The sequence below is a fragment of the Ambystoma mexicanum genome, chromosome 14 (assembly GCF_040938575.1).
Source record: "Ambystoma mexicanum isolate Mex_15411 chromosome 14, UKY_AmexF1_1, whole genome shotgun sequence".
NCBI lineage: Eukaryota > Metazoa > Chordata > Amphibia > Caudata > Ambystomatidae > Ambystoma > Ambystoma mexicanum.
This window is the reverse complement of record NC_090940.1, coordinates 560,213,625-560,285,713: the sequence shown is the minus strand read 5'-3', so window position 1 is coordinate 560,285,713 and position 72,089 is coordinate 560,213,625.

Here is a 72,089-nt window from a genome sequence, read left to right as displayed (position 1 = left end):
GAGCGTTGAGTGATGCTAGCTGCAACCTTGCGCCCTTCTGTCCCTCCCCAGGAGTGTACTCCCTAGAGGTGCACTGTCCCAGTTGGCTCACGTTTTAGTAAAGTCTGTGGGCACTCCGTCCTGCTACTTCTGACAGGGGCGCTTAATTGCTAAGGACCGAGTTCCTTCACTGATCCTTTGCGGGCGGTAGTCCAGTCCAGCTGCGACTACCCAGTTCTTTTGGTAAGTAGTGTTCTTAATCTTGTCTGTCTTCCTTTGCGTGTTGGTTTTCCGCCTTTCCTTGCTTGTCTTTTGTATTGTTCGTCTCCCATTACCCTTCATTTGTTTTGTTCCTCTACATGTGTCCGTTCTGTGTGTTATTGTCCGTACCTTCGTTAATCCTGTTCTTTGCTCTTTCCTCTGTGTAGGTGATGGAAGCGGGGCCATGGAGATGCTGAGCACGGATTGCTGTAACCAGAGCGATGAAGAACTGGGTCCGCAGTTGCAGGTAACAGGTATGTTGTATGGTAGAGTTGCACGCGTGCTCTTAAATGCGGCGCGTCTTTCCAGTTGTTGAGATGCGCTAACCTTGTCTTGTCTTCTTCTTCTGCAGCGACCAGACTCGTCGAAGAAGACTGCCATGGAGAGATGGCAGAGCGGAGCGTCGGATTCCTGGGTGAGTATTTCTCTGCAGGTTCATGCATCAGTAAGCGTCACGTTGCTTTTAAATGCAAGTTGAATGCACTGGCTTCCGGGGTATTTGTGTATGTGATCCAGGGTGTGTGGTCGTGACAGAGGTTCTGCATTGAGTTCAGGAAGATAAACTCGGTCTCCTAATTTGATAGCTCCCCATGCCCAGAACTGATAATCTTATTGATCGATTGGGGTCAGCCATTTATCTGTCCACGACTGGTCTGACAAAGGAGTACTGGCAAGGCCCTGTTAATCCAGCAGATAGGGAAAAAACAGCGTTCTCTACTCCCATTGGGCTTTTCCAATTTAAAGTATTGCCTTTTGGTGTGCATGGGGTACCAGCTACCTGTCAAAGGTTAATGGATAAAATCCTCCGGCCCTGTGCCTCTTTCTTTGAAGCATACATCGATGATATCACCTACAGTAAGTCTTAGAAGGAGCATGTTCACCACCTGTATTTGGTGACCCGGTGTGATAAATCCTGAGGAGGCATCACTGATCCCCAGCATAAAGTCTCCTCCCATGTGGCCAGAGGAAGGCAGTCACTACCTGATTCTGACTTTGGGGGTGGTAATATGAGGAAGGATCACATGGGAGGAGATGGCTATCAGGGAGATGGGATTTCTGTTGGAGAGACACAGTACTCTTTTTTTTATGTGAAGAGGAAAACCCCATGATCCCTAAATATCTATTGGCATGTTGTCATTTTCCAAATCCTTCCCATGTTAAATCCAAACTACTGTGGGGGGGGGGCACTGTTGCGCACATCTAAGATGGCCGCCTAGTCCCAGAGCTCCGGCTTCTATAAATCCTTCAAGATACGCATCCTCTCTCAGGGCCGTCCGCGGAACAAACGAAGTGCGCCGTTCTGTGGCGTAAGACTGTTGGCACATACTGAGAAAAATTTGGGCCGATCCGCGGAACCGCGTTGAAGATACACCGTCCTGAAGATCCTGCAGACGGAGGCTGAGACATTGGCCCCCCGCGAGTTCCAGGCGATCTTCCCCTGGAGCCGCGGGGGGAGGGGCCGGATCGAGTCGGAGAGGCCGCGCTTCGACCAAACTCCTTGATGTGATTGGACCATCGCTACCGGCTGATGTGAGGGTGCCAAGTCGGTATATATCGCTGCCGCGTGCTGGGCACGGCGGACGCGGTAGTCCCCCTGCCAACGGCCGCATGGTGTGCAGCCGTCGTGCTACGAGGGCCACTGTTGCTCCGACCCCCGTGCCTGCAGAGCCGCCCTTGGCCCCCCTAATATCTCCTGCTGGTGGAGTGCCTCTCCACGTGAGGACGGACGTTAAGAACAAGTAAGAACAAGTGGGGCAACGCATGAGGGGGGAGGATCTGCTGAGGAGAGGACATTTTATCCGGCTACAGCCCTCCCTTAAACACCTCTCCTGCATGATAAGTGGGTCTCAGCTCACTACCAACCCTGTATAGAGTCCGAGCCATACGTTGGGGGGTCGGGGCGGAGGACGCTGGAAGACGCGGTCTACTTGAGTCTACACATGGGCCGATATGAGCAGAAGGGAGCACGCCCCAAGAAAACAGGCCCAATGGACTCCTTTGCCAATTCCCAGCCCAGCGGGTCCGCGGCGCCCCCGCCGCTGCAAGAGGACAGTCACCCTGAGTTGCCAATGGAGGAGAGGGTGGACCGATTGATGGCCATGGTTCAGAACGACTTCCTGGCAGTGAACACTAAATTGGATGACATAGGGGCAACAATTAGCTCCTTGAAGGCGAGGGTGGACAAGGAAAGCACACGGATTACTGAGGCCGAAGGCAGGATCGCTATCAATGAAGACTCGATACAACAACATGGCCGCGATATTGCCCAGCTGAAGGGGGACCTCCGGAAAACCCTTGACAAATGCGAGGATTTGGAATCCCATTCTAGGAGGAACAATATCCGTCTGGTTGGGGTGGCTGAAACCTTTGGCAAAGGTCAAACGTCAGGTAGAGGCCCTTCTGAAGGAACTCCTGGGTTCCGACTCCTTTTTGGACCATTTCCTTGTGGAGCGAGCACACCGTACATCGGCGCCTTCGCCCAGGCCTGGAGCCCCACCTCGTACAATAATTGCCCGCCTTCTCAATTATAGGGACAGAGACACTATCCTGCGGATATCCAGGGAGAAGGGCACCCTATTCTATGAAAACAACAGAATCCACGTATATCCAGACTTTTCTACCAATGTGCAATCACTCAGGAGATCCTATGAGTCCGTCAAGAGACAACTGAGACTTCGCCAGGTCCCGTACTCCCTTGTCTACCCGGCGAAAATGAGGATTCAACATGGAGGCAGGGCTCATTTTTTTGAAAATCCAACCGAAGCCATGCTCTAAGTGGAAGCCTCCATCCCTCTACCAACCCGGGACCGGGCCGGGAACCAGAACCTGCCACCCCGGGGCGCGGTGGAGCCCGACGACCACGCGGGTTGATACCTTTTTTTGATGCCACACTGCTATAAAGTTTTTAATTGAAGCCCGCAGGGTGGCCCTGAAGGTAAATATTTGTTGGAATGGAGCCGTGCAGACTTCCTGGGTCGGCGGTCGTACGAGTGCAGCACACACCCCCAGGAGTATTCCTAGGTTATGGTTTTAGGGGTACATCGTCCAGTTGGGGTTGATGATGCGGGAGGGGGTTTGGAGTGGAATAGGGTGTTGCCGTCCGAAATACCGGGCTTGTTGGGGGAACCCATGTTTAGGGTTGTTATAGCGGTTAAAATAGAGAGCGGTTTTGCAGCAGGATACCCATTCTCCCTGCGACAGGGGCGGGAGCATGGACGGATGCCTAGTCTCAGGTACGACCATGACACAGGTCAATAAAGGCTTGAATGTTAAGCTCCTTTCCTGGAACATCCGGGGGTTAAATAACCCGATTAAGGCAAGGAAGATCACGGCATACATCACACGTCACAACCCTCATATTCTTTTTATGCAGGAGACACACGCGCTTGGGCAGGTCAATACTAAACTTTTACCGAGGTGGGGGTCACACAGATACTATACAGAATACTCAGCACAATCCAGAGGAGTGTTGACTCTCATACACCCCAAATTGTGTTTCAAATATCAGTCCAGCAAAATAGACCTACAGGGTAGATACGTACTGGTGTGGGGTGAATTGGCGGGGCACCAAGTGCTTCTGATTAATACCTACGGTCCCAATTTAGATGACCCACAGTTTTATTGTACAATACTGGATATGCTATCATCATCTGGGGAGACACAAATACTCTGGGGTGGCGATTTCAACATGATACTGGACCAATCCCTGGATCGTTCATCGACTGTCCCCAGAACCCCCTCCAAGGCCGCACTGGTAGTAACACAATTGATGGAACAGATGGGTATGGTAGACGTATGGCGTGCATTACACCCAAGCGAGAAGAAATACACCTTTTACTCCTCGGTGCACGACTCTCACTCGCGCATTGACTATTGGATCGTCAGTCAGTCCCTATCTGGGGCAATCTCCCAATGTGATATACATCCCCGTACCCTTTCGGATCACTCGCTGGTATCGCTCGACATTAACTTTAGCGACGTCTCCCCCCGGCGAGAAGATGGAGGATGCCCCCTGCAACCCTAAGAGACCCCAACATATGTGAATCATTGCATGTAGAGATTGTGGAGTTCTTAGAACTAAACAAGGGTTCTGTTGCCACCTATGCCACACTGTGGGATGCATTCAAGGCCTGGGTCCGGGGAGCCATCCTAGGCAAGTCGACTGGTATGTTGAAGTCGGTACGTGAGGAATTGGGGGTGGCCGAGACAAAAATTGACCTGTTACAGACCGAGTACAGCATCACACAGGATAAGGGAACCCTGGCGCAAATACCCCCCACCTGCTAAACAATGACGGCCCAAGCTTGCTGACCCTGGCCCCCACCCAGTTGGCGAAACTCTGGTGAAAATTGGAGCGTTTTCGGAGGAGAAAAGAGCTGCGGCCCGAACTTCCCCCCAGGGCCTCCTACGCGGCACCCTTGCAGCAGCCCACAGCCGCCAGAGACCAGTGACGCCGCCGGGCTCTGTTCCGGTTCCCCGCCCCGGCTTTCTCAACAACGTTTCGCCTGGAGGCTCTCGGGGAGTGTGAGAGCCCTCGACGTGTGGCGGGTGCTCCCGCCGCCCACCCTACGGCAGACCCGAAGTCTCGGATGCGGCCCAACTTTTACGAAGACCCACGCTGGTGAGTCCCACATGCTCCTAATACGCAGAGCCTAACCACGGCCCCCGTTGCACGTTCCTCGGAGCGCGTTGCAGCCCGCTTTTATCTACGGGCTGCGCAGCTCGACCCGCACAGGGCCCCCATTTCTCCCTCTCTGCCCCGGCTAACTGTGCAACGCGGACAGCACGGGCCCGACTTCCAACTGCCTCCCGCTTATCCTGTGGGTGTTGGCCCGGACAGTCTTCCCATCGCCTCCCCACCTCATCTGAGGGCCCCGGTGGGCCAACACGACCACGAACCCGCGATCAGCGTAACATTCCCCCCGCTACGTGGGGACCAGCACGACACTCCTCAACCAGGCCGCATTTGGGCACTTTTGGCCCACCACTAAGCACCACTGAGCCTCACAGCCCATAGAACTCCACCATTTCAAATGGGAGGGTAGGGCCCCTGATTCCAGGGCCTGTGCCTCCTCCCATCCCAATACCCCGGACCCCTGGGACACCAGTGACCTTACTCTGTGGCCCAAGCCTGGAGGGCCATAACGCGCCAGCCCTAACGAGCGCTCCCCTCATGGAACACGGAACCCCACGCTGCTGATTCCACCATATGTGGTGGGGATCCTCCTAACCATCCGGAGTCCTGGTTCCCCCGTATGAAGACCCCAAAGGGTCGAGAAAATATTGAGCGCCTTAACAGCACGCACAGTCACGAGGAGATGACCAAAATCCACTGAAGAGCTATTAAACATCCAGTAATTGATTGCAACCACTGGAAAGAGACCCTGCCCAAACTACAAGGCGCGAAAACATTAGCTCCGCAGAGGGTAAGGCCCCCTGACACACCTTGCTCCGGCCGAGGTGTAAGGAAAGGAAGAGAAGAGAACAGGGGCGTGTGCCTCCTCTGCGGTAGTGAGCACTCCGGCAACTCCATGAACCAACGTGTAGGAAGCAGGTCTACAGACGCATGAACGCCCGACAGAGACCTGCTGCCTACGCTTACAGACATCACCCCGATTCGACGTTGGGTCCGGAATGGCTGCATCTTCCACTATGGATAAAGAAACAGCCGCTACGAAGGGAGACATAGCAGACTTATTAGCGGAAATAAGAAGCATGGGAGCCAACATTGGAGGGAAAATCGACAAGCTCACACAGCGCCTTGACAGCATAGAAGACAGGGTCGAAGGAGTTGAAAATAATCAGGCCTCAATCGATATCCACGAAACACAGCTAGACAATAGAATAACAGAACTGCAACGAAGGGAACAGGAATTTAAACTCAAGATGGATGACTTGGAAAATCGCGAAAGGAGGAACAACTTGCGCTTCTTTGGGATTCCAGAGAAAGAAGGGGAAACGGAGGAGGACTTGAAATCAACTCTCCACGACATCATTAAGCTCCTCGTCGCAGACGACAACATTGATGAACCTTAAACGGAGCGCATTCACAGAGCTGGAGGCCCGCCTGGAGGCCCGCAATAGGTGCTGGCAAGGTTTCACCGTTACCAGGACAGGATGAGAGTGTTGGAGAAAGCGAGGAGTGGAGGTGCTATCACCCTTAGTGGGGCCCAAATAACTATTTTGCAGGACCTCTCGTCTCTGACCCTGGCTCTACAGAAAATGTGCAAACCACTTACTACTTGGCTTAAGAGTCGTGACACACGCTACAGGTGGGGATACCCCTTCTCCCTCTCCTTTGAACATGAAGACACGCGAATTAGACTAAACTCTGAACAAGATATCAAAGCATGCATCTCGGAACTACTGGGCCCGCAGGAACACGAAGAACATCGCGACCAACTACCTAGAAGCCAAGGGGAATGGCACGTGCAGGGCCCGAAAAGGAGGAAGGTGAAGGGCTTGAGGAAGTACCGTAGAGGAAATGGCTCTCCAGAGGGAGGCAGCTGACACTGAACAAGTGTAACGCACTTAAATTGACTTAACCTTTAACATGAAGAATTTGAAGTTATGTGCTGTGAAAATGGTTTTGAATGTTCCACCTATATGACACTCAACTGATTATTAGCGGGGGTGAGTTATAGGGGGCTCATTGGACATTAGTGATGTTTATTAGGTACGGGGACCGTGAGGTAACGGCTTTCTCTAGTGGTTCGATTTCGGACCAGTGCTTTCAACTGGGATCGATCGAACGCCACCGAACTCAGGGAGGGGAGGGGGGTGGTGGGTGGGGAACCGGGAAGAGAATGTGGGTTGAATCGAGGGAACATTTGAAAGTCTTAAAAGGGGAAATGCTGGTATGGTTGCCTAAACTCCAAGGGTCGAAGTTACATTCAAAATGTTGCTATACTGACCGCTGAACCATGCACCAGGGGCACCATGAGGGTGGGAACGCTCAACGTCAAAGGTCTTAATTCACCTACTAAAAGATCACTCCTTGGTAGAGAATTTCAAAGGTCAAATATGGATATACTCTTTTTGCAAGAGACCAAGTATATGAGGGCAGAAGAAAGGGCAATCCTGGGAAAAAGAACTGGGTTGGAATTCTGGGGCTCTGGACCACTGAAGAAAGGGGGAGTGGGAATACTCATCAGAAAAGGGCTAGATTTCAGGGCCTCGAAAATTTGGCCTGATGCAGGGTCGGGCTCTCCTGGTGTCAGGGACCATTGGAAGGCTGTCCATTCTGATCGCCACGATTTACTCCCCCAATGTTGGACAACTCTGATTCCTATCCAAGACAATCCCCAAAATAATGCTAGAGGCAACAGGTCACGTCATCCTTGGCGGTGACTTTAACATATGGGCAGACCTGGATCTCGACTGGCACCCCGGTAACCCAGAAAGACGGGATGCAGGTGGAGGAGATCACACTCAATTTAAAACGATGATGGACTTGTATGGCTTGATTGATGTGTGGCGCTGCATGCACCCTATGGAGAAAGAGTACACCTTTTTTTCGGCCCCACACAATACGTTTACTCACATAGATTACCTTTACTCCTCCAGTGACTTATTTGACACGGCCACACACTCACAAATCGCAACCATCTCATGGTCCGATCACGATATGGTATCCGTTGATTTAGTATGGGATTCCTTGCCCGTTAGATGCGGACAATGGAGATGTAACAAGACGTTATGGAAGGATCCTGTTTTCAAGTTAGAGATGGAAACTGAAATTGAAGAATATTTCCGAATGAATGATACTGGGGAAGTCTCGAAACAAGGGGTTTGGGAAGCTGGTAAGGCAACATGGAGGGGAATCCTCATGCGGGAGGGAGCTAATAAAAAAAGAGAGAGGGCCCTAATTGAAAATAGAATTCGTAGAGAAATTACCCAACTGGAAAGTGATGCGAAGAAACGGGACTCCATTGACCCTGACAAAGTTCTAGAAGCAAGGAAAAAAAGGGAAGAGTTACGCCTCCTGGAGCATGAGCAAATAGCCCGCAAGCTTCTCCTCTTGAAACAGAAATTTTATGAGAAAGGGGACAAAGCTGACACGCTGTTAGCTGCCAGACTCCGTGCCCAACGGGCAGAACGCAGGGTTCAAGAGATACTAGAAGGAGAATCGGGTGTGGGAACTCCCCACCCCACCATTCCAGAATCCTTTGCGGATTTCTATGAGACCCTGTACACCCCTGAAGACGATCCAGACACTCCCAGCATTCGATCCTACTTAGACGACGTTGCTATGCCCAAATTGACACGAACTGAATCAGATACGCTTGATGCCCCTATAACGGGAGAGGAGATCCAAGAGGCTATTAAGAGACTTACATTAGGCAAATCCCCGGGGGAGGACGGGTACACAGCAGGTTTTTACAAAACATTTGCCCCGCAACTCACACCTTTCCTTGTTGGTTTATTCAATCGAATTCTAGAAACAGGAAATCCTCCATACTCATTTGTCAAAGCACTCATAGCAGTTATCCCGAAAGAGGGGAAGGATCCCACGAAGTGTGGATCATATCGTCCCATCTCCTTACTAAATATAGATGCCAAAATATACTCCAGGGTTCTCGCAGCTAGGATTGAATCCCTCACGCCCCACCTTATCCATCCCGACCAAGTGGGCTTTATAATTGGCCGCCAAGGTGCAGATACCATGCGCAAGACATTACATTTGGTGCACGCCTCCCACAACCTAAATACCAACCCAGCGTTGCTTTCCATTGATGCTGAAAAAGCGTTTGACAGGGTGGACTGGGATTTCTTAATGGAGGTCCTTCAAAAAATCGGACTAGGCCCAAACCTTAGAAGGGGAATTAAAGCGATATACTCGTCTCCTATTGCCTCGGTATTCGTTAACGGGGAGTACTCCAGGTGGTTTCAACTGAAGCGAGGCACTAGACAGGGATGTCCCCTCTCAGCTATCTTGTTTGCCCTATCACTTGAGCCGCTTGCACATAAGATCAGGGGAGATGAAACCATAGAGGGGATCCATCTAGGACACACTGAATATAAACTCGCCCTGTATGCCGATGATATTCTTTTACATGTGGTTAATCCCGAGAAAACTGTCCCCCGAGCCATCCTCCTCTTGGAGGAATACGGTCGCCTCTCGGGCTTCAAGCTCAATCGTGCCAAATCCACGCTCTTTCCCCTTCAGGGAGATGCTGAGGCGAATACTATGAAATACTCCTGGACTGTTGATTGAACATGACAAGATGCAATACCTCGGGTTACACATAACGAAACAATTAGACTCCCTGTACGAAGCAAATTTCCCACAACTTCTTACCAAGCTTCGCCCAGATCTGGCCAGGTGGGATAAACTGACGATCTCATGGCTTGGCCGCCTCAATGCCGTCAAAATGACCTCCCTCCCGACATTTCTTTATCACTTCCAAATGCTTCCAATTAAAATACCGGAACAATACTTTAAGGAGGTGAAGAGGGAAATTCTAAAATTCCTGTGGAAGGGGAAAAGGGCCAGGATAGCCTACTCTGTGTTGACGCTGCCCAAAGACAAAGGCGGGGTGGGACTCCCTGATCTCCGGAAATACTATGCCGCTGCCCAACTGCGTGTGTTTGTCCCCCACCTACGCAATCACAAAGAACCACCATGGGTAGCGATGGATAACTATTACTTGACCCCAGCAACACTTGGGGGATGGTTATGGGCTCCACGAAACCGGGTATTGAGGAGAACGAGAAACCACCCGCTCTTTGTTGCTATATGGGATATATGAGAGGGTTCGGAGATGATGGGAATCACGACATGGCCGTCCCCATTGAGTCATCTATGGTCCCCGGGCATTAATAACTATATCCCCAATGTCGAGAGGTTCCAGACATGGTTTGAAGCGGGACTAGAAAGAGTGGGGCAGCTCCTCCGCAGTGACTCATTTATCACCCTCCCAGAGTTAACAGAAGCCCTAAATATTGGAGTCCTCTCCACCTTCCATTATTTATAAATTAACGGGGTATTGACCAAATCTGAGTGGAAAGAAAAATTAAGTAGAGACCTCACCCCTTTCGAAAAAATGCTAGACTCCAAGACGGATAGAAAGAGCCTGATTTCCCTCATATACAACTTACTCCTGGGCGGAGGTGGTAGATCCTCACTTACACTCAGACGGCGATGGGAGACTGATATGGGGATCGATATAGATGATGACGAATGGGACAAAATGTGTACTATGGCGTCGCGTACTTCCATATCATGTCAATATAAACTCCACTCCATAAAACTTTTACATCGCTGGCAATATGACCCGTATAGATTATCCAGGATGTACCAATCTTCCTCCCCCTCCTGCTGGCGTGAATGTGGGCATGTTGCAGACTACTGGCACATGTGGTGGGGGTGCCCCAAGATCAAGATCTTTTGGGATGAGGTCCTGGGATGGATCAGGCACACTGATGGGATTCACAGAACAGCAGATCCGCACCTAGTCTTGTTCAGCCTCTAAAAAATTGAAGACGAATGGACAAAGGTACGGGGCCTAACCCCCCATTTATTGCTCGCGGCGCAAGCTTTACTTGCTACTAAATGGAAATCGCCCACGACCCCGTCCAAACAAGAGTGGATCAATGTGGTGTTGAACATATGCACCATGGAAAAAATCCCTGTATCCCTCCACGGTAGAGCGACACAATCCGAGCTCCTATGGTCAGACTTTCTGAGAGCGCACACGTCTAATGAATACCCAACTTCAGATGTTGACGACCCCCCATCATGAATGTAATAAAACATGTTTCTTGAGAAGAATGTACTGACTTCCGCCTCTCTGAGCTATACCCCCTCCTCACCATTACATAAACGCCGCCCAAAGGTCACAGGCGCTCCTCCCACATGTCAAACCCCTAAATACACTACACACAACAAAAACTTCACCCTTGCTGACGACCGCAGCACCATAATACCTTATTCCCTAAACGACTTGACTCTCTTTCTCGGGGCAGGGGAGGGGGGATGGGAAAAATTGTTAACGTTTGTAAAGAATGTTCAATATTCTGATTTTATTTATGCTTTCTTTTTTCTATTTTTACTTCCTTTATGTGCACACTCTCGGTTGTATTAATCGTTTAATGATGATACTATATGACGTGGAACAGAATGATGATGATAAGTCTTCTCTATACTCATGGATGTAACTGTTCCTCTGTGTTGCCTTAATGAAGATAAATGTTAACTCTGAAAATTTAATAAAATTGAATTAAAAAAAAAAAAAAGAATTCCACAAGTTGGCCCATAGAGAAGTTCTTTATATGGCTGCTCCAGCCAAAGCCCGACGATACGGGGAAAGCAATAAAGCTGGGAGATTCCTGGCCAACATGCTTAGAACTGATAGGCACCACAACCCGATCCCGAGCATACAGACACCGACTGGGGGGACGGTGAACAAAGACCGAGACATTAATTCTGCTTTTACTGAGTTCTACTCCTCCCTCTATTCCAACCACGATAAAAAAAACAAAGAGGATACGTTTCAATATCTGGATAACCTCGACCTTCCCACATTAACGGCCGAAACCCGTGATATACTAGACAGGCCAATCACATCAGAGGAGATTGTAGAGGCCATAAAAACTCTATCGAGCGGCCGTTCCCCCGGCTCGAATGGCCTTCCTGCGGAATTATACAAGGAATTCTCTAGTGAATTAGCCCCGATACTGCTGAAAGTGTGGGAGGAGGCAATGAGCCTGCGGGTTCTCCCGGAATCGATGCGAGAAGCAATCATCACCGTCATTTTGAAACCCCGTAGACCGCCACAAGACATGGCGTCCTATCGACCCCTATCTTTAATTAACACTGACGCAAAAATCTTTGCAAAAGTGCTGGCCACCAGACTCCCGCCATACATGCCGATCCTGGTTCATCCCGACCAGGCCGGCTTTATACCAGCAAGATCCACGGCTCTCAACCTAAGACGCCTATTCAATGTTATGGCACAGATAGACCCAGATGCCAAGGCGGCCGTGGTCACATTAGATGCCGAGAAGGCCTTTGACTCTGTTTCCTGGGCATACCTCTTCCTGGTGCTGGAGCGGTTTGGGCTCGGCCAGTACTATATCAACTGTGTCCGATTATTATATACACAACCGACAGCTAAGGTCCTGACTAACACCACTCTCTCCCCGTCATTCCACCTACACAGGGGGACCAGGCAGGGATGTCCCTTCTCACCCATACTTTTCGCTCTGACCATTGAACCAATGGCGGAATTCATACGTCAAAACCACTCACACAGAGGTCTTAGGATGACCAGCCCCCCTCAGATAATATCACTTTACGCTGACGACACCTTACTATATGTCCGTGACCCCAAAGAAAACGTTGAACACATCATGTCCGACATACATGAATTCTCAGAACACTCGGGTTATAGAATTAATATACCGAAGTCAGAAATATTTCCCCTTACTGACGGCACGGGAGACCTAGCTGAAATAGAGGGATTTAGACCTGCCCCCACCAAGGTACGTTACTTAGGGATAATGGTCGCCAGAGATAAAACCCTGTTATACACACATAACCATGGGGAACTGTTGTCAACCCTTTCGACCAAATTTCAGATGTGGGCTGGCCTTCCACTATCCCTGTATGGCAGAGTTGCGCTACTTAAAATGGTGGTTCTCCCCAAGCTCTCCTATATTACTTCAATAACATCCCACTTTGGCCTGGTAAACCCTTCTTCTCGAAACTTAAATCGCTCGCCTCCTCGTTTATTTGGAATGGGAAAACTGCCAGGATGGGTTGGGATAAGATGGTTGAGCCTTTCGTACAGGGAGGCATCGCGGCACCAGACTTCGAGCTTTATTATCTATGCGCGCAAGCGCAATTTGCAAAACATTGGTTCGACCCAGAGGACACTGCCCCCCACATATTGATCGAAAAGCACTCTGTTCGCCCAAACAACATACGCTCAGTCCTTCTTAACCCAAGCTATGGGGACATATGCCCGTTCGATCCGGTATACACGACCACTCATGCTTGGGCCAGACTTTACAAGAGGCTAGGACTGGAATCCCCCTACGACCCGGAAGTCCCCCTGTGGGACTTCTCCAGCATTTCCCCCACATTTGACCGAGCCCTCCAGCAATCCTGGGACCCTAACAAGCTTTTCACACTACACAACATGTTCCCGGATGGTGAGTTCTGTGACCTCACGAGCTTTACTGAAGCGGTGGGGAGGGGCCAACTTAAACGCCTTCAATATTACAGGATGAGGGCTGCTTTCTCGTCGAAGTGGCCGACATTTCCACAAGAACCCCAGTCCCATGCATGCATTAGGTCAATAGTGTCAATGGACGGTCAAGGCAAGGGGGTCTCTATGCTATATTCATTGGTGCAGACCCACTCCCCATCGCGCAATACGATGAGAGAAATCTGGGAGCGAGACGTGGGCACTCAAATAGATGAGGTCCGCTGGGCCCGGTACTGCCAGCTTACTCGATCAGTGTCCATGAATGCTGGGCTCCGGCTGATTCGTTCAAAGTTTTAAACCAATTACACTATTCCCCGGCCAGATTAGCTAAATTTGTGGAAAATTGCACGGGTGCCTGCCCCAAATGTGACACCCCCAATGCGGGGCCTTATCATATGTACTGTTCATGTCCGCTAATTGTGGAGTTCTGGAAGGAAGTTGCGAAGCTCCTTGAAGATATCACAGGCATCCCGGTGACTCTCTCCCCCTTGAAATACCTGCTGGGCGATATAAGTAAAGTGAAGGAAACCACGAGGCAATTATTTAACATTTCTTGTATTATTGCCAAACGCTGTATTCTTAAATTTTGGAAGTCCTCCACCGCCCCACTTTCTTAAAAGACCTTTGTATGGTAAATGATGACGAGGAATTATTTGTATTATCGGTGCCGGCACCATGTCGCCCCAAAGATATTTGGCCATTGCTACGCTTCTACCTATGCGGCCTGGACTCATACCTTGATGTAACACCCGGGTCCTCGCCTTGACTTGCAATGTCTGCTACTCTTGTACTGGTTGCTCTCATGTCTGTGATCTGTGATGTCTTCCTCTTCGCCTCCCCCCTTAAATTGAAAGCTGTAAAATAATTAAGCTATGTTCTGACATGTTTATATTTAATCTTGCTGCTGACCTACTCTCTCAATAAAATGTTTAAAAAAAAAAATCCAAACTACTGTGTATGAAAAACCTCCCCAGCGGAATAACATTTACCCGTCAGGTATGCATGCTTTACATTCATTGTCGAAGACTTTTATTTTGATAGGAGTTCTAAGCCGAATTTCACTACACATAATGTTCACAAAAATTCTCCTGGTTCTGACAATCACTATTCCAACAAATATCTAAAACAATATCGCCTGGTGAAGTCTAGAATATATGTGGACTCCAATTCCCATAACAACTGGAGTACTGAGGAGAAAAAGAAGAAGAACAAGGAGTCAATGGGGAGGAAATGCGACTTTGAACCTGAAGTGCACACTAGTTGCCCAAAACTGAATCAACTGCGTGGGACATTTAAACCTGAAGGTTACCTGCAGCTGGAGGATAGAGAAAGGAGAAAGGAGAGAGGCTGCAGAGTACAGAGTGGGAAGTGAGACCGGTAGCAGAGGCAGATGAAAGAAGAAGAACCGCGAGGAGAGCAGTGAACGTTTGCCTGCAGCCGGTTGGCAGTGTTCTAAACCAGACAAGAGGGACTCCGGTCGAGAGAAGGTGGACAAAGCGCAGCACAGGCAGGGGTGGCAAGACTCAGAAGAGCCGCGTAGGTTCTGGTGGCGAAGGAAGCAAGTGCTGATGAGGGAACCAAACAAACCTCTGCTCAGACAGGGACGCTTCCCGCAATAGACTCTTGCAGTAACAGCACGATATACCGGAGAGTGAGAGGGGCCCCAGGACGTTCAGAAATGTGAAAGAACATTTGAAGGATATTTGTTAATATCGCCCGAAGCAAACTAAAAAAAGGCAGACATGGTACAATTCTCCTGAGATGAGATGTCAGATGGGGGAAACCTGGAACCAGCATTGCCATAAACCAAAAGACATTGTGAAAGGATGACAGAGGCAAACATGGTACAAATATTCTGACATGAGATGTCAGTTGGGGGAAACCTGGAGCCAGCATTGCCATAAGCCAAAAGACATTGTGATAGAAATAAAGAGGCAAACATTGTATAATTCTCCTGGCATGAGCTGTCACTTGAAGCAAACTTGGACCCAGCAGTGCCATACGCCATAAGATAATGTGAGAAAGATAGAGGAAGATAAAAGGTTGGCCAGTTCTTAGGACATGAGATGTCAGTTGGGGGAAATCTAGAACAAGCATTGCCAAGAGCCAAGAGAGATTGAAAGAAAGATTGACAAACAGAACTTGAAAAACCCCATCATATGTCTGCACAGGGGAAATTGGTGCAAGTAGCCAGTGAAGTCAACAATAAGTGTGTTATTAAAGACATATGATTGTGTAATAATTAATAATCTGTCGGAAGCGGCCGTCTGAGATAGCGAGAGTCAGTACGGTGCGGCTTGACAGTCCTCGATTCAGTTCCTGCTTGTGTAGTCCGTGCTGAGAGGTTCTTTCCTCTAGCCCTCCCCGCTCTTCCTGAACGCCACTCTCCCACCGCGTGCTACGGGGAGCAAGTCGTGTGTGTGCCGCGCAGGGCTGGGTTTGCTCTGGCCTTGCTGTTAGCAGCGCCTCGGACCTGCCTGGTTTAGCCAGGTGTTCGCAATCTCCACCGGGTATACGCCAGGTACCCGCGACGCGTGCTCGCGACTCCCGACGGCTGTAAAGCGGTTCAGGCATAGAGTGTGATGACGAAATGGAGGACTAAATTGCGGGTGAGAGCTGCGTTGTTAGCGCGGTGAAAGCACGGAGGCGGTTGCTATCAGCCGCCTGTTATTGTTACGAAGCACTTGAGTTGTGAGTACTCCCCCATTGCTGGATTAGAATATACAGCATTGTTATTTATTATAACCCATTCACTTTTAATTTTAAAGGGTTTTTAAACTCTCCTTCTATATAAAAAGGTTGTTGTTGATAGGCTATCCCCGTTTGCACTGTTGAGACTCTACACAAGGCGGCCTTTGAATCTGTTCTAATTGGTGCCTCCTGCTATTATTATGCCGGGAAAAGCGCAAGGGAGGAGCCAACACTATAATCTACGTAAAAATAAACCCTATGGGAAAATATCTAAAACCAACACAGTATCACAGTGCAGTGATTCGCCGATTAGTGGAGACAAAGGCGGCAGAAATAATGGACCTAAGAAATCAACCATATTACCTGGAAGATCTCCTATTCAGATCACAGACTATTTTAAACCCGATAATGCAATCAATGCAGAAAACTGTCAAAAAACGACCGCTCAGGTTCATGCTAAGATTGGCTCTGATAATCTGAGTGTAGCATCAGTTCCATCATTTGGGCAAATAGACGACAACTCTTGGTTGGATTTGTGTTATCGTCTATATGGATCTAATCAAAGTGCCAGAGAACAATGTAATGACAACTTGAGTCAAGTGGCACGTGATTTTAATCACGGTGGTACTGGGAAAGAACAGAATATACAACAAGAAACTGATAGATTATCCAGTATCCCCACAATGTTTCCCCTAACTCAAATACCTGAAAAACTACTCAGTATAGGAAGAGAAGAGGAGGCAACTAATAATACGTTGAACCACGAAGGCTCCGCAAGAGAAATCAGTGAATCTGACAACATAAATGTTCCCACAATTAACATCTCTACTCCATCACTTAATTTGTTGCATTTTGCTCTTAAAATACTGATGAAGTTATGCGATAACATCTATTCCCAGTCTCAAGTGCATAGCCAATATTTAAACATCCTTATGAAGAATGCGAAGACCACGCACCAGGCCATTATCATTGATAATGAAGCTCAGGATGTAATTGAAATTGACAAAACTAGAAACTCTGTAGAGGTTGTCGACCCGGTTAAAAGCGCGAAATGCCCTGATGAAAGCCCAACTCCTAATGTTCCTCAAAAAAAAGCCGAAGATAAATGAACAACCTAAGAAAAAACAACAGAGTGGTACAAGAAAGCCTGAAAGTAACAAAGAAGGTGAGATTGTACATTGTCACCCTCTAAATTCAACTACGACCTCTTGTAAAGATCAGAAAATTAATAAGAGGTGTGCCCGTAAGCAGGCAAACCGGAAAAGAAGAAGACAAGAAATGAAATCCGGTATGTTAACAAGTTGGCTACTCCAAAATAACAAGGCAAATGAGAAAAAGGATCTACCATTGGGCGATGATAGCTCTGAATTAGAAAGTGATCTGGACGGGTCTTCAATCAGCTCTGTGACCACACACTCCCACACAAAAAGAAAGCATTTGTAAAAGGGCAAAGGTCCATGTGGAGAACAAGTACGCACCCCTTGGGGAAATAGAGGAAAAAGAACTTGATCCACGGACTGTGATGATCACAGAAAAAACAGATAAAAGAACACAAAATCCCATTAATAGAGCTTCTCTACTAACACTGTTCGCTAAAATCCCTGAATTGAGAATATTTAAATCATGTGATTTTGAATTTGTCGAACCAATCAGGAGGCAGTTTGAGGCAATATCTAGAGTGCACTGTGTTTTGCCTGCAACAGCCAAGGTGATAAGAGCCCAGAGCAAATCTCTCGACTTCCTTGGCTACGATTTGGACCTAGAAATCGCTGAGGAAGATCAGCGATACGTATGTCTAAATTGTAAACCTAGGAAGTCTGAAGAACAGAAAAAAAACATTGATCACAAAGGGGAATCCGACAATCAAGTTGGAATACGTTGGTTGCAACAACTTGTAGACATGATGAAAAAATCATGTCCATGAGGGTGTAAGATTGTGTCCTGGAATACTAGGGGGCATGCCCATTTTGTTAGACCAGGGCACTCTTTGAATAATATTCTTAACCATCAAATGTTTCTTTTACAGGAGACCTGGATGATGAATGATTTTTTGGTAGATACTCATGTCCTCTTCCACAATCATGCGAAAAAGGGAATTAAGGGAAGGCCATTTGGTGGTCTAATGATAGGAGTCAGTCATGATTTTGACTGTGAACTCCTTCCACCAGTAGAAACAAATGATAATGTTTTGGCAGTTGCCATTGGTCTAAAACAAAAATCCCATATAGATAAAATATTGATCATCAATATATATGATCCACCTGGTGGGAGTAAAACCATGGCCATCTTTGATACCATCGATGAACTTATTACTAGATGGCTACTCGATGCTAACAACTCTATGATTTTAATAGGAGGAGATATGAATGCACAATGTGGAACAATGCCCATGAAAGCTAAATTTCATAATTTGGCTGCCACCAACACGTTAATGTGTTCTAAGACTAATGCACAAGGGAGAGTATGGAAAAATTATATGAATGAATGGGGTTTCAGTTTCCTCAATGGTAGAACAGAGGGGGATACCCCAGGGAAATACACGTGGTCGTGTGGTAAGAAGTCTTCCACGATTGATAATATATGGGGAAATACTGAAATGCTTAATGCTTTGTGCGAATTTGAAGTAGTGCAGAACAAACACTGTGATCATGCAATGCTGTGTGCCAATCTAGAATTAGGCATGGACACTAAGATAATGAGTGGAACTGGTGACATTTATACCAATCAAAAGGGCACAAATATTAAGTGGAACATCAAAAAATGTAAGATAATGTCACTCAATTTACATGGCCTCTTTGAGTTGGTACACATGCATGCATCCTCCCTTAGTAGTAATGAGTTTGAGAGTATGATAAAAACCATCACAGATGTCGTTGGCTCTATAAAGGGAAGCCCCAAAACTAATAACGGAAATAGGATTAATCGATCCTTTGATGGGGAGCTGCTGGTTGTTAAACGTAAATACCGACGGTCTCTTTGGCTCTTGACTAAATCCAATATGGGCTCAATTAAGCTCAGTAATGAAAGAAACAGTTGGAAAATGGTTTTACTAATTGGTGAAAACGTAGAAAATGGTCTAAATTAAACACCAAATGGCAGATAATGTTTAATACCCCTCAACGGAATGAATCTAGTGCAGTCTGGAAGATCTTGAATAATGTAAGAAATGTGAACAAAGCTTGTACTCTGAACTCAATATGAGAGAAAATATGGACTATCCACATTGATAACATCATTGTAACGCTTACCTTAGACTCCTCGGGGACACCACTTGATATTCGGAAACTTCTCAGGGTGCGCTGTTATCTTATCCCAATTGGACTCTCTATCTATACATGAAAACAATTACCACACTCAATAACTAAGTGATTCCTAAAATAGGGAAAAAAGAATCACCTTCAAAATAAACTGTATTCTTCGGTTACCTTAGTTGGTGATTTGGTTAGCTCTCCATCCTGCTTCTGCGCAGGGGTGCGTGTTCTGAAGAAGGGACGTGAGGAGAATGGAATTATCCTTAAACTTCCAGAAATGTCTAAAGGGGTACACTTCCTAACAGTGTCAGACAGGAATGGTGTCACTAACCCTCTAAATGCAGAAACACCCTAATGTGTCTAAAAACTGAAGTGCACAACCCGCAACATTTTTGGTTCCAAAATGCGTAAACTTAGTGTACCTGATGACGACAGAAAAAACGAACACTAATGTTCCTAGAAACAATTCTCCACACAACCCTCTTAACTTCTGTGAGGTGAATATGGTTTGAACATTCACTTGCGCGAAAGAACTAATGTGTGAAAAGCAGTTGCTACTATAGGAACCATTAATCTATAGCGAGAACTAAAAGGGAAAGATACTTGCTGTGAAAACAACAGGGGCGACAGAACTGGGAGGTGCGCCTCGAAAACTCTCCTCACAATAAACGCCAACTGGAAAAGCGTAACCGCCAACACCGCACTGAAGAAAGCCAACTTTACACAGAATTCACAACTTGGGACAGCGGACTGGACGGGAAAAGCTATTCCAGGGCACTACAGAAAAGGGTTTCCATGGAATACTAGGGAAGCTGAGGAATTCCTGTCAGAGGGCTGAACCGCGGTAAGCGTTCGCTGAGACAGCTGAAGACGCGAAGCGCCGTTGAGCAAAGGGGCGGGGCTTAAATACTCCCGAGTGACAGAAAACTAGACTGCTGGCCCACCTAGAGGTTGTAACCACAGGCAGCCATGTTGAGTGATGAGGAAGAGTCAACCTGCCTATTCTTAGACCAGCAACTGTAAGCGGCCAACCAGGAACTCTTGGAAATTCTTTTGCGAGGGAACCCCGTAATCATGACAGTATTCCCCCCCAAGGCCCCTCCAAAACTGAAATTCCCTCTCCCTGGTTTGGATGGGTGGTTGCGGTGAAACATTCTGAGTAGCCTAGGGGCATGAACATTCTCGCAGGGTTCCCAAGTTCTGTCTTGAGGGCCATAACCTTTCCAATCCACTAAGTAGAATAGCCTATTACGCACAATTTTGGAATCTAAAATGGCCTTGACCTCGTATTCTAGTTGGTCATCATCAATGACCACAGGGGCTGGTGCTTCGGAGATTCGTGTGTTTGGATTAACAGGCTTTAAAAGAGAGACGTGAAATACTGGATGGATTTTCATGTTCTTTGGAAGGGTTAACTTGATGGCCACGGGATTGATGATTTTTTCAATTGCAAAAGGTCCCAGGAAGCGGGGAAGGAACTTTCTAGCTCCCTTCAAGGTCAGGTTTCGGGTGGCCAACCAAACCAAATTCCCCACCTCATACTCTGGTGCAACACTTCTTTTGTCATCTGCAAATTTTTTCTGGGATTTTTTGGCCATGGATAATTGTTCTCGAGCTTGAGCGATGGCTGAGGTGATTTTCTCATGCAGGGATTTTACTGCTGGCATTTCTAACGGTTCAGGTGGATCGTAAGCTGAGGTGCGTGGATGTCGGCCATGTAAGGTGTAAAAAGGACTCAAACCAGTGGAGGAATGAACAGAATTGTTATATGCATATTCGGTTATCCACAAAACATTTAGCCAGGTGTTCTCCAATTGATGCAACATACATCTGAGGTACTGCTCTAGAGTTTGATTGGTTCGCTCAGTTTGACCGTCAGTTTGGGGATGATGACTGGTGGACAAACGTACATCAACTTTGGCCAATTCACAACATCTTCTCCAAAACTTGGCGACGAATTGGCTACCTCGATCAGAGATTATCACCGCAGGAAAGCCATGCAGCTTCACAATATTCTCCAAAAAGGTTTTTGCCAGAACTGAGGCTGACGGCAATCCTTTCAATGCGATAAAATGTGCCATTTTGGAGAACAAGTCCACCACCACCATGATCGTGTCAAACCCTTCACAAGGAGGTAAATCGGTGATGAAGTCCATGGAGATGGTGTGCCAGGGGGTTGGTGGCACACTCAATGGAAGAAGCAAGCCTGCAGGTTTTCTCTTTTGATTCTTATTTTGAGCGCAGTTACCACAAGTTTTCAAATGCTGAATGACATCTTTTCTCCAGGTAGGCCACCAATAAGATCTTTTAACTTTCTCCATGGTCTTTTTGATTCCGGGGTGACCTTCCAAAAGAGCGTCATGATAGTTGGTAACCACTCTTTCTTGTAGTTGAGGCGTGGGCAAGTATAACCGTTCTTGATAAAAGGGAAGACCCTCCTGCACTGTAAAGCCTACTCCTCTGGACTCCCAGTTCAACAATTCATCCTGCGTAAGATGGTTTTGAATTTCCCTTTTTAACTCTTCAAAGGCAGAGTCCGTTGTGTTCATTACTCCCAGGATCTTTTCTCCAGAAATGATCTCCACTGGATTCACTGGCACATAGGCTTCTTCTCCATTACCCATTCGAGACAAGGCATCAGCCTTACCATTTCGCACTCCTGGTCTGAAAGTAATAACAAAGTCATATTCCGCTAGAAAGAGGGCCCATCGTAGCTGTCTTGAAGATTGTGCCTTTGCAGAGCGTAAGTATTGCAAGTTCCGATGATCGGTGAAGATGGTCACCGTGTGTCGTGCGCCCAGCAAGTGATGCCTCCATTCCTTCAAGGCACAAATTATAGCCAAAAACTCCTTATCGGTAATGGTGTAATTTAATTCTGCAGCAGCGAACTTCCTTGACCAGAAAGCTACGGGGTGCAATTCTTGGGTGTCAGGATCACGCTGAGACAATACGGCTCCCATAGCCACGTTAGAGGCATCAGTCTCGACTACAAACGGAAGATCAGGTCTTGGATGTTGTAGAACAGGTGCAGCAGTAAATTGCTCTTTTAATTTCTTAAATGCCTCATCAGCTTCATTAGTCCATTCAAATTTCCTGTTTTTTCGAAGTAGTGAGGTGATAGGATGAACTAGGCCAGAGAAATCAGAAACAAAACGCCGATAGAAATTCGCGAATCCCAGAAAACTCTGAACTCCTTTGACAGAAGTTGGAGCAGGCCAAGACAGGATGGCATCAACCTTTCTGTTATCCATTTTGACTCCACTAGAAGATAGAATGAACCCCAAGAATTCAATCTCAGGGACGTGAAAATGACACTTTTCCAATTTCACATACAGAGAATTGTCTTGGAGCCTTTGAAGCACCGATGTCACGTGCCTTACATGATCCGCCAGGTTTGCAGAGAAAATTAAAATGTCGTCCACATAGACCACCACACAGATGTCCAGTAGATCTCTGAAGATATCATTCATAAAGGCCTGGAAGGCAGCAGGAGCATTGCAAAGCCCGAAGGGCATGACTTGATATTCGAAGAGCCCGAATCGTGTCCGAAAGGCGGTTTTCCACTCCTCACCTTTCTTAATTCGAATGAGATGATAGGCACCTCTTAGATCAAGCTTGGTGAATATTTGTGCCTGCTTCACCTGATCCAGCAAGGTCGAAATAAGGGGAAGAGGATAGCGGTTCTTCACCGTGATTTGATTCAGTGCTCTGTAATCTATGCAGGTTCGCAAATCCCCTTCCTTTTTGGGCACAAAAAAGAGAGGAGATGCCACCGGTGACTTGGACGGTCTAATAAACCCATTGGCCAGGTATTGATCCAGATAAGCCTTTAGATGAGCATTTTCTTTTTCAGTGAGGGCATAAATTCTGCTACAAGGAAGCTGAGCCCCTGGAATGAGATCAATTTGACAGTCATAGGGTCTGTGAGGGGGCAAAATTTCTGCCTGTTTTTCTTTTTGGAAAATATCCTGGAATTTTTTGTATTCTACTGGTAATGAACCTATGAGACCCAAGGTGGTGTAGATAGTCATCTCAGACTGCCTGGCGTCCTTTGGACCTTCTGCAGAAAAACACATACTTTGGCACTTGGAGTCAAACTTCAATGTCCGGGAACACCAATCGATCACAGGGTTATGCTTCTCCAACCAAGGTATTCCCAAGATGATCTGGAATTGAGGAGCTTGAATCAGGTCAAAAGAGATCCTCTCCCTGTGTCCTTCCTGGCAAAGCATTAAGAGGGGGTCAGTGCACTGGGTCACGGGACCTGACACCAAAGGTGTACCATCCACTCCGGAGACGTTTTCAGCTTCCAACTTATTCCTCAAGGGGAATCCCAATTTACTAGCCAGATGTTGATCCATGTAGTTGCCAATGGCCCCACAGTCTATGTACGCAACCAATGCATGCCTCTGTGTGGGGTTATTGTGGCAAGAAAGGACAATAGGACACACGAAGTGTGAGGTCGCTGCAACCTTTTCCATGCTCGACAAGCGGACCTCTAAACTTGTCGGGCACTGGAGTTTTCCGCCGTCTGTTCTTTTTTATCCGGATTGATTCCTCCTAAAGGCCTCCGTGAAGGTTTTACTGGACAATCCTTTAAAAAATGACCGGCCTTGCCACAATACAAACACAACTGCAACTGTCGTCTCTTCTCTCTCTCTGCTTGGGAAATTGGGCCTCGAATTCCGCCCAACTGCATGGGTTCATTGGGAACATCTAATCCTGACTTCGACGTTGATTCTCGGGAGCGGACTACAAAGGGTCGACTGTCCTGACGAGCTCGATCCGTTCTCCTATCCTGAAGACGATGATCCAACTGGATTGTCAGGTCTATGAATTCTGTGAGACATTCGGGCGGATTGACAACTTGAGCGAGAACATCCTTCAGCTCACTGCGCAGACCACGATAAAACAGTGTCACTCTCTTTTCTGTAGGCCAATTAGTTTCTGCCACTAATCGATTGAAAGTAGCCACGTAAGCAAGCAGCTCCTGATTGCCCTGCTTGAGTGACAGTAACTCATTGTCCAATGCCTGACCTTGTGAATGGCGAGCAAACAATTTCTCTAACTCTCTCTGGAATTCTGAAAAGTTCTGCAACACGGGATCATCCCGATTAACCAAAGGAATGGACCAATCTGCTGCATGACCACCCAAATAAGACAACACGAAAGCAACCTTTGATTGGTCAGTGGAGAAAACCCCAGGTCTGCACAAAAAATGTAGTCTACACTGATTTAAAAACACGGCAAACCTTTTCGGGTCCCCCGTGAATCTCTCAGGAGGGGCTAAGGGAATATTTCCTGGAATTACCACTTGGAACGGAACTGAGGGCGATGTAGAAGAGGAAGCTTGGGCATTACCTTGGGGAAGGGGAACCTGTCCCGCCTGATTCTGTAATAACTGGCGAGCCAACTCTTCAGTTCGTTCCCTATTGATTCCCAGTTCCCTTCTAAGAGCGCCGGTTTCGGACCGGGCTGCATGGACTTCAGCTCTAAGTTCTCCCAGTAGTTGAGCTAACTGATCTACCTCAGAAGTTCCCATGATGCCCAGGCGGAGTATTTTTTATGACTGGCTTCGCGTTCTGTAACGCTTACCTTAGACTCCTCGGGGACACCACTTGATATTCGGAAACTTCTCAGGGTGCGCTGTTATCTTATCCCAATTGGACTCTCTATCTATACATGAAAACAATTACCACACTCAATAACTAAGTGATTCCTAAAATAGGGAAAAAAGAATCACCTTCAAAATAAACTGTATTCTTCGGTTACCTTAGTTGGTGATTTGGTTAGCTCTCCATCCTGCTTCTGCGCAGGGGTGCGTGTTCTGAAGAAGGGACGTGAGGAGAATGGAATTATCCTTAAACTTCCAGAAATGTCTAAAGGGGTACACTTCCTAACAGTGTCAGACAGGAATGGTGTCACTAACCCTCTAAATGCAGAAACACCCTAATGTGTCTAAAAACTGAAGTGCACAACCCGCAACATTTTTGGTTCCAAAATGCGTAAACTTAGTGTACCTGATGACGACAGAAAAAACGAACACTAATGTTCCTAGAAACAATTCTCCACACAACCCTCTTAACTTCTGTGAGGTGAATATGGTTTGAACATTCACTTGCGCGAAAGAACTAATGTGTGAAAAGCAGTTGCTACTATAGGAACCATTAATCTATAGCGAGAACTAAAAGGGAAAGATACTTGCTGTGAAAACAACAGGGGCGACAGAACTGGGAGGTGCGCCTCGAAAACTCTCCTCACAATAAACGCCAACTGGAAAAGCGTAACCGCCAACACCGCACTGAAGAAAGCCAACTTTACACAGAATTCACAACTTGGGACAGCGGACTGGACGGGAAAAGCTATTCCAGGGCACTACAGAAAAGGGTTTCCATGGAATACTAGGGAAGCTGAGGAATTCCTGTCAGAGGGCTGAACCGCGGTAAGCGTTCGCTGAGACAGCTGAAGACGCGAAGCGCCGTTGAGCAAAGGGGCGGGGCTTAAATACTCCCGAGTGACAGAAAACTAGACTGCTGGCCCACCTAGAGGTTGTAACCACAGGCAGCCATGTTGAGTGATGAGGAAGAGTCAACCTGCCTATTCTTAGACCAGCAACTGTAAGCGGCCAACCAGGAACTCTTGGAAATTCTTTTGCGAGGGAACCCCGTAATCATGACAATCATGTATAAGAGGTTACAGAAGAATTTCCTGAGACCCAACTGTAATGCATGGCCTCTCTCCTTTACCATCAAAAAGATTGAGTCCATCATAATCAAACTGAATAAATCTCGAGCTCCCGGACCCAATGGATTGGCCACAGTAGTATTGAAATACGATCCTGTCATATGGAGTAATGTGTTGTTTAAGATGTTTATTAGTGTTTGTCGGGATCACTATATCCCAGACTCATGGAAGAATGCCATTCTTATCCCGGTGTTTAAAGCGGGGAATAGAGCCCTACCTGAAAATTATCGGTTGCTGTCTATATTAGACTCTACCGGCAACGTCTTTATAGCCATTGTTTTAGAACACCTGAATGCCTAGGTGCAAACTAACCATCTACTTAACCCATTTCAAACAGGGTTTCGACGAGGCACTAGCACTACCCATAATATTTGTGTACTGGATGCTATAACTTCCAATGCTAAATCAAGCAAAGGGCCGTCTGTTTATGTAATTTTTGTAGATTTCAGGTCAGCGTTTGACAGTGTCGATCGAGCCAAACTGTGGGAAATCTTGTTGAAACTTGCTTGCCCCAGTTGGCTCGTTGACATCATTTACAATCTTCATGAAAACAACACTGTACAAATTCGTTTAGATAGCGAGGGCAGCCTGACAAAGCCGATTAATGTGAATAGGGGTGTCAAACAATGCTGTCTACTGGCTGCCCTCTTATTTAATCTCTATTTAGCTGACCTCATCAGGCGCCTTGCAGCCAAAGCCAAATGTCCTGCAAAATTTGAAAAAGCATTAATATCAGCTATGCTTTACGCAGACGACTTGGTGGTAATTGACCACTCTATAACAGGTATAAAGGCTATGTTGGAAGAACCTGGCCACTTTGTAAAAGAACATGGCCTAACAATTAATTTGCAAAAAACTAAGGCCATGTTGTTCTCTCGCAAAAAAGTGAACAGAGTTAAAGTAGAAGTATCATGGGGTAATGTAGAATATACCGAGGTATATAAATATCTGGGTGTCTTCTTTAACTGTAAAATCGGATACAGGTTTCTTATTGAGAATAAAATTAGGAGGGCCAAGAAAATCACTATGATGGTGTACAAGTATGTTAAAGAATATGCGGGCTATTCACTAAAAGGAATACTTAGCTTGTATCGTCAATGGTTTACCCCGGTTTTAGTTTATGAGTTAGAAGCCATTTCTATTTCTGACCTTTCCTTCCTAGATAGGATTGAAGGCCTTTTTTGGCATACCATTTTAGGTGTACCCCGATTATGTCCCATCCAATATATTAGGGACTCGGCCTACAGTCCTTGGGATCCATTGTGAGACAACAATGTGGCCTCCTTAAGCTAAAAGCAATGTGCCAGCCAGAGAGTGAGTTGCTACAAATTATTGGAACAAATGCAGCTAAAATTGATGTCCCTATTTCTAGGAGCAAATACTTGTCTAGCTGCAGTAAATACTTCAAAGAATTGCAGTGGGTGGCCAATATGAACCAATGTGGTTTTTTTCCTGCTATTAAAAAAGCATTCAAAGCAAAACTAGCCCACTGGCTCCCAATAAAAGAAAGGATCTTATTCAAAGCCCTTACACTGACCCACAAGTGCATCCACCTCACTGCTCCTGCATACCTCTCACAAAGGATACACCCCGTCTCCTCCACCAGGCCAACCAAATCACCGTACACCAACATGCTCTCGGTGCCACTAGTAAAAAAAAGTAAAAGCTGGCGGAACCAGCTTCCCTTATCTCGCGCCCTCTCACTGGAATGCCTTACCACCCACTATCCGTGGCGAGGCCTCCCTCACCACCTTCCGCAAAACGCTGAAGACTACCCTCTTCACATAAGGCCAGACACGCGAGCACGAATATTTTTCATGTATACTATATTATATGACCAGAAGCAATATATGTAACAACAATGTGTTTTCCTGTAACATTCACAATGTGTCAACAACCGCTATCATGCCTGTACCATGTAACTAAGTTATTGCAAGTAACAGCGCCTCAATGCTCCTGGGCTGCTTGCACGCTATATAAATGTAAATAAATAAATAAATAAATAAAAGCAAAGAGAGTTGACTGGGAAATTAATTTTATCCGCATGTATGAATTGAAACATTTTAAATATAGTGAATGGATTGTATATGAGTATTATAAACCTCAAAGATATTTAATACGATGTCCTGACCCATTGGTATGGAATTCTAGACTCTTAATGCGCACCAATCAACTTCCGGTGAAGTCTACCTTTGGTTCCCAGTGGAAGATCCCTGAAAAAGAGAGATACTGCCGAATGTGTCCAGATTCTGATGAACTTGAGACTGTTAGACACGTACTAACTTCATGTCCTAAAAGACGCAATTATTATATGGTATATTATGGCTGATTTGTTCACAATATGAATTATATACAATCGGAGGAATTCTGGAGATGGTGCTTGAATGTGCAATCAGAGGCAGTCTATATAGCTCTATATAAAGTATGGAAAACATTTCCGTCCAGAAATAATGAAAGTATAACGGCAAATTGGTGACCACATGTGACAATGATTTAAGGAAACAACCATCAATTTCTCTGTAATGAACAAATTAATATCTTGTAAATGTATTTTACACTGAACTTTAGCACTGAAGTATGAAGGAGTGAGTATTTATTCTGTTTTTTAACTATTTTACTTTTGTATAATTAGTTAATGTGTGATTGGAATGAATGTAAAGTTGTAAAGTTTTATGAAATGAAAACAACTGAATAAATACATAAATAAATAAATAAATAAATAAATAATTAAAGTGGAAGGAAGATTACAAAAAGACCTGATAAGAGTATCAGGTAAGGACCCCTTTTGGAAAAGATATATTCCTGGCAGGAGAGTATACCAGGAGATCTGTGTGAGTCAAAAATTAGATATTCCTAGCAGCATAGTAAACTAGGATATCAAGGATATCAAGAGTTTTCAGTTGAGGAGCTTCCTGGAAGGAGAGTGTACCGTGAAACTCACTTTGAATTGGTGTGTCGAAAAGAGACTTGGTCACATTAAGCTCTTGCTTCCTTTGAACACTTTGTCAACCGGAAACTATGAAAGAAAAATTTGATGTTTGTCATCCCGAGAAAAGTGTTCTATGAAAGAGGAATTTTGTTTGCCACCCTGAAAAAAGTTTTTTTTATGAAAGAGACACTTGGTTTTGCTTTCCTGAGAAAATGATTATATGGGAAAGATATTTTCATTAATTTGGGCCAGAACATTATTGGATAATATAATATAATTATTATACTATAATAATTATTATAATAACCACATATTGACAGCCCCTGAATCAAGAGAGATTCTGAATTGGTTTGGGGAAAGGGAATCAACCCCTGAATATAAGGATTGCCTTGTTGGAATTACTTATTTGAACCTTCACACTCTTTAATTTGTAACCAGAGACATTTACCCTACACATATTTTTGTATATGTATGTGTGAGGGTCTGATATAATTTGGACACAAGGTCAACTTGCTTTAGTTTTAGTGTCATAGGTAGGGGCATTCTCATTAGGATAGGGGCAGATAGTCCTTTATCCCACCCCTTTTGTTTTAATAAACATGGCCCATGTTGAGCACCCTACAACTTTGTGTCAGTCTCTCATTTCTGACTCCTCACACCAGGAACTAAGAAAAGATGGGCTTACAGCAAACCCAAAGAAATGCCTTTTAGCTAGATCAAGTATCAAGGCAGAAACAGAGCGGTTGGCATGAACCGTCGAGCACGTCCCTTTTGGACTTCCTGGTCCTTGACACATCAGGGCTTACACTCTTCAGTACTTCCGACAGGGCTGTTAAACACAGAACGCTGTCTACCAGCTTCCACGTCAGACGTAGCACATTCTATAAAGAAGCCATGCCCCCACGGCCCGCTCGTCTCAACGCTACCGCTTGCAGTGGCTAGACATGTGCTCCGTAGTTCGCCTTCGCTGAACTCTTTGATTCCTGGTTCCCGGACCCTTGCTTCCTCCCTCACTCTATCTTCCCTTCCTCCTTATCCTGTCTTGATTCCCGGATCCCGTGTACCCGCCTCGGAGTACACCTCCTTCATTTCCTGGACTTCCCGGAGATTCCAAGTGTCCCTCGACGTAGAATGCTGAACGCACACTGGAATCCAAAGACGCTCGCACGGGGTTGTACAAAACCTGAACCGTACGCAAGAAGACTCCTCACAAGAATTCCAGCAAACATTGAACTCAGGTGAGAAAGGGGGAAACCTGTGACAGATTGAGACGCCAACTAACTGAAGTCAATACGGACATGGAGGCGGCCATTCAGGATCTCATGTGCGGCATGCAAGAATTAACGACCGAAGTACAAAATTTGAAAGCGGAGAATGCCGCATTAAAACAATTAGTCTTGTCCCGCCCAGGTTCGTACCAAGCCCTTATGGATCTCGCTCTGCAGATAGACCTCCGTATCCAGGAAAGGAAGGCAGAGAAGAAAAAAACCAAGATGCCCTTCCAGAAAATTCCTAAAGAGAACTCCTCAAAGTCTGACCCTACTCCTGCACCTATTAATGAACCAGAACCCATGCAACTAGGGGCTTTCCGTGGACCCATATCCCCCCAAGAAAGGATGCGAAGGATCCACACGGGGTTATGCATGTATTGTGCCTCAGACAAACATCTAGTGAGAGTGAGTCATTTAGCCCCTCCACAGCGTTCGGGAAACGCCAGCTCCCAATCCTAGATGGAGCACGGCTTCAGGAGAGAGATGTTTGCTCCACATCTATTCCATCGTTGAACTCTCCTGGACAAAACAATCTAGTGATTTTACAGGCCTCTCTATCGCCATCCAAGAATGAAACCTACCACATTTTGGCATTGGTGGATTGTGGAGCCATGGGGATATTCATAGATCAAGATTGGGTATTTAACCACCATATTCCATATGAAACCCGAGATATCATACAACCTGTAGAAGCAATTGATGGAAGACCCCTTTCTTCAGGACCCATAACTCTTCAAGCCAAGGAAATAGAGCTCTCAATAAACCACCATTGAGAGAAGATTAAATTTGACATCATAAAGTCTGTCCATTACCCAATGGTGTTGGGTATGCCCTGGCTACAAAGACACAACCCATACATCAATTGGGCAGCAGGTTCCTTGTTCCTGAGTTCCGAACATTGCATGTCTCATTGCCTACTCCTGGATTCTGTGCCGACACCTTCGGAAGGTACATCGGCAGACCAGCAAGGCCCGCTCACAGTCTCAAATATCATCCAGGTTCCTAGGGCCTATCAGGAATACACCAATGTGTTCTCTTCAGCCATAGTTCAAGCCCTACCTCCTCATAGACTTGAAGGCTGTGCAATTGATACTGACCCTTCAGCTGTGATTCCCTTTGGATGTTCATCTTGTCTGAACCTGAGAAAAGAGCCCTCCGTGAATACTTGGATACCAACCTTGAAAATGGCACCATACGACCATCCAAATCTCCAGCTGGAGCCTCACTGTGTTTTGTTCCAAAAAAGGATACTAATGAGCTCAGACCTTGTTTTGATTATCGTGGTCTTAATCAGTGCACTCAGAAGGATCGCTATCCATTGCCCTTGATCTCAGATATCCTGGAAGAAGTAAGCGGAGCCGTAATCTTCACTAAATTGGATCTCAGAGGAGCCTACCATCTGATCCGTATTAGGGAAGGGGACGAATGGAAAACCGCCTTTAGAACACCCTTTGGTCACTTTGAGTACTTGGTCATGCCCTTCGGACTTGCAAATGCCCCAGCGGTCTTCCAACAGTTCATGGATCGGGTGTTTTCAGATATGTCGTTCCTCTTCGTCATAGAGTACCTGGACGATATCTTAATATTCTCTAAGGACCATTTTAAGCATGAGGAGCATGTTAAGGCAGTGTTACAGCGGCTACGTGAACACAAGCTCCTGGCTAAACCCGAGAAGTGCCTTTTCCATGTCTCTACTGTTCACTATCTAGGATTTGTCCTTAGCCTAGAAGGAATCGGAATGGACCACTCAAAGGTAAAAGCCATACTATCCTGGCCCGTTCCGACTACTGTGAAACAAATCCAATCCTTCCTGGGACTTGGTAACTTTTACCAGAAATTCATACCTTCCTTTTCTGAGATAGTTCAACCGATCATTGCATTGTTGAAAAAAGATACTCCCTTTCTTTGGACAACAGCCCAAGACGAAGCATTCCAACGGTTAAAGACATAGTTTACACAAGCTCCCATCCTGGCTCAACCTGACATCAATCGACCTTTCCTAGTGGAAACAGACGCTTCTAACTATGCCATTGGAGCCGTTCTAAAACAGGAATTCGAGGACAATCTGGAACATCCCATTGCTTATCTTTCATGGACACTAACTCCCAGCAAAACCCATTATTCCGTTTTGGAAAATGAATTGTTAGCCATCCGTCAAGCCTTCACAGAGTAGCGTCATCTACTTCTAGGAGCAAAACATCCTGTCCAGGTCCGCACGGACCATCGGAATCTACAAGTTTTACAGGCTCTGGAATGTAGAAATAGCCGTCAAGCCTGTTGGGCCTTCTTCTTTGCCCAGTTCCAGATCCATCATGTCCCTGGAACACAGAATATAATTGCTGACGCCTTATCCCGACGACCCGACTACGATACTCTTGAAGACCGATCATTTCCTAAGTTGTTTCCCCATACGATATTTGTAGCTCAAGCAATCAGCCTCCTGGAAGACGTTTGGATTCAAACCCAGTCCTCCGAACTCTGGAAGGAATTTTCAGGGAAGAATCGCTGGAATCTGAGAACGAAGGACGGATATCTGTTCATGGATAATGGTCTAGTCATCCCCACACAGAAACTACAGCAAAGAATAATAGACCTCTGCCACGATACCCTTCACTCCAGACATCGTGGCATCATCAACACCCTCCGTCTAATACAAAGACAATTTTGGTGGCCAAGAATGAAAAAAACTTCATTGTAGAATTGCCACCTTCCAGGGGGTACACAACTATCATGGTCACCATTGATTTATTCACTCATATGGCTCATTATACACCCTTATATAAACTACCATCTTCCTCAGAACCTGCTGGAATCTTCCTGGAACACATATTCCGACTTCATGGACTCCCTTCCAAGATCATATCAGACAGAGGGCCTCAGTACATTTCTCAGTTCTGGAAACACCTGTGCCGGATACTAGGGATCCAACGCGCCCTCTCCTCAGGGTATCATCCACAGACTAATGGGGCTACTGAACGTGTGAATCAAACCCTAGAACAATATCTTTGTTGCTTCTCTACCAAGGTCCAGGACGATTGGTCACTCTTAATTCCTGTGGCTGAGTTCGCCTACAACAATTTGGATCACTCGGCTGTCAAGACCAGCCCCTTTTTCTGTAACCAGGGATTTCACCCTTCGGTGTTACCTTCCGTCCTTCCACATCCTACACCTGTTCCTACAGTTAATTCCTGGATCGAGACCCTCATCAATGTACAGAAGGAAGCCAAAGAGCACTTAGAAAGGGCCCGAATTCATACCAAGCATTATGCGGACTCCAAAAGAAGACCGGGACCCTCCTATGCAGTAGGTGATAAGGTCTGGCTATCCTAGAAACTACTACCCCAACATCTACGACCGAATAAGTTGGCTCCCCGGTATTATGGCCCCTTTTCCATAAAAGAAATCATAAACCCAGTGCCCTTCCGACTCAAACTACCAGACTCCTGGAAGAGGATTCACCAGTTTTTCACACATCCCTAATGAAACCATATATCCAGTCCTCCCGGACTACCCTCAGGCCTAACCCCGTAATTGTCAATGACCAATTGGAATATGAAATGTCCAGAATATGCGACTCCAGGTACAAACGTGGTCAGCTTCAATACCTGGTTGAGTGGAAGGGATACCCTCCTAGTGAATGCACTTGGGAACCAATCTCAAACCTAAACGCCCCCAGGTTACTCAGAAGGTATCATCTCATACACCCGGGCAAACCCGGTGGGACAGGTTTTTGGAGGAGGCATGCTGTCATGAACCGTCAAGCATGTCCCTTTTGGACTTCCTGGTCCTTGACACATTGGGGCTTACACTCTGCAGTACTTCCAACATGGCCGTTAAACACAGAACACTGTCTACCAGCTTCCACGTCAGACGTAGCACATTCTATAAAGAAGCCACGCCCCTGTGGCCCCGCGCGTCTCAAAGCTACCGCTTGTAGTGGCTAGACGTGTGCTCCGTAGTTCGCCTTCGCTGAACTCTTTGATTCCTGGTTCCCGGACTCTCGCTTCCTCCCTCTATCTTCCCTTCCTCCTTATCCTGTCTTGATTCCCGGATCCCGTGTACCCGCCTCCGAGTACACCTCCTTCATTTCCTCGACTTCCCAGAGATTCCAAGTGTCCCTGGACATAGAACGCTGAACGCACCCTGGAACCCGAAGACGCTTGCACGGGGTTGTACAAAACCCGAACCGTACACAAGAAGACTCCTCCCAAGAATTCCAGCAAACATCGAACTCAGGTGAGAAAGGGGGAAACCTGTGACAGCGGTTAAAGAAACCTGTGAGCCGTCGGAAATGTGAGGTGGACAACTTGGTAAAGGTTTTTCATTAGATGCCATTTTATTAACTCAAAAGGGTTTGCCAAATGCCTCACTATCCCTACCCTTAAGAGGATTTCCCTGCCTATCAAATAACTAAAGGAAACACGATAACAAAAGGAATGTGTACCTCACACGTATACTGTGAGAAACCAGAGGGTATTCACACTTCTAAGCCCCCTGGATCCTCTTCTCAGGTGGCCAGGCAAAAGGAATCGCTCTTGGATTGCGACCCTGTGGGCGGACAAGCGAGGGAGGATCACCTGGGTGGAGGGTCCTTGGGGATTGGGAGTGGGTACACGCAGGCTTTCCATATTAACGACAAACTTAACCCTCCCCTGACCTGTATGGGCTATTGTAAGCCAGCTCCCCTCATATGGCACATTTGACAGTACAGAGACGAGGAAGAGGCAACTAAGAGTGATGAACACTATGCCATTGCAGCAAGTTAGTACTGGGACGAGGAGGAGGCAACTAGGAGTGATGAACACTATACCATTTCACCGCTTTAGTACTGGGATGAGGAGGGTGCCTGCAAAATGTTGTGATGGTCTGGCATGTGCCCTTAATCATAGTCAGGCAAGCTCATTTGAGAAAGCACACCTGCAACCTGTTAAACTGTTGCAGGTGTTTAAATATGGGACAGAGAACACCACACAGAGGAAGAGGGAGGCCTGTGTGAGGATTCCAGCTGGGGTCCTTGTTTGAAAGAAGGCGAGCCATTAACTGCCATTTGCAGAACGCAGAGACGCTGGGGACTGCAGAGAGAGGTGGTCTCACGAAGTTTGGAGTGGGAGCTGGGGCTTGTGTGAGGAACTTATGGTGGCAACAGTAAAGACCTCAGTTCAAGGGTGATCCCAGTTCAAGGGTGTTTATTGAACTTTATAATGGGTGAGATAAACGCCTAATCTAAACCAAAATCTAAGATGGGAGCAAGCTACGACCATCAAATAATAATAAGGCAGTCCTAGTGGCATCTTGTCAAATAAAATGGGCCTATACTAAAAAATTTTTTAAAAATTGCCAATCCTTACTATTATGTTACAGAAAATGTGTGGGACAATGTTCACCCGGAAAGACAAAAGTCTTCACAAAATGATAAATGAGGATGTATGGCTGGCTCTCCATTCCCCACGTTTTAGACACGGGACAAAGCAGGTCTTCTGAGCAAAGCACACACTCGAGCTTTACGAGCACAAGACTAGTTCCGTTGTCAGGTATCAGGGCCTCTGGTGGTTAAGTCTCTTTTCTACAAAAAGTATCTTGCCTCTGAGTACCTGATGTGTTCAAAATAACAGATAAAAAGTTCCTTATTGTATGTATGTTGGGTGATGACTTTTAACCCCTGGATCTCCCTCTTCCGGGCTCAGATCCACAAAAAGTTCTTAGCTATATTAAGACCTTTGGTGGCCAAGTCTCTTTTCCACAAAGTCTCTCGTCCTAGAAGGCCTGCTGGACCAAAACAACAAACAAAAAAAAGTTCCTTAGGTAATCTTGTACCTTGGGCGCTTGTTCTTTTCCCCTTGGATCTCCCTCTGCCGGACTCAGATCTTTTTCGCAACTTGGGCCTCCCTCCGTCGGGTTCACTACGGCCTTTCGAATGCAGCTTGCATTATTTAAGCGTCTCTTGTACCGAGGACGATTGTTCTTCACTCCTTGGATCTCCTTCTGCCGGGCTCAGATCCTTCTTGCGACTTGGGCCTCCCTCCATCAGGTTAACTACGGCCTTTCATTCTTACTATCAACACAATGTTCTCGGGTGTGTCAGACTTCACCCCTAATCACAGGCATCCCTCTGCCGGGTCACAATTGCCAATTTCACAGTTCACTTTAGTTTTAACACAATGCGGGAATCACTCTTCTTAGCTTTCCCTTTGGCATTCCTTCTTCTGGTTCACATAGCCACCTTTAACACAGTTCATGCTTTTACTCACACTCTTCTAATAATGCAGGTATTTCCTTGGCCTAAGCTTTCTTTCGGCACCGGGTCAGAGACTTTCGATTGTACACAGAATTTGACGTGACCACTGTTGGACCACTCTGACGACTCATGCCACCCTCTCCCAGGGCCTTTGAATACTTGCAGTTCCAAAACAGGTCTCGGTCACAGTCTTTCGAATGAGCACTCCAGCGGCACCGGACCACTCTGCATCTGGACATTAACTGGCTTTCTTTAAAGTTCATAAATGCCAAGTTCTTTGTTCATCAATTCCTAGTGTTCAAAAAGGTTGCTACTTGTAACCTTGGGCTCCTCTGATCTCTGGGGTCAAGGCAAGTGCCACTGTAGCCAGCTTGCCTCCCCGTCTGCACTATCAATGCGGGAGGCCCCCCTGCACCGTTGACATCTGCTGCTGCGCAAGCCAGCTGTAACTCCCGGTCTTATGATTTCCCTTTCGGATGCTTCGCGGGTCTGAGTTGAAAAGGGCAAGTGTAGCTCCCCATTCGTCGTCCCTCTCGGTCTCGCTGCCTTTCTCCTCCATTTGAACTGCTGGTTTGGTGCAGCTTTCTCCTCGTGCGTTCGGCCTTGCTTGTCGTGTGCTCTCGTGCTCTGCCTTTTATCCCTGTGGGCAAAGTAAGGGCCGCCAGGTGTGCATGGGTTTGTCAATTGCTTGACTCTTCCTGACCCGTGTGTTGGCACATGTCAGGTAAACGGCTCTGGTGTTAGTCCATTGTCTGTTCTGGTGTAAGAAAGTGTTTGTATCAGGAAAGGGGGTAGAGTTTCTGGATTTTTCTATCGGGTAGGATGGGGAAAAGGTGCTACAAGGAAGGTGGTACAGCGTCTCAACCCTTGGTGTCCCACGTGCACTCCACGAAGACCCCCATCCAGTTGATCCTCCCCCACTGGTCCACCCCTAGGAACTGGATCCAATAGCGATGGCCGTGTCCTGGCCACCTGGATGACAGATCCCCGGGGACTAGTAAGTGAGACACACTCAGGTTTCTCACACTACTTGGGACAGACTGAAGGCAGAGAAGGGAGCCGTGTTGAGAGGCCTTCTCTTTCCCTTTAAACCAAGATGCTCATTCTCCTGTGTTGGTGAGTAGACAGAGGAGTGTCCGAGGGGCAGATGTTTTACCCCTAACATCAGAAGCAGAGGGCTGTGCGCTCCACGTTGCTGTGAAAGTTATCGATGGGACCGGTGAGTTTCTGACAGATGAGAAACCCGGTATAACTTGGTATGCGAGTACGTTAGCAGGAACATTTCCATCGTTGAAGTTTGAGAAGGAATACTTAGTATCGGAGTGGTTGCGTGTCTCAGAGAGAATGTTTCCGAAAGTCTCTGGTTGTTGGAAACTTAAGTCAAATAAATGCATATCGAATACCAAACTGAATGGAAATTTAAATTCAGCAAAACAAATGCATGTTGAATACCGAACTGAATAGAATCTCAGAATTAAGCCAAACAAGTGCATATTGAATACCAAACTGAATGGCATGAAATGCATATTGAATGCCGAATTAAATGAAACCCTGAAGTTAAGTATGTTAACTGCGGAATGGAATAGAACTTTATGAATCAAGCAAATAAAGAGAACATGCCCATGTGAAAACTAAATATGGAAAAGGGCGCAAGTGTGACAGAGAGTCATAAGAAGGTGGGGTGCGGACAAAATATCCTCAAAGCGAACTTTTGTGACTGAATGCAGTGCGGCTAGGAAAACGACTGGCAAGTGGTGTGTGACACGTGATGGCAGAGCCACAAGGCTGACAAGGAAAAGCCAGAGGAATGTAAATCTACAAATAACAGTCAGGAGGCCGATAAAGAAGAACTGAGTGAAGGTGACTTGGTGCACAGGAGTCAATACCAAAGAAGCTGTGTGGGCTGAAGAGCCCAGGGATCCTGGTTGTGTGACGTTTGGTGTGTGGACCATTCAGTCTGACAACTGCACCTTGACCAGTGTGCCCTGACTGCTAAAAACCAAGAACATTGTGGTGGTGAAGTTAACGTCTTAGGGAAGGGAACCCTGAGACTCAAGGGGGGTCATTACGAGGTTGGAGGTAAGCAACAGTCCTTACCGGCATGGCGTAAATAGCGTGTCCGTGCAGTCATTAGTCCGCTAATAGAGGACTATTACGACTTCGCGGGCACAAGTTTGCACCATGGCGGTAAGGGCATTTCTGCTATGCCATTAAAGGTACGATAAATGCCCTTAGCGGCATCATGCATAACGCAGATAGCACTACCAGCATGGCCCAATGATGCATTAGCGATGACCATTATTAGTGGTGACCACAAATAACGGTCACCGCTAATAAGAGGAACCGGAAGTAGTGTTTATCGCACAGGAACGGGAAGGAGCATGGCGGCCATCTTTAAAAACAGAATCCATTGCCAGCCTCACCACACAGGACCTGTGGGACTCTGCTGTTGTTCAGAAAACATTCTACAAACACACCACTATGCCCAAGGCCCTTAAGAAGGGAGCTGCCTGCCTGCGCAAGGAGAGATTCAATGAGGATGAGTTGGAGATGCTGGCCGGGACACTGCAGGAGCATGCTGGTATTGTCTTTGCAAAGAGCATGAAGAGGGAGGCCATACTAAAAAAAAAGAGGAGATCTGGGCGCTTGTGGCACAGAAAGTCAGTGCTGTGGGAAACACCCCCCGAACCACCATAGACTGCAGTAAGCGCTGGAACGACTTGCGACTCAGAGTGAGAAATATTCTCTCAGTCAGCCGGAGCCAGGCAATGGCAACAGGAGGAGGACCCAGCTCACCCATCAAGCTGACACCATGGGAGGACATCTGCGCCAGCATGATCGGAATGGAGGAGATAGAAGGTGCTGGCGAGATGGAGTGTGGAGCCACAACATCAGCCAATGGAGGCCAGTGTCCTAAGAAAACACTGTAATGCTGAGTCTGATGAAAGTCAACCAATATGTCAGTCCAAAGAGTCAAGCCATGGTCCAACACACACACACTCCCAGCAAAGTAGTTGGACGCATCACAGACACATGCAGATGCCTGCAGCAAGGCAATGCTGTACCTGACACATACCACACTAAGATGTAAATGCCATGAGGCACACAGCATGCAGGCCCCAAGAAAAATGCATGTGAGATAGCATAGCTCTTGGCCAACATGAGTGACGCCGACGTATGCCTGCATAACCGACCCATGTATCAAACAACGTGCTCATCCAAACTCAATTGCCTATTACCTGGGTGGATGATCAATTGTCCAAATGTATGTATGATGCCTATCAAAATATCACTCATGCCGTCCCTCTCTTCGACCCCCACAGACTCTGACCATGACAGCGATTGTCATGAACCATCAAACCCGCCCTTTCTGGGCCACCTGGTCCCTGACACGTTGGGGATTACACTCCATAATACTACCAACATGGCTGCAAGCTCAGAACGCTGTTCACCAGTCTTCACGTTCTACGCAGCATACTCTATAAAGAGGCCACACCCCCGTGGCCCCGCACGTCTCAACGCTGCTGTTAGCTGTGACCGGACGTGTGCTCCATACTCTCCCTTGTATTATTCTGTTGTTTCCTGGTTCCTGGAACCCCTTCTTCCAATTTACCTTTGCTCCTTCTTATCCAGCCCTTCCCGGAATCCCTGCACCGCCTCCGCGTGCTCCATATTCTTATTTCTGAATTTCCTGGAGTTTTCCCTTGATCCCGGACATCGAAGCTGAACGAACACTGGAAGCCGAGGACGGCCGAGCGGGCTTGTATAAGACCCGAACCATACGAAAGAAGACTCCTCCTAAAGAAGTCATCAGACAACGAAAACAGGTGAGAAAGGGGGAAACCTGTGACAGATTGAGACGCCACCTGACCGAAGTCGATACAGCCATGGAGGCGGCCATCCAGGATCTTATGCACGGCATGCAGGAACTAACGACCGAAGTGCAGAACCTGAAAGCTGAGAACGTCGCGTTAAAGCAATTGGTGCTATCCCGCGACTCTGCCACAAAAGTGTGCTATTGGGCTGCATTGTTGAGAAATATGATGGCTCTGCAAAAACCCTCAGTGGATTCCTGGATTCTTGTTTGGTCCACTTTACCTTTAAACATTATTATTTCTCCACCCCCAGGGCTAAAGTGGGCTTTATTATTTCACACCTTTCCGGGAATGCATTAGCCTGGGCCACACCATTAGTTCATTCCAGAGATGCCCTCTTGGATGATTATGACAGATTCATTCAAGCACTTAAAACCATGTTTGACAGCCCAGAACAGGTCTTTAGTGCTCAAGAACATTTACTTGATTTCCAGCAAGGCTCTCAGGACATGCTCACTTATGTGACTCGATTCAAGCAACTGGCTAAAGAAGCGGGTTGGCCTCCTGAAGCTTGCTTCACTCTCTTTCGAAGAGGGCTAAATGAAGATATCAAGGATGAATTAGCCAGGGTGGCACGTCCAAGTTCTTACCAGGCACTTATGGATCTTGCTCTACAGATTGATTTTCGCATCCAGGAAAGGAAGGCAGAGAAAAGGAAGGCCAAGTCACCCCTCCAGAAGAACCCCTTAGAGACCTCCTTGAAATCCGAAGATACGTATGTTCCTACAAACGAGCCTGAACCCACGCAACTAGGGGCCTTCCGTGGACCCATATCCCCCCAAGAAAGGTTGCGAAGGATCCATACTGGCTTATGCATGTACTGTGCCTCGGACAAGCATTTAGTCAGAGAATGTCCAATAGCCCCTCCGCGGTGTTCGGGAAACGCCAGCTCCCGATCCTAGATGGAGCTCAGTTTCGGGAGAGAGATGTAGGCTCCACATCTATACCATCCTTGAACTCTCCTGGACAAAACTCTCTGGTAATTTTACAGGCCTTTCTATTGCCATCCAAGAAGGAAACCTACCCCATTCTGGCATTAGTGGACTGTGGGGCCATGGGAATATTCATAGATCAAGAATGGGTCCTTAAACATCATATTCTCTACGAATCCCGGAACACCTTGCAACCCATAGAAGCAAATGATGGGAGACCCCTCTCTTCTGGACCTATAACCCTTCAGACCAAGGAAATCGAGCTTGCAATAAACCATCATCGAGAGAAGATAACGTTTGACATCATAAAATCTGCCCATTACCCAATGGTATTGGGAATGCCCTGGCTACAAAAACACAATCCATACATCAATTGCACAGCAGGTTCCCTGTTCCTAGGTTCCGAATTTTGCATGCCTCATTGTCTACTCCTGGATCTTTCTCCGATACCATCGGAAGAACGTTCAATTACCCAGCAAGGTCCTCTTACGGTCTCCAACATCGTCCAGGTTCCTAAAGCCTACCAGGAATACGTCGATGTGTTCTCTTCTGCTATTGTCCAAGCCTTACTACCCCATAGGCCAGAAGACTGTGCTATTGAAACTGAACCTTCAGCTGTGATTCCCTTTGGAAGGATGTTTATTCTGTCTGAACCCGAGAAAAAGGCCCTTCGTGAATACCTAGATACTAACCTAGAAAACGGCACCATACGCCCATCCAAGTCTCCAGCCGGAGCTTCACTATTTTTTGTTCCTAAGAAAGACACCAGGGAGCTCAGACCTTGTCTTGATTATCGAGGTCTAAATCAGTGCACCCTTAAAGATCGTTACCCATTACCCTTGATCTCAGATATCCTGGAAGCCGTAAGAGGAGCCGTAATATTCACCAAATTGGATCTCAGGGGTGCCTACCATCTGATCCGTATTAGGGAAGGAGACGAATGGAAGACAGCCTTCAGAACTCCCTTTGGCCATTATGAATACTTGGTCATGCCCTTTGGACTCGCTAATGCTCTGGCGATCTTCCAACGCTTTATGGATCGGGTGTTTTCGGATATGCTGTTTCTTTTCATCATCATCTACCTGGACGATATTTTGATATTCTCTAAGAGTCCTCTCAAGCATGAAGGACATGTTAAGGCAATATTAGAACGGCTTCGTGAACACAAGCTCCTAGCAAAACCAGAGAAGTGCCTTTTTCATGTTTCCACTGTTCACTATCTAGGATTTGTCCTTAGCCCAGGCGTCATAGGAATGGATCAATCCAAGGTTAAGGCCATACTATCCTGGCCAACTCCGACCACCGTAAAACAGATCCAGTCTTCGGAAGTTCATACCATCCTTCTCCGAGATTGTTCAACCGATTATTGCCTTGTTGAAGAAAGATACTCCCTTTCATTGGACATCAGTCCAGGAGAAGGCCTTCCAACGCTTGAAAACAGAGTTTAGACAAGCCCCAATCCTGGCTCAACCTGATATAAATCGACCCTTCCTAGTGGAAACAGACGCCTCTAACTATGCCATCGGAGCAGTTTTGAAACAGGAACTTGATGACGGACTGGAACATCCTATTGCCTATCATTCACAGACATTGACCCCCAGTGAAACTCATTACTCGGTTTTAGAAAAGGAACTGCTAGCCATCCGCCAAGCCTTCACCAAGTGGCGTCATTTACTTCTAGGAGCTAAACATCCTTCCAGGTTCGCACAGACCATCAAAATCTCCAAGTATTACAGGCCCTGGAATGCAGGAACAGCCGTCAGGCCTCTTGGGCCTTCTTCTTTACCCAATACCAGTTCCAGATTCACCATGTTCCTGGAACACAAAATATTATTGCTGACGCCCTGTCTCGGCGTCCTGGCTATGAACCCCCTGAAGACCGAACATTTCCTAAGATGTTTCCCCATACAATATTTCTAGCTCAGGCAATCAGTCTCCTAGATGAAGTTCGCATGCAAACTCAATCCTCTGAGCTCTGGAAAGACATCTCGAGCAAGAACCAGTGGAATTTGAAGACTAAACATGGATACTTGTTCAAAGATAACGCCTTGGTCATTCCAACACAAAAACTACAACAAAGGATAATAAACCTCTGTCACGATACCCTTTACTCAGCACATCGTGGTATTACCAATACCCTTCGACTAATACAAAGGCAATTTTAGTGGCCCGGAATGAAAGCTGACATACAACTGTACGTTCAGGCATGCTCTGTCTGTAATCAAAACAAACACGACAACAAAAGACCGGCGGGTCTACTACAGCAACCTCCACTACCAACAAGGCCTTGGGAATTCATAGCTACAGACTTCATTGTGGAATTAACACCTTCCAGGGGATACACAACCATCATGGTCACCATTGACTTGTTCACTCATATGGCTCATTTTACACCCTTGTATAAACTGCCATCCTCGTCAGAACTTGCTGGAATTTTCCTGGAACACATATTCCGACTACATGGACTCCCTTCCAAGATCATATCGGACAGAGGGCCTCAATACATTTCTCAGTTCTGGAAACACCTTTGCCGGATACTTGGAATTCAATGTTCCCTCTCCTCAGGTTATCATCCCCAAACCAACGGAGCTACAGAGCGTGTTAACCAAACGTTGGAACAATGTGTCCGTTGCTTCACTACCAAGGTCCAGGACGTTTGGTCCCTTTTAATACCAGTGGCTGAATTTGTTTATAATAATTTGGATCACTCTGCCGTTAAGACCAACCCTTTTTTCTGTAGCCAAGGATTCCACCCTTCGGTTCTACCTTCTGTCCTTCCACATCCTACACCAGTTCCCACAGTCGAATCCTGGATTGAAACACTCATTAATGTACAAAGAGAGGCCAAAGAACAATTAGAGAAGGCCAGGACCCAGACCAAGCTATATGCGGATTCCAAAAGAAGACCAAGCCCTTCCTACACAATAGGGGATAAAGTATGGCTATCCCTATAAAGGAAATCATCAACCCACTGGCCTTTCGACTCAAATTACCAGACTCCTGGAAGAAAATCCACCCAGTCTTTCATACATCCTTAATAAAGCCATATTTCCAGACCTCTCGAAATAACCTCTGGCCTAACCCAGTGCTCGTCAATGACCAACTGGAGTATGAGGTCTCCAGAATTTGTGATTCCAGATATAGACGTGGCCAACTCCAGTACCTGGTGGAATGGAAAGGGTATCCCCCCAGCGAACGCACTTGGGAACCTATCTCAAACTTAAATACCCAGGTTACTCAGAAGGTTCCATCTCATACACCCGGGCAAACCCGGCGGGACGGGTTTTCGGAGGAGGTATGCTGTCATGAAGCATCGAACTCGCCCTTTCTGGGCCTCCTGGTCCCTGACACGTCGGGGATTACACTCCATAATACTATCAACATGGCTGGAAGCTCAGAACGCTGCTCACCAGTCTTCACGTTCTATGCAGCGTACTCTATAAAGAGGCCACACCCCCGCGGCCCTGCGCATCTCAACGCTGCTGTTAGCTGTGACCGGACATGTGCTCCGTACCCTCCCTTGTATTATTCTGTTGTTTCCTGGTTCCTGGAACCCCTTCTTCCAATCTACCTTCCCTCCTTCTTATCCAGCCCTTCCCGGAATCCCTGCACCGCCTCTGTGTGCTCCATATCCTTTTTTCTGAATTTCCTGTAGTTTTCCCTTGATCCCGGACATCGAAACTGAACGAACACTGGAAGCCGAGGACAGCCGAGCGGGCTTGTATAAGACCCGAACCATACAAAAGAAGACTCCTCCTAAAGAAGTCATCAGACAACGAAAACAGGTGAGAAAGGGGGAAACCTGTGACAGCGATGTGCATGACACAACCCCTGCAAAGACCACACCCCGGAAGAGGTCCCGGGATGATGCCAACCGCCTTTCGACCTCGAAGGGACAAACCTGGGGCCGCCGTGCACCACCAGGCAACACACCCCAGGTTGGCAGTACACCGGTTCCGCCAATGGCTGTCGAGGCCGAGGCACCACCACCCATTGGCCATCCTGAGGAATCAGGCGAGGCACCAGCATCTGAGGAGTTCAGTTTGGCTGGGGAGGCAGCAGCCACAGCACCCCAGGCTGTGGAGGACCCACAGGATGACATTTGGGTGCCCGTTAAGGACGATGCATCTGAAGTGGTCTGCACGCCCTGTCCACCGTCATCCCCCCAAATATCATCCCTCGAAACTGACCACGCCACCACCCCGGAGCAGTCTGGGCAGGAGAAAATGCAAGGGCACTTCAGTCCCATATTGCCGAGTATTGAGGCTGAGCAGCCTGAGCAGGACAGCCAGGGACCATCAACTTCCAAAGGAGCACCCGCAGGGCCGCAGCGGTCAGAACAGCTGATTGCCCTTGTGCGGCAGTTTGTCAAGGACAACACACTGGCTGGACAGGAGTGGCGGGAGAACATCACCTCTCTAGGCAGGTCCATCACAGAGAACACCGCCTCTATGGCCAAAATATTTGCCGATAACACCAGCCGCCTCTGCAAGGAGGATTCCGCCCTCCGCCAGGTACTAGGCTGTATAGCTGATGCCATCGAGGCAGGGCATCCGGCTACCCAATCTGAGCAGGCGGCCACTCCGTCATCCTCTAGCTTGACCCAGACGAGCCCGCTCCGCAGGTCAGCACGTACCCTGCGCCGGCAAGACATGCCGCCACCTGGACCAGGGGGTGAGAATTGATAGTCAGGGCAGCCTCATGTAGGCATTGGAGACTTGATGGGACATGTGTAGGGGAGTTGTCGGGGAGGGGTGTGAGGGTAGGAATGTGGGGGAGTTGGGGGGAAGGGGAGGGGGTGAGGGTGTGTGGGGGAGTTGTGGGGGGAGGGGGTGAGGATGGTGGAGGGTTTTTGCACTTTCGTTATCATTGTTACATTTAATACACCCGTTGTGTGAAAAGAAATACTTGAGTGGACATTCATCATTGTGCATGTGTCATTTATTCATATACAGTGCATAGTGTACAATGTACCCCCACACCCAGTGCCCTCTGTCCAACTATCATGTCACCCTCTGCAGCCATGTGTGTCAGAAATATTGTGCAATCACTGACTAGCGCGAAGCACGTTCCTCCTGTGTATCGGCAACGCAATGATGTCCAGCCACATCTTCTTCATCCCCTTCATCATCCCCAAGTGGTAGCAGTTCAATGTCAGGGGGCAGGGGCACATTCCGGCGGATACACATATTGTGCAGCATGACACATGCCATGATGATCTTGGCCACCTTCTCATGCCTGTAGAGGAGTACCCCACCCGACCGGCTAGGGCAGCGAAATCGTGCCTTCAACAATCCAAAGGTCTGCTCAATGACCACATGGGTACGGGTGTGGGAACAATTGTAGTCCTCCTCATGCCTGTTCTGTGGGTTTCGGATAGGGGTGAGGAGCCACGGCTTCAAGGGATAGCCACTGTCACCTGCATGGGAGGCAACAAAAAGTACATGTCAGCCGAATCATGATGGACAGCTGTACTAGTCACACATGCCTGCAGATTATCGTTGGTCACATGCACATGTCCCTGGATGTATGCACGCCATTTTCATGCCCTCAATGTGGCCTGTGCCATGGACTAATGGTGTGGGTTGCATCTTCAAGATGTTACATGGTGTGCACTGATGTCTAGTTGTGCATGCATCGCGTATGCATCCAGCTGTGTTTGTGTCAAATTTGTGATGTGTTGTGTTCTGTGGCATTGACTTACAGGGAGCGTTGGCAGTAGTCTGTGCAATATTAGGCAATCAGCGCTGATTTTTCACATGGTGACATGCAGCATTCCTATGGGTGTGGCGGCCCTGAGTCAGACAGTGGATTCCCTTCTTGGTTCAGTTCAATGCACTCCCAGGGATGCTTGTCCTGTGTGGTGATTTTCTGGAGACAGGAACATAGTGCATATGCACTGCATGTTGCTGGATGGCATTACGGAGGGTGTGGTCCGCTGATGAGTGGTGCACGTGTTGTGGGATGTGGGGTGGTTTACTGTTAGTCATGTAGTGATAGGTGTCAACATTACTTAATTCGTATGGGATTTGGGTGTCATGTACCGTTTGTGATGCTTTGGGGCACAGTGTTCGGTGATGTGCACATCGTGCAGTGACATCACCATTGACAGCATGGCGTTGTGTGCATCTCTCCCCCCATTTCAATGCCATGTGCCAGTCATGCAACTTACCAAGCAGCCAGGCACATCGTCCAGCATGTCGCTCCATGTAGCATGGTAGCGTGGAGTTCCGCAGGACCATTGAGTCATGAGTTGATCCAGGATATCGGGCACAACAATGTGTGATGATCTTGCTGGCTTTGCATACCATCTGCACATTGATGGAGTGGTATTGCTTGCAATTGCAGTGCACCACCTCCATGGCATGCGGGACCACCAACTCCAGGTGGGTGCAGTCGAGGCCACCTACACAATTTGGCATGCCTGCAAGTGCATAGAAGCCAACTTTTGTATCAAATATCTCCTGGGCAGTCCGTGGTAGGGATATGTAGTCCCTTGTGTGCTTGAGGAGGGCATCCAGCACTTGGTTCAGAATCAGAGAAAATAAGGGTTGTGATATGCCATGCATGTGCCCCACAGTGTGCTGGTAGGTGCCTGTGGCAAGGAAGTGGAGCACAGACACTAGCTTCAGTAGAGGGGGGATGGTGGTGCGTATTTCAATGAGGCTGACAATGTCATCGTGTATCATGTCCACAATGGTGGTGATGGTGTCCCGGTCCAGACGGTACATGGTGTGGATCTGCGCAGGGGTTAGGTTCAAAGGACTGGCTCTGATGCGAGAGATTGTGGGCTGCCTGTGGTAACGCTGGCTGCACTGGTGGGGCATGCTGGGCCTGTCTCACCCTCCTTCTCCTCCTGCGCCTCCTCTGTGGTGCCGGCTGTTGTTGTTGTTGCTGGTGTGGCAATGCAAGCATGTCCTCAAGCTCCAGTAGTGCTACTACTATTGGAATCATCTTGGTGTGGGAGGGGGTGTGGTGTGTGGGTGTGCTCCTTTTGTACTGGGCCAGACTCCATTGCCTCCACCTGTGCTGATTGTGTGCACCTGTGGCAGTTGGGAACACTGCACATAGCATTTTACGGTTGGTCAGCGATGCCGGTATTACCGGCATGCCGATATCGCCTATTAGCACCTTCATGATGCTGGTATTTACTTGTCCGCCTGACTTGTGATTTCCTCCCAATTGCGGCATGCCGGTATTGCCGGTATGATGGCCCACATGCCCACGCCCATGCCACTATTAGAGGCACCGTTATTTACGGTGCCGCTAATAGCGGGTTGGCAGGTCGGAATAGCCCAGAGCGGTAAGCGATGCCGGTAATCCTTTACCGGCATCGTTTTTCCCTTACCTCCAACGTCGTAATGACCTCCAAGGAATTACATTGGTTGTCTTGACAACGGAGCCTCAAGACCTTTTTGTGTTTGAACTTTGTTGCTTGGAACATGGGGAAGGGAACCCCGAGGATTGTGTGGAACTGTATCACCTTGAACTTGAGAAAGGTAATTTTGAGACTTTTTGTAGAACTTTCTTATACTTGGGGAAGGGGAGCTGAAAGAGAGCTGCGAGATGAAAGAAGCGCAGAACTTTGAGTTAAACACTATTTCTGTTATTATTGACATCCCTATACATTGTTTAGTTTTAGTTGTGAGGGCAAGAATAGATTTTGGACACAGACAGACTTTTAAGTTGAACTCTTTGACTCAAACGTTCCTTAGTTTCATTGAAGTAGGGAAATCCCACTGTGACAAATCAACTTTCGGGGCACCAGTGGTCCAGGGATGAATATCGGTGTCTAAACCATCGATCAGCCCCACACCTCTAGTATATCAGAAGGGATCCAAATAGATTGGAAACACACGCAAATTATAAACCTCCCTGTCCAATTTTGGTAATGTGGATGGAACGGCAGGCTTATCTCTGCAAAGTTGTGGATCGTTGGTTAGTTGCAAAAGAGCAAAAATACAATTATTACTCAATGATAAAAGGGACTGTCCAGTCAAGGTTATATACAACTATCTACTTTATTATTATTCAACAGACAGTTCTAGCACACTACAAAATACAACCCACCCTGTAAAGGAATGCAGAGGACAGACAGTTTCCAAGAAGGAAAAGGGATGCACTCTATATACTGACAGTAGGGTAGTCGGTAAAGTAATTAATCGCAATAGTTCAAGGATACTTGGTTTCAACACAAAGGGAGCAATGGATCATAAAATATCTGGCTGGACGGATGGCTGCAGGCTGGCCTACACAACGGCTCAGGTATCAGGAATCGTTGTCTCACTGCTGGTTGGTAGCTCTGAAGCACTGGTCGAGGCATCTCGGACAACGTTAGCGAGTGTGGCGTGACAACAGTCAGCGGTGCAGTCGGTTGCAGCTCGGGGAGCTCGACTGGCTCGAAAATGTCCTTTAAGGAAGACACTGGTTGATGCTTGTCGATGCACTCCTCCTAGCGTCTTCCCTGGGCTTGTGTCATCCTTTAAGGTGGATGACCCAAAGCTGAGGAGAGTGTTGCAGACAACTGCATTGTCCTTGGTTTGCTTCAGAGACTCCCTGTCACTTCCCACCTAGGAAGCTTGCTTGCAAAGCCTAGCAGGGCATGCTGTGTGCTGGCTAAGTACCGGTACTGGAGCTGCTGGAAGGTCCTATGGATTCAGTATCTCCCTCTGTTCCCTGGGAGATGTTAAGGGGAGGGATATTGCGTCCCTCTTTGGAAATATATTGCGTTCCTCTTTGGAAAGCCTGGCCTTCCTTCACTGGCTGAAGCTGTAAGGCAGACTGTACCTTCTGCCATGGCCCAAATGAGTTATTTTTGTTACTCCTTACAAAGTCTTCAGATGATCTGCCAAAAGAGGGGCTCAACCCTCTTTTAAAGCCAAATGGGCCCCAGTGATTGGTGTAGGCTAAGCCTACCTTAATGAACCAATCCTTGGTCCCCACCAACAATCGCCTGTATGCATGAGGTCATAATGAGAGTGCTTTGCAACAGAAATGGTAAAGGGGTGAAAAAATGTAATACTAAGTCCCATCCATCTTCCTGTATGTTGTAGATCAAAGGGTCTCTCTGGTTAATTGAGCCCTCTGTGGTTCCTGATTAAAGCGCCAGGTCTCCCCTGAAGCTGTGGGGATAACAGACTTTCTATCATCATCAAATCACATACTCCTACCCTCTGAATGGGGCCCCACTGCAGGGGTGGCTACTGTAAACAGCCGTCCCAGACATGACAAGTCACTGCCATTGTTACTGAGAGGTGATGCTCACTTCAAGTTGGCACAGTGCATATCAAGAGGTGTTGGGGTTTTCCTGTCCTTTGTTAGTCCTGCGACTTGGCCCCCCGTTGGCCTGTTTGAATTCAAACTGATTAGTATGCGAGGCTGCCACCACCAGCTAATAAAGGAAAGGGCGGATCCATGGAACCTTTGTTAATTAGGCTGGCCATGGCAGGAGGGAGGTTTTGCCTTCCCCTTTTGAGATGCCTTGATGTACTCTTGGCTGTCATATTCCAACTAGATATGACAGGGGGATGGCGCCTGTAGGTTGTGTCCACCCTGAGTATACTGGTCTATGTGTATGTCATGCGATGAGCATAGGAAAATCTGTGCGGATTAGCCCCACACATTTTCCAGAGGTTGATCTACCATCATTCAAATTCATTTACATTTTTTTTTAAAAAGCCAAGGCGAGCACACACCCACCGTGCCAATGGTCGAATTTCTCACACTCATCTTGCCATAGGTCAAGTATGGCCTTCTACCATCCTGACATTTGATTTCATCAAGTATTTTATTTTGAACTTTAAGTCTGTTGTTTGTGTCTTGCTTCATGATGCCTTCACAATACATACAACAAACCTATAAAGGGTATGTATGGTAATTCAAATATAACAGAGATAACAGATATGTTCAACATAAACCTGATAACTGTTTCTCCTTGCAACCTGGGTGAAATTCCCTTCCCCTGATTTAAAGCAGGATTTTCAATCAACAGTTCTAAAAAGGAAGGTTCTGTCTTGCAACAAAGTTTTAATGATAAAGTTCTTCTTGCTACAAAAGTCTCTCAGTTGGACTTTGACCAACAGGTCAAAATAATCTACAAGTCTTTGTCTTCCATTTCTAGCAGAGAGGTCCACATAACTTCTTCTTAGGGAACACAATACTTCTACAAGTCATCTAAGTCATCTGTATCAACAATGTTTTGTCAGGATGATTTCACAACAGTTTGCAAAGTATTCTAGTGTACTTGCCACTTCTTCGTAGGCAACAAAACACTTCCACAATTTCTTCTGTATCATTAATAATGTTTTATCAGGATGATTCCACAATAGTTTACCAAGTATTTTAGTGGTCTTGCCACTTTTGCTTCTTCACAGTCTTAAAACACAACACATTACTTCTTCCTGGTCCACTCACCTGGCAGTACTACCACTACAAAGTCCCTGCCCTGGTATACTCGCCTGCCAGGACTCAAAAGCTTCTACTACTACTACTACAAGTACTTCTGTGATAAAGTTTGTTTCAAACAACTTAACAATGTATTTTGACTTTCACCAACATCAGTATTGATTACTTCTTCTGGGAAGACATGAGACACATTGGTGCAGTTTGTTCCACAGTTGTGATTTGCCATATACAATGCAGGTTATGCTGCTTCCTCTTGAATACTTTCTATCAGGAGGGCCGCTCTCCTGCCACTCTTGCTTTCCCACTCCTACTTCAACCAAGTGCTGAAAATTTCTTCCTATTACACTTGCTTGTCTTTGGCTTAGACAATGCTTGTTCAGTTCTTTTACAACTCTTGCGTCTTTCTTTCTTTGGCAATGTGGGTTATACACTGTTTTTGAATTGCCCTCTTTTGACTTTGCCAATGATGGTTCTTGTCAACTAGCTCTAGTATTGTCCTCTGTTGGCTTTGGCAATAGTGGTTCTTGTTCACTTCTTTTAATATTGCCCTCTTTTGACGTTTGCAATTGCTGCGATTGTTATAAGTATAATTGTACTCTTCTTGTTTGTTCCCAAAGTTCTTAGTCTGCCAGTTTAGCCTCTTTGTATCAGTTTGGTGTTCAAAGTAATTATTATTCTGCCACTTTAACATCTGCACATCAGTTCGGTATTCAAAGTTATCACTAAGAGCCAGAGGGCGATAGCAGAGCGTTCCTGGGACAAGCATTATCAGTGAACGCACTGGTTGCTCAAACGTGTCCGCTCGCTCCACTGCCACAGTGACTTCTGCTTTCAGCACGGTAGACCGCTCCTTTTCACTTCCCACAGCCCGTGCCGGTCTGGAGAGGAGCGTTCCGCACTCCAGGGACACTCCGATCCTCGCACGGATGTCATTTGGGGGTCAGCCGGAGTCGCAGCTGCGACCCCTGGGTCACAGCTTTAAACCCCTGGGCACTCCCTTGCGACCCCAATTATTTAAAACAATTAAAAATAATAAAATAAAAATAGAGTTCCTGGTGTAGCAGGGGCCCCTGCCACACCAGGTCTGGGAGTTCCCAGCCCAATCCCCACCCATCAGGGTGAAGGCTAGGCCGGGGAGGTGCTCAGCAATGTTCCCTGTAAGGTGTACGGCTGGACAGCCATGCACTTTTGTTTTTGAATCCGCACATGAATCTTTCGTTACTGCGCAAAGCACTGCCCCCCTGGTCAGTTTTGTATATGCACCCAATCAGTGGCCTTGCAAATCATGCTTTAAAAATGATTGGCTGTAGAGGAGCACACCGTGAAGTTGTACGCTGCAGCAACCTATCAAATACAGCCTCCTCACTTAGCTGCGGCAGGCCTGGCCTGTGATATTTTTACCAGATTTCAGGACAGAGGCAGGTAACCGTAGATCAGCAGTGGACCGGGCCATCGCATCTGCATTTGGGAGGAATTTGACCAGCCACACAAGGCGAGTGCGCTCGCCTGGGCTTTTTGATTTTTTAAAATAAAAGAATGAATAATGAGAGATCAACCTCTAAAAATATGTGGGTCCATTCCCTTTCATGTGTAGCTGACACCTGACAGCCGTGGTACATCAAAAGCCTTTGGCCGTGGGCAGCCAGATTAGAATTTCAAGGACCCATGGATTTGCATCTCCATTGTCCACCCTTGCTGGTGGCAGCAAATACTGAATAATGTTAATTGCCAGGCCTCAGGGAAGGTCTGGGTGCAGGAAGTGACAATGGAGACCAGACGCCAACAACTCTTTGTAATGTAATGTGTCAACTTGTTACTAATACCCCTCCTTGCTATGAAAGGGCAGTGAATGTCCTGTCTGGAACCACTCCCTTCAGAGCAGGGAAGTATGTGAATTGTAGGAGTCGAAGGTCTGCCTGCAACCTCCTACTTTAAAGTAGGCCCATGTTGTGATCAAGGCTTGCATAGGGCTCAGTTAATTAGTGAGACACTTTGATGTACAGCAGACAGGAAGATGGGTCGGACATAGAAGTATATGTTGTCATCCTTCCCCTGTCTGTTAACAAGCACTCTGATTCTGACCTGAAGCCTCTCTGAAGATTGTTGGCAGAGACCCAGGATTGGCTCACTTAAGATAGGCTTGGCCTATACCAATCCCTGGGCCCTGTTTGCTTTTAAAAGAGGGCTGAGCCGCTCACTGATCAGATCATCTGAAGACTTTGCAAGGAGTAAGAAGAAATACTCATTTGGACCTGAGCTGAAGGTACAGTCTACCTTACATCTTCTGCCAGTGAAGGAAGGCAAGGAGTTTCAAGAGGGAAGCAAGATCCCTCCCCTAAACTTCTCCCAGGGAACAGCAGGAGATACCAGGCACAGAGGACCCATCCAGCAGCTCCAGAACTGGTACCCAGCCAGCACACAGCGTGCCCTGCTAGGTTCTGACAGCAAGCTTCCTAGGTGGGAAGTGCCGGAGAGTCTCTGGACAAAGGACAAGGCTGTTGCCTGCTAACACCCTCCTGAGCTTTGGGCCGTCCGCCTTGAAAGGACACGAGCCCTGCGAAGTAGCTAAGAGGAGTGCCACACAAGCATCACCAAGCGTCCATCTTTTTATGGACAATTTCGAGACAGTCGAGTCCTCTAACCGCATTTGGCTGCACCGCTGACTATTGTCACGCCACAGATGCCAGAGCCGTCCGAGACGCCTCGACCAGCATTCCAGATCCACCAACCAGCACAGAGACAATGATTCTTGGCCCTGGGCTGCTGGGCCAGACAGCCTACAGACATCCATCCAGCCTCGCTTGCCGCACTGCCTGCCGCCTGGTACCCACAGCTGTCTCCCGCCACTAACTCTGTCTCATGGGCTGCAAAGCACTTTGGAACCGCCTCAGCGCTGTCGAGAACAAAGAACTTCTTCAGCACCATGTACATTGTGGTTCTGCCCCCCTGGTCCTTCTCTGAAGGTCCCTAGAGACAGTTATGACCCCTTGCCGCTTTGGCGCTGAAACCAAATAATCTTGAACTATAAGACTGATTGCTTTACCAACTACCCTCCTGTCAGTGTCCAGAGTGCATCCCTTTCCTTTGTGAAACTATCTGTGGTCTGTGATCCTTTGAAGTGTGGGTTGTAATTGTAGTGTGCTAGAACTATCTGTTGTAGTAATAATAAAGTAGATATTGTATACAACCCTGACTGGACAGAGCCTTTTATCATTGGGTAATAATTGTATTTTTGCTGTGTTGCAACTAACCAACGATCCACGACCTTGCAGAGATAAGCCTGCCGTTACGTCCACGTTACCAAAATTGGACAAACAGGTCTTCCAATTTACCTGTATTCCAATCTGTTCAGATCCCTTCTGGTGTACTAGAGGCGTGGGGTTGATTGATGGTTTAGAAACTAATATTCATCCCTGGACCACTGGTGCCCCGTAAGTTGATTCGTCACAGCCTTTTCAACTGAATTGCCAGCATGCAGTTATCCGCCTTAAGGCGTCCAAGATCACTCGCATCTGTCTGTGTGGGAATATTTTATAAAACTAACAAATGTGTATTGTTGCGTCCTTTCACTCAGCGCATTGCTCCTAATAAGCAACGTGCTAGTAAGCTAGTTGGAAAGGGTTGTCGCTAAGCACTGTCACTGCAATAGCCTTGACATGCAATGCAACGCCGTGTACTGCATTTAGTAAAAAAAGGTTTGGGTTTGGTCTTCTGTTCCTGCATTACTAAAACATTGTGGCATTCACTATTTCCTTTTGTTAAATGCTAGATAATGCTGTATTAACACCCACAAGCATCTCTATACGCATGCAAAAAGACACATATAATGAGCATGCTTTTTACAATTTGAGCGTTGTAGGATGAGTCCAGTAGTTTGTTGGTGGCGAAAGCTCACAGCATGCTCATTTGCCCACTGCAATGATAGACAGAATAGAAATGCAGCACGACTTGCTTACAAATGAGGAAAAGGAGTTTCTGAAAGGTGCTAACTTCCCATGTTGAGCATCAGAAGCAGGCCCGGCCAGGCCACCCCCAGAGCCAGCCTCTGGCCCGTCCTGGAAAGGAGGCCATGTCATTGGTGTTATACACCACTGGTAACTGAGGTAGTGGGGGGTTATGTCACTAAATATTCAGCAGCAACCTCAGAGACATCATTCAGAGAAGCTGAATTGCAGGAGGCCCAGTCAGGATTTGTTTTCTTGCCCTAGCCAATGATTTATGACCCACAGCCATAAAAGTACAACTGACCAGGGAGATGGAGGGCCAGTCACGCCTCTAAGTGAGGTAGCGCACTTATTCAAGCAGGCTGCCTACAACTATTTTCTCATACCTAAAATCACAATGTTGGTTTCTGTAACTTAAAGTATGTTTATTTTTGGGGGAATATAGTGGTTTTTCACATCATGCTTCATAAAATGGTTAACTATATCAAACAATACATGACAGGTAAAGTTGCTTGAACGCAGATTTCAGCAGAAGGTGCGTCAACTCACTAGGGACCCTTACAAATTACATTCAAAATATATATTCTGCTGCATTAACTACTTGAATATAAGTGAAAAGATAAGGTTGGTAGTAACAAAAATGTGATTCTGTAAGGGAGAGTGTAGTAAAATCAAAAAGTGATGCAAGGCTTTGAATTAAACATTACCACTACCGTTGCTCTGCACAACATTCCATGCCATAATTCTGTAGTATGTCTGTGCTATGTTAACACAGCTAAAATAACTTTTTAGAGGACACAGCTCTTTTACGAAGGTCAAATCTGAAGGACTTGGCCTTGGATATTGTTGGAGAGTTGCGGAAAATACGTCAGAAACTGATTGATTTTGGTCATGGAGGTCACCAGGGAATAGTGAAAACCAAGCAGAGGATACAAAGTGACTTTTGGTGGCCTGGTGGTGATCTTCAAATAGAACGCTCCATTCGAGATTGTATCCTTTGCAACAAGAGTGAGAAAAGTTGTGTGGGGGTAAAGCAACCCATGGCTGTGACTGAAATACCTGAGAAAGTGTGGGATGAATAGGGTATGGATGTGTTGGGCCCTGTGAACAGTGATGCTATACAGAAATATTGTCTGGTCGTAATTGAGCTTCTATCTGGATGGGTGGAGGTATTAATTGCACCTTGGATCACAGCGAGAACAGTCACTGATTTCCTTACAGAAATATGTGAGAGAAAAGGGTTCCCTAAGAGTATCATGACTGATAATGGTACACAATTCCGCTCTAAAGAAATGGAGGAGTTTTGTAACAAAAATTCCATAGAACACAAAAAGAGCGCAATTTATCACCCACAGACCAATGGGATAGTTGAGAGATTCAATAAAGTACTCAAGGAAACTATTAGATGGGAGTGGTCGAATGGATTGAACTGGGAGAAAGTTGTGAAGGACAAAATTGTGGCACATCGCTTTACTCCACACTCCACCACAGGTTTGTCTCCATTTGAGTTTAGCAGAGGGAAGAAGGCGAACACCAAGTTAGTACCATCATGGTTGTGTAGAAGCAATGAAGTAGTGAAAGACTTGGGGTCTGTATGTGAGAAGATCAGGGAAATCCAATTGAAAAACAAAAATGCTTATGATAAACGTCTATCTATGAAGAAGCATGTTAGGAGACCTGTTGTGGGAGATATGATAAGAATCAAGCTTCCTGCTGCTTTAAGAAAAGGTCCATGTAAATGGTCCAAACCGGTTAAAGTTATTGAAGCATTTAAACATGCTGTTAGAACAGAAGATGGAAGGATATGGAATAGAGAGAGAGTGTGGGTAGTAGAATCACCTAACACCGGTGCCAATAATGCCAGTGTACCATCTAGGGTAGTAGAATCACCTAACACCGGTGCCAGGAATGCCAGTGTACCATCTAATTGTACTGGTGTTAGTTCTGCAAGTGGACGCATGAGTACTGGTGGAGTTGGAAGTTGTGTGAAGAAAGTTCCAGGAATGAGTGGTGTAAAAAGAGCGTGTATGTCAGATGTATGCTCAAAGGATACAAAGGATGTTTCCTTGCCAGATCTCACCACAGATTCTTCTCGCAAGTCCGGGTGGGGAAGAGTTTGTCACAGACCACGACGAATGGAGGACTATGTATAAACTTTTTTGAGTTACCAAAAGCATGAAACAGTTGGTGAACTTAACTTTGTTTGGTGTTAATATGAAGGAGGGAAGATGTGTAGTATAATCATCGTTGCTATGGAAATTTGTAGTTAGACAGAATGTATCTCATAGCAACCTGTACGTGATCTCACGGACCTGCCCTGCATCATCGTCATGCGTCACGCTGTTTGGATTATCGTGTTAGAATGTGGAAGGCGGATTGTAAGATGACAACGGATAGCAGCTGAGATGGGCGGTGCTGATGCTAGCTCCCTCCTACATCCCTGTTAATTTATGTATATCAATAAATAGTGTTAATCATAATTATATCAATAAATAGTGTTACTCATAACTTATCACATTGTTATATATATATATATATATATATGGAAAAACAAGGAAAGGTGCGCACTCCAATTCTCTGCATGACCTTCCAGGCCACTGGTGTACTCCTCCGACCGGTTTCTGTGCCAATACACGTCGTCAGGGAGGCTGGGTGGACTTGCAGCTCACCGCAGGTGCAGGTGGTAAAAATCTGCTGCAAGGGCTACTGGTAGATGTAGTCATCTGGTCAGCAGAGAAAACGCTCACGCCCAATCCCACAGTGGAGAAAGGGGGGGAGTGTAGCCTCAAGTGAGGCACTCCAAAGCCGGGCATATATAACCCTGGTGCGGCACCCTGTCAGGTCTTGAGGATTCCACCCCTCAAGATCCTGCAAAATATGGAAAAACAAGGAAAGGTGCGCACTCCAATTCTCTGCATGACCTTCCAGGCCACTGGTGTACTCCTCCGACCGGTTTCTGTGCCAATACACGTCGTCAGGGAGGCTGGGTGGACTTGCAGCTCACCGCAGGTGCAGGTGGTAAAAATCTGCTGCAAGGGCTACTGGTAGATGTAGTCATCTGGTCAGCAGAGAAAACGCTCACGCCCAATCCCACAGTGGAGAAAGGGGGGGAGTGTAGCCTCAAGTGAGGCACTCCAAAGCCGGGCATATATAACCCTGGTGCGGCACCCTGTCAGGTCTTGAGGATTCCACCCCTCAAGATCCTGCAAAATATGGAAAAACAAGGAAAGGTGCGCACTCCAATTCTCTGCATGACCTTCCAGGCCACTGGTGTACTCCTCCGACCGGTTTCTGTGCCAATACACGTCGTCAGGGAGGCTGGGTGGACTTGCAGCTCACCGCAGGTGCAGGTGGTAAAAATCTGCTGCAAGGGCTACTGGTAGATGTAGTCATCTGGTCAGCAGAGAAAACGCTCACGCCCAATCCCACAGTGGAGAAAGGGGGGGAGTGTAGCCTCAAGTGAGGCACTCCAAAGCCGGGCATATATAACCCTGGTGCGGCACCCTGTCAGGTCTTGAGGATTCCACCCCTCAAGATCCTGCAAAATATGGAAAAACAAGGAAAGGTGCGCACTCCAATTCTCTGCATGACCTTCCAGGCCACTGGTGTACTCCTCCGACCGGTTTCTGTGCCAATACACGTCGTCAGGGAGGCTGGGTGGACTTGCAGCTCACCGCAGGTGCAGGTGGTAAAAATCTGCTGCAAGGGCTACTGGTAGATGTAGTCATCTGGTCAGCAGAGAAAACGCTCACGCCCAATCCCACAGTGGAGAAAGGGGGGGGAGTGTAGCCTCAAGTGAGGCACTCCAAAGCCGGGCATATATAACCCTGGTGCGGCACCCTGTCAGGTCTTGAGGATTCCACCCCTCAAGATCCTGCAAAATATGGAAAAACAAGGAAAGGTGCGCACTCCAATTCTCTGCATGACCTTCCAGGCCACTGGTGTACTCCTCCGACCGGTTTCTGTGCCAATACACGTCGTCAGGGAGGCTGGGTGGACTTGCAGCTCACCGCAGGTGCAGGTGGTAAAAATCTGCTGCAAGGGCTACTGGTAGATGTAGTCATCTGGTCAGCAGAGAAAACGCTCACGCCCAATCCCACAGTGGAGAAAGGGGGGGAGTGTAGCCTCAAGTGAGGCACTCCAAAGCCGGGCATATATAACCCTGGTGCGGCACCCTGTCAGGTCTTGAGGATTCCACCCCTCAAGATCCTGCAAAATATGGAAAAACAAGGAAAGGTGCGCACTCCAATTCTCTGCATGACCTTCCAGGCCACTGGTGTACTCCTCCGACCGGTTTCTGTGCCAATACACGTCGTCAGGGAGGCTGGGTGGACTTGCAGCTTACCGCAGGTGCAGGTGGTAAAAATCTGCTGCAAGGGCTACTGGTAGATGTAGTCATCTGGTCAGCAGAGAAAACGCTCACGCCCAATCCCACAGTGGAGAAAGGGGGGGAGTGTAGCCTCAAGTGAGGCACCCCAAAGCCGGGCATATATAACCCTGGTGCGGCACCCTGTCAGGTCTTGAGGATTCCACCCCTCAAGATCCTGCAAAATATGGAAAAACAAGGAAAGGTGCGCACTCCAATTCTCTGCATGACCTTCCAGGCCACTGGTGTACTCCTCCGACCGGTTTCTGTGCCAATACACGTCGTCAGGGAGGCTGGGTGGACTTGCAGCTCACCGCAGGTGCAGGTGGTAAAAATCTGCTGCAAGGGCTACTGGTAGATGTAGTCATCTGGTCAGCAGAGAAAACGCTCACGCCCAATCCCACAGTGGAGAAAGGGGGGGAGTGTAGCCTCAAGTGAGGCACTCCAAAGCCGGGCATATATAACCCTGGTGCGGCACCCTGTCAGGTCTTGAGGATTCCACCCCTCAAGATCCTGCAAAATATGGAAAAACAAGGAAAGGTGCGCACTCCAATTCTCTGCATGACCTTCCAGGCCACTGGTGTACTCCTCCGACCGGTTTCTGTGCCAATACACGTCGTCAGGGAGGCTGGGTGGACTTGCAGCTCACCGCAGGTGCAGGTGGTAAAAATCTGCTGCAAGGGCTACTGGTAGATGTAGTCATCTGGTCAGCAGAGAAAACGCTCACGCCCAATCCCACAGTGGAGAAAGGGGGGGAGTGTAGCCTCAAGTGAGGCACTCCAAAGCCGGGCATATATAACCCTGGTGCGGCACCCTGTCAGGTCTTGAGGATTCCACCCCTCAAGATCCTGCAAAATATGGAAAAACAAGGAAAGGTGCGCACTCCAATTCTCTGCATGACCTTCCAGGCCACTGGTGTACTCCTCCGACCGGTTTCTGTGCCAATACACGTCGTCAGGGAGGCTGGGTGGACTTGCAGCTCACCGCAGGTGCAGGTGGTAAAAATCTGCTGCAAGGGCTACTGGTAGATGTAGTCATCTGGTCAGCAGAGAAAACGCTCACGCCCAATCCCACAGTGGAGAAAGGGGGGGAGTGTAGCCTCAAGTGAGGCACTTCAAAGCCGGGCATATATAACCCTGGTGCGGCACCCTGTCAGGTCTTGAGGATTCCACCCCTCAAGATCCTGCAAAATATGGAAAAACAAGGAAAGGTGCGCACTCCAATTCTCTGCATGACCTTCCAGGCCACTGGTGTACTCCTCCGACCGGTTTCTGTGCCAATACACGTCGTCAGGGAGGCTGGGTGGACTTGCAGCTCACCGCAGGTGCAGGTGGTAAAAATCTGCTGCAAGGGCTACTGGTAGATGTAGTCATCTGGTCAGCAGAGAAAACGCTCACGCCCAATCCCACAGTGGAGAAAGGGGGGGAGTGTAGCCTCAAGTGAGGCACTCCAAAGCCGGGCATATATAACCCTGGTGCGGCACCCTGTCAGGTCTTGAGGATTCCACCCCTCAAGATCCTGCAAAATATGGAAAAACAAGGAAAGGTGCGCACTCCAATTCTCTGCATGACCTTCCAGGCCACTGGTGTACTCCTCCGACCGGTTTCTGTGCCAATACACGTCGTCAGGGAGGCTGGGTGGACTTGCAGCTCACCGCAGGTGCAGGTGGTAAAAATCTGCTGCAAGGGCTACTGGTAGATGTAGTCATCTGGTCAGCAGAGAAAACGCTCACGCCCAATCCCACAGTGGAGAAAGGGGGGGAGTGTAGCCTCAAGTGAGGCACTCCAAAGCCGGGCATATATAACCCTGGTGCGGCACCCTGTCAGGTCTTGAGGATTCCACCCCTCAAGATCCTGCAAAATATGGAAAAACAAGGAAAGGTGCGCACTCCAATTCTCTGCATGACCTTCCAGGCCACTGGTGTACTCCTCCGACCGGTTTCTGTGCCAATACACGTCGTCAGGGAGGCTGGGTGGACTTGCAGCTCACCGCAGGTGCAGGTGGTAAAAATCTGCTGCAAGGGCTACTGGTAGATGTAGTCATCTGGTCAGCAGAGAAAACGCTCACGCCCAATCCCACAGTGGAGAAAGGGGGGGAGTGTAGCCTCAAGTGAGGCACTCCAAAGCCGGGCATATATAACCCTGGTGCGGCACCCTGTCAGGTCTTGAGGATTCCACCCCTCAAGATCCTGCAAAATATGGAAAAACAAGGAAAGGTGCGCACTCCAATTCTCTGCATGACCTTCCAGGCCACTGGTGTACTCCTCCGACCGGTTTCTGTGCCAATACACGTCGTCAGGGAGGCTGGGTGGACTTGCAGCTCACCGCAGGTGCAGGTGGTAAAAATCTGCTGCAAGGGCTACTGGTAGATGTAGTCATCTGGTCAGCAGAGAAAACGCTCACGCCCAATCCCACAGTGGAGAAAGGGGGGGAGTGTAGCCTCAAGTGAGGCACTCCAAAGCCGGGCATATATAACCCTGGTGCGGCACCCTGTCAGGTCTTGAGGATTCCACCCCTCAAGATCCTGCAAAATATGGAAAAACAAGGAAAGGTGCGCACTCCAATTCTCTGCATGACCTTCCAGGCCACTGGTGTACTCCTCCGACCGGTTTCTGTGCCAATACACGTCGTATATATCATTATTATCCCGTGCCACATAGTACATAGAGAAGAGGACAAGCCATTAGCAAATGACCTTTGGTGCTGCCACCAAAATGTGCAGTTTAATCTCAATTGCTAGGCATTTTCCATCTTCACTGGAACACAAGCAACCACATGCATTTTTTAGGCCCTGTTGTCTAGCAGTTTGGGAAGGGCTTCTGACATTAGTGACAGGGCCAAGGCTGATATACAAACATTGGTATGGAAGGCGAGCCAGAGCAATGACAGTGGTTCTAATTGATTCAGAGACGTTTTACCTATTAGATACAACCAGAATGCATGCTGTGGAACACACATAGGATGGCAATAAAATGTGAGAAGAAACACACACCCTATGGGTGTGTCTGGTCATGTACCCACCTAATGACTAGCCATTGCTATGTCAATGCCTCACCACCAAAACCTAACCTTTCTAGAACTCTTTGCGCAAGCTCTATCACAAAGTAACACCAAACGTGTTGCTGTATAGGGCCTGCCAGTGTTATATCTAAGCATTCTTTTGAGTGTTTAATTACTTAATTGCCTCTGTAAATGAGCTCCTGGTGTAGTACAATTCTCTTTATGTGTGTTTTCAGCCAGTTGATTTTATAAGCAATATAGCTGTGAATGCCTCTGTGACTTGCACTGAAGTGCCGTTTTAAACAAGAAATCACAAACCCAGCAGTTTTGGCTTACTTATAGGTATTAGAAGACATTTGTCACGCAATGCCATCATATGCCCAGTTACTGGCACCATTTTCCAGCTGTTCCCATTTTATGGCCAGGTGGTACCCTTATGGCAGTGCCTGGCAAATGCCTATCTATACCTAATGAAAAGCTCAAGCTGTGGGCTTTGCCAATGCATTTTAGCTTCCGTTTGTCTCCCTAAGTGAATGTGTATATGGCCATATGTGGGTGTCTTGCCTTCTACGCCTAGGGAATCAAGCTGCACCTCACTGAGCTGGTCCAACAAGGTCCTACCTGAATATAATAAGGCTAAGTTGGCAAGTATTGACCAGTTCAGATCTTCTCATGCATACTTAACAGTGGGGCTCCCACCTAAATAGAATGTATCTTTGTTTGGAAGCCTAGTCTACTCTAACTGAACATTTCATGATTCATACTGATAATTACTGACTTAATAACCTTATTCTGTCTGAGTAACGTTACAGAGTGTGCATGCAAACAGAATATGTCATGTGTTTTGTGGGATTTGTTTGGAAAGTATGATGTAAATCCTGGGTGCTGTGTGTTTAGGCAGTGCCGGAAATGAAACATGAAGAGCCATAAAATAACAAGAAAGCGGAGCGCTTTCTATAATGTTGCAGGCAAAGTATAAAAGGTATACCTTTTATAACTAAAAAGCAGTTTTTAAATATTTTCTAAAGAGTGCAATCAGAGGTGGATTCAAATGCCAATGCCCCTCCTCCCCCGCTCTACTCTCCCCCCTCAAATCCTAACAGCCAGGGTTGATCAGGCCCACCCACTGAGATCTTATCTTTTTAACGTGTTTCAGAGGCAGATTATTTACAACAGGAAGTGATTGGAGATGAAAAATTGTAAAAAGGCAGTGGCAGTTTAAAAAAAATATATAGGGTTTTAAGAATCTATTTAAGTGTGATTGTTGGGTGATTAGTAAGTAAGGGGATACAGAACAAGCTCTGTGAGACAATAACCTTCTTGTGCATTTCATTTCACTTTGTGTCTGTATATGATTTTTTGTAAGTTCTCATTAATTGCTATGCTGGAGCTTGTAGGCTTCCATTCAGGATGGGGAAAATAAAGTTACAGTCCTAGAGGATCATTTTTCAGGTCAAGCGGAGTGGAAGAAGTGGTGCTAAATGCATGTAGCTTCACTTTTTATGAGCTGCAGAATTTTGTATGATTTGACAGGTGAAGTTGGAGAGCAGATCGGACTTAACAAGGTCCCCCTACAAAATCTGATTGGTATTCCACCAGCATGTATTTTTATGTTGGTGGAAAACCAATAGATTCCTATGGGAACTGCCTGACTTTTATACCAGGAAAAAAAGCGGGCAGAGTCCAAAAGAATCCATTGTGGATGGCTCCCACGATCGTTAATTGTGGAAGTGATTCACACTTTTCCAGACACGTAGTAAAGTAAAGAGCAAAGGCGATTATTTACGTCTGTGTTTTACTCTTTACTTTTCCAGTACTTGCAGCAATGATAAATACATTGTCAGGTTGGTTTATCATGTGACTTGTGCATTTTTTAAGTAATCTGTATACAAATTAGTATCAGTATTTTAGGTATTCAAAGCCAAACTTCAACACATATTTGTACTAACTTGAGTTCGGAAGATGTGTGATCAAGTATCTACATTTCCGGCTAGGCTCAAAATATGGCTTTACCACTTGGCAGAAGTGTGTGATCCTGGGCATATTTTTTAATTTCATATGCCTTATCTGTTAACATTAGGTGCCACTAGAAGTGATTCAGTTTGCATCATAAGCTATTCCAAAAAGCCTCATTCATGGTTTAATAGATGGGCAGCACAGGGATTAGGACACACAGTCATCTAACTTTGAAAATATCCGAGCCCCATTTATTGAACACAATTGTGTCATTCAACAGGAAATCAAAGTAAACACATCAAACAAAGAGTCCTCATGGACAATTGCATATTATATAACCAGTATGTATCAAACAATGATATACAGGGGCACGCCCCACCAGGAGCGATACCAGGAGGCCACAAACCCCTCAACCAGCATTGTCTGCCCCCGTGCAGCCCTTACAGCCCTAGCATGCCCTTGCACTTTGAACTCAATTAAAATGTGCTGCAAAAATACTAAAAAATAACATTTTGTGATTAAAATGTAATTTTGGACTTGAACCATTGATGGGAGACATTCCGAATGGGACTACTGTAGGGGTTCAGTTGGAAAGGAGGGGGGGGGTTGTGGAATGGGTGGGTGAATGGAGGATTGTATACATGTGTATGTTATTTGAGGATATGTTGTTGTGCTCGAAATATTGTTAAGATCAACAAGACTACCTGTATTGATCGGACGTGTTATGTTCTGTTGTTGAGTTTGTAAAAAATGTAATTTTGTAGGAAAAAAAAATCCTATTCCTTGCTTCAGTATTCTGGGTGTGGGGGTCTAACTTTCACAACAAGATGGAGGGACCACAGCATCTCTTCTGGGGCCTGCTGGGAGTTGCCACAGTGCTCAGGAAGATATTGTTGGGTGGACACCATCTGAGATGGTACAAAGACTGGGGACCTCACTGTGCAGCCCTCTCGGAGAAGGAGGAGGAGGCAGCATCACCCTCAATTCTCCCAAACCAGTCCAGGAAAGGTATGCTGGGTGCTGGTGTGGATAGGTGGGAGGGGAGGTAAATGGGAAAGTGGTTAGGGCAGCTGAAGGAAAGTGACTGGATGGTGAAAGGTGAAGGAGGATCAGATATAACAGAAAGTGGAGAGCAGATGCAAAGGGAAGACAGGTAGATTGATGTTGCAACACTATTTTCCTTGCTTCTCTTTTGCTATGTACAGTTTATCCGGGAAGACCTTTTTTGCTTGATCACGGATCTGGGAAATCTGGATCAATGCCAGCACTTTGTTGAGCGTACTCCTAGACCCACATCCAATGGAATGTGGGCCCCCCTGATCACAACCCTGGCCCACCCAGATTAAAATTCCTAGAGCCGGGCCTGATCAGAAGCACGGTAGGCATTATATACTATTTGTCTGAGTTATTTAACGCTGCCACCTACTTTATGGTCAAGTGTCTTGCTTATGCTTTTGAGCATCAGGTACACGGTAGATGTTATCTACTATTTATCTGAGTTATTTAACGCTGCCAGTCTATGGTTAAGTGTCTTGCTTATGCTTTTGAGCATCAGAAGCACGGCAGGTGTTATCTACTATTTGTCTGAGTTATTTAACGCTGCGACTCTGCGGTTAATACAGATTTTCCATACATTCGTTACAGAAAGTCATGATTCTATTAAAGACTCAGAGTCGAAAGATTATGCTCACAACTTTCCTTTACTACTCGAGCAGCAAATTCAAATAAAACAGTTATAAAAAACAATAACATCAACAACTACAATTCCCAACAAAACCATCAAATTTGTAGTCCGCTTTTCATAGGTTGTTAAGATCACGTGACTTCACAGTCCAATTACACTCCTCACATCCTCTATAACACTAGCTGTCCTCATTGTCCTTTCTCTTTCTTTTGCTGAACGAACATCCAAACTTGCGCCCCAACCGGTAGACGACTTTAACTTCACCTTGTTCCCTTCTCAAGGCGTTGTCTTCTGCTACGTCCCTGTTCAAACAAGTATAAACCATCACCATCTCATCATGAACGGGTGGGCAATCGCATAACAATACCATATCAAATATAACATCACATTATTTTCCCAAATACCATATGTACACATTTTTATTGTAGCGATTGAAATTGGGTGGAATAATCTTTTGCCTCCGAGTCTTTAACAGAATCAGGACTTTCTGTAACGAATGTATGGAAAATCTGTATTCAATGTCAAGACTCAGAGGCTCAGATTATGCTTGTTTAAAGCTTACTTACCACCAAAGACGCTACTTGTTCTTACGGTCTAAAATAAAAATTCTTAAACGTTTCCTCATTAGACTAGTCTGCTGCCTTCAAAATATCTTCTAGGCGGGCTCCTGCCATAAAGGCCGACGACGCCATAGCACCCCTAGTGGAATGTGCTCCAAACTGACCTACATCTATGCCTTCCTCTGCCATGCACCACCTTACCCATCTAGATAAGGTGGCTGAAGCTACCGCTTTAAAAGGCTTCCTAACAGCTATCAACAATTGATATTCCCCCTTGGGTCTCACCATATTCGCCATGTCTTCATACACTGTCAAGCATCTAACTAGACACAATTTAGGTTTCCCCGGAAAAGCCATATACTCAACCTATTTAATGTTTGTCTTCGTTCTCTTCTCTATATAGAATACCATTCCTGAACGTGAAAACGATTTCCTATTCATCTCTAGAGCCTTCACATCAGACACTTTCTTGCTTGAAATCAAACACAACAAAGTAGTTAACTCAGCCCACAGTGCTTTCCTAGACAGATACTTATTGTCTGGCCACATCTCAAACATCTTTAATACCACACTCACATCCCACGAATGAGAATATCTAGGTGTGCGTGGTCTCATGCATCTGATCCCTTTCAGAAGCCTACATACCAGAGCGTGCTCACCTACCGGCCTACCCTCCATGTACACAGGACCTGCCGATATCGCCGATCTATAATTATTAATGGTCCTGTACGCCTTTGCCTGAGCTGCCTGTGCTGCCAAAGAATTCACTATGTGAACTATATCTGTTTGTACGGGATCAACTTTCCTCTCCATACACCAATCACTCCACTTACTCCATGCCACTCCATAGGCCTTCCCGATAGCTGGGGCCCATGACTCCATCATAAACTCCTGAGCCGTCCTCGAAAGTCCTGGCTTAGACCAATTCTTCCTGAAATTGCCCATGCTATCATGTTCAAATTCCCTGACCGTACCAATGGGTGAGTTTCTCCTGATGGATTTATCTGTCCTCTCTGCGTGGCAACAGAATTGGAGCCTCGTAAGACAACTCCAGAAGGTCCGGAAACCAAACCTTACCTTTCCAGTCCGGTGTCACTAAAATCACTGTAGCTTCTTGTTGCCTGACTTGCGCCACTGTACGCGCTATCATGGCGAACGGAGGGAACACATATTCTCTTGCTGGTCCCCAAACCTGGAGAAATGCAACTGTCGCTGTCGCTTCCGGATCTGGTCTCCAGCTGTAAAACCTGGAGATCTTCCTGTTCAATCTCGACGCAAACAGATCTGTCTGACACGGACCTCTGTGATGCATTATCTCCTGAAATACTGAGTTGTCCAGTTGCCAATTGCCGGAGTCCCTCAAGTATCTCAAATTCCAATCTGCTACCAGATTGAGATCTCCTGGCAGGTGTTCTGCTCTCACGTCGACTCCCTTCTGAAGGCATATCTGCCAAAACTCCTTGGCCATCTCTGTCAGCATCTTTGATCTCGTTCCGCCCAGTCGATTTACATATCTGACTGCCAAAACATTGTCCATCTTTAACAGAATGGTACCATTCACTCCTTCCCAAGTCCAACACCAGACTGCGAAGGATCCCGCCAGAAGCTCCAGGCAGTTGATGTGCATACCGAACTCCTCGCTCGACCATCTCCCCCCTGTTGACTGGTCTCCACATCTGGCTCCCCATCCCCATCGACTGGCATCCGACTCTATCACCAGGTCAGGGGATGAGCCAAATATCGCCCTGCCATTCCATGCCTCCACGTGGTAGTACCACCACTCCAGTTCCAACTTCGCCTCCTGCAACATAACCACCTTCTGTTCGTAAGATAGACCTCTCCTGAGATGATCTATCTAAAGCCTCTGCAACGCTCTGTCGTGCAGAGGTCCTGGAAATATCGCCTGAATTGATGATGACAGACGACCTACCAATCTCGCTATTTCCCTCAATGAAATTTCCTGTTTTGCCATCATATACTTTATCTCTTTCTTTATACAATTCACCTTCTCTAATGGGAGTTTGAGAGAACCTTGAGTTGTCTCTAAAATGAAGCCTAGGAATACCATTTCCTTTACTGGCTCCGATTCCGACTTCTCCCAGTTTATCAAAAACCCCAGTTGCTGCAACAAAACTGTAGTTATCCAAACCTGCTCTACCAGAATCTCCCTGTCCTGACACATCAGGCAGATATCGTCCAGATAAATAATCATCCTGATCCCCTGCTCTCTAAGGTATCTTACTACAGGTTTCAACAGCTTGGTGAAGCACCATGGAGCTGACGCCAGACCAAAGGGAAGGCATTTGAACTCCCATTTCTCTCCTTTCCATATAAACTGTAATAGTCTCCTCTAATCCCTTTGAATCGGAATCGTAAGATATGCATCCCTGAGATCTATCCTTGCCAACCATTCTCCTCACTGAAGGACATCTCTTAAAAGATGAATCCCTTCCATCTTGAAGTACCTGTACACTAGAAAATAATTCAATCCTTTTAGATTTATCACCGGTCTTACCTTGTTTTTCCCTTTCACTAAAAACAGATTGCTTATGAAACCTCCCAGAGCTTCTGAGGCTGGACCTATTGCGTTTCGTACCATGAGTAACTCTACCTCTCTGTCTAGAAGCTCTTCGTCTTATTCGCTGAACCTTATCTACTTTAGCAACATTCCTTGATATGGTTCTCGCCAGAATTCCAACTGAAATCCTCGCAGAGTCTGTCTCACCCACGCATCTGAGGACAATTCCTCCCATTTTTCTACATGTACCTCCACTCTCCCTTCTACTGGAGGAATACTCACATCCGTCTTTTCTCCTGCTTTTACTTCTCTCATCTGAATTATTCTGGTGATGTTGTCTATTATTGCTTCTCCAACCTCTACCCCTGCCTCTTCCCCTGGAAGGGAAGAAGGGGTTCGACCTTCGGTCTTCTTGTTTCCAATTGGATCTGTCTCTATAGGGCCCTCTATATTGGCCACGGCTGGATGAGCGGCCCTTTCCTCCTCCAGCCCTGTCAAAAAACTTTCGACCAAAAATGTTCTTCAATGAAGATTGGGCTCTGTCCATAGACACATATGTGCTGGCAAACTTTGCCATATCCTTAATAAACAGGTCCCCAAACAGCTTGCCCTTCTCTACCATTGCCTGTTCTGATGTCGCCATTTCACCTAGCCTGGTGTGCAATTTCATTAAAATGGACCTCCTCCTCTCAGTGGCCAGCGCCGTATTAGCGTTACCAAACAGAGTTACCCAACAGGCAGAGGGTCCTCTGTGCCCAACCAGCCACAATGTCTGGATCCATGGGCTCCTTCTTAGCTTTTGCTTCCTCCGCCAGCTGCCAGATTTTTGTAATCGGCCCCAACATGTCCAACAATTTATCTTGACAGGACCTCCATCCTGTCATCAATCTCTGGGGTCTCAGCCACCCCGTCCGGAACCCTTGGTCTCGGGCATTCCGCATTTAGCTTGCTTCTTGCTAGCCTGCTCAACGGTGCCCTCAATCGTCTCCTGATATATTCCGCAATCTTTTCCGGAGGATCCCACTCATTGGACCTTGGATGCACTAGGTCGTCCGGATCAAACTCATCTTTCAGTGGGTCCTCCTCTTCCCTCCTGCCTTTTTCGCTTTTGGGCTCCCATTCGTCCTCATCTGGGGAGGTCTGAGGCTCTGATGTACTGTATACCTCAGATTTTGAACTGCTTCTGCCGTGATCATCATCAGACTCTACCGAGACCTCGCCTTCCTTTTCCCCACTCTGGATCTGCAAGGTGAACCCGGGGGTTCTGGGCGCTGCAGTCCCTGCAGGTTTTAGTCTTACTTCCCCATTTTTTCCTGTGCTCCTTGCCCTGCGACAAAGCAGCCAGGTCACGTAATATTTATTTGTATTTGTATTTATTTTATTTGTATTGCGCACCTTGCCCGGAGGCTTGCGGGCGCATGTTTAGTAGGCAGTTACAAGTTGCAGAGGAGAAGTTACAGGTTCCAGGAGAAGAGGTTAACAGTTACATAGGTAGTGATACAGTATAACATGAACGGTGAAAATGACAATGATACAGTATAACATAACGGGTGAAAAAGACATAGATAATAACAACAAAGTAGCAGTACCCAAGGTTACAGTAGAAGGGTACGCGCTGTGAGCAGTTACAAATTTACAGGATGTCTTGTTCCCGTAACCAAAGTTTAGCTTTGGTTTTGAATACGTGGCAAAGCGGAATGTTCCTTAGTGCATTGGGGAGTGAGTTCCAGAGCTTGGCAGCAAGGACCGGAAAACTTGACCCTCCTGCCGAGCGTAATTTGAAGCTGGGGATGTCCAAAGTGTGCGCCTGGGCAGCTCTCAAGGGTCTGGTGGCTGTGTGATGCGAGAAACGTGATATTAAGTAGGCTGGAGCTGCATTGTTCTGTGCCTTGTGTGTGAGCACAAGTGATTTGAGTGATATGCGGTGCAAGATAGGTGACCACTGGATGTTGCGTCTGATAGTGGCTATATGATTCCGTCTAGGTATGTTGAATGCTGCCCTAATGGCGTTGTTTTGTGTGACCTGTAGTTTGTCCAGATTTCTTTGGCTCGTCCCAAGGTATAGGGCATTGCAATAGTCTATTTTGGATAAGATGAGGGTTCTCGCGAGGGTCAGACAATTGTCTGGAGTCAGGAATGGCCTGCAGGCTGTAATCAATTTGCAGGTGTAGGACGATGCAGAGACAACTGCATTGGTTTGTCGTGTGAGGGACAGGGTAGAATCAAGGTAGATTCCTAGAGTTTTGGTGACATTGGCCACTTTGATGTCAATCCCG